This window comes from Ochlerotatus camptorhynchus, unplaced genomic scaffold, assembly GCF_037179485.1.
Source record: "Ochlerotatus camptorhynchus isolate MF236.1 unplaced genomic scaffold, CSIRO-AGI_Acam_v1.1 ptg000401l, whole genome shotgun sequence".
NCBI classification, from domain to species: domain Eukaryota; kingdom Metazoa; phylum Arthropoda; class Insecta; order Diptera; family Culicidae; genus Ochlerotatus; species Ochlerotatus camptorhynchus.
In genome coordinates this window covers 4,765,532-4,828,346 of record NW_027040887.1, presented here as the reverse complement: position 1 = coordinate 4,828,346, position 62,815 = coordinate 4,765,532, and the positions used below count along the sequence as shown (strand labels likewise).

At 40.8% G+C, this 62,815-nt stretch overlaps 1 protein-coding gene across 1 annotated transcript; it reads left to right on the top strand.

Moving 5' to 3' along the window:
* Positions 1-2,182: 2,182 nt before the first annotated feature.
* On the top strand, positions 2,183-36,141 carry LOC135710692 (5-hydroxytryptamine receptor-like; the record flags this gene model as incomplete). The annotated part of the gene is made up of 3 exons (XM_065233338.1): positions 2,183-2,480; positions 19,552-19,587; positions 35,929-36,141. Coding segments are annotated over 3 exons (547 nt in total), but the record flags the coding sequence as incomplete, so codon positions are not given.
* Between the last annotated feature and the right edge of the window lie 26,674 nt (positions 36,142-62,815).

The following is a 62,815-nucleotide window of genomic DNA, read 5'->3' as shown; positions in this document are numbered from 1 at the left end:
CATTACCTGCAAATATGTGCTTTAAAATTCTTTGATTAATTTCATGATATTTCTTCATTTTTTCATGTCAATTGGTGATGTCAAAATACTAGGTATAGATTTGTTGAAAAGTTCAATATTAACGCTTTGCGAATATTCGTCGATTGTTTCTACTGATGTTATTGATGGTACAGTTACTAAAGATTCCTGACTTGAAACATTCGTGTTGATATCTCGTTTATCGCAGTTCAATAACTCGTCGCTACTTGATAGTTCGGTACGTTTAGAAAACTGTATACGACAAGAATCACACATTTTTTTATTTAATGTTAAGTTGGTTCTGTTCCGCAAAGCCCAGATCAACCAATTTCTGTATATTAGTATCCGTGAGATTTCGGCAATTTTTCGAGCAACTTTTTTTTAACACCGTTTATGCACTTATAATGAAAAGTATTCATTTTAACTACCACTTTGTCTTCTGAATTACTGAACTTAAGCAGGACATTTTGACAGATACACAACGAATTATATTCTAATGTTGATTACGTGTCAGTTTTGGCTGATATATGGACGTAGGTAATTCAAAACCAACCCACTTGGTACCATGAATTGCTAGCAATAGATAGCATGTTCGCATTTTAGCAAAAAGTTTATACGTATGAGGTGCATGAAAAACGGCCGCATTGTTTTATTTTTATATTTTAGAAGACATTTAATATACTGATGAGCCACCAAGAGCCTATTTATTGTACAATTTTGTGATCTTTCCGAAACAGATATTGTCGGAAATCGAGAACCGCGAAATATATTTATACAGAAATACTGTCACAATTCATATAATTTTCGTTACACAATTTCCTTCAAACTACACTTTTTTTAACGCTCACTGTTGAAATGCTCACAAGCTTACCATGGAAATCCAACAAAACTGCAAAGGTTCCAGGTTTTCGACACAAAATGCTCTCTGTACGTATGCTTTTCAAGCTTTCCCGATCAACTTCCGGCAAAATGACGATTCGATAAAAATTTATTTCTTATGACAGCACAACAAATGCACACTTACCGTAGTGATTCTAGATTTGGGCGTAACTGTTTTTTTGTAAACAATGACTTCTATCTCCGATTTCTCGTGAATAAAAGCTCATTCCCGCAATATAACAACATAATCAGATATAGTAGTGATTAATCTAGCAGTTGGTATAGTTTATTTGCGAAATCGAGTTTTTATTCATTAGAAATTGGTGATTGAAGCTATTATTAGAAAAACAGTTACGCCTAAATCTCGCATCACTCCAGCAGTCTTGCTGTTTTTATTTTGTCAGTTCTCGTTCTCTTCGGCCGATGCTATAGAGAGATAGATAGAACGTATTTTTTGAAGCCCGCTGTGGCGTGGTAGCAAACAAGTTATCTTCAGAGAGCCGAGTGCACCCGAATACCCGAAGTCCGCACCGCTACTCTCGCTCTTGCTCAAGTCTGAATACACCTTAATGTTTACAAATACGAGAGGATCTTCGGTTGATGTGTTTCATGAAAGACGAAACTATCAAAATCGAGCGCTCTTTCAATCGTCCGCTTCACCGAAGCTTGAAAGAAAGACAAGTGAAGCGACGGGGGAAAAAGTAACAAACGATTGAAAATTTGACTGTAGACTGAGGTGCAAGAATGCGGCGAAGCTGCTCGACTTCGACAGAAAAAGAATGCTAGTTCCCAAGCAAAACAACTTGTCATAAGCAGCGTGTAACATACCAAATTGAGTCATAATAAACGCAAAATTCAGCTCAATCAAACGTACTTTCGAGTTTTCCAGTCTCGGAGCACTTAATTTTACATGACATGTTTGTTTACGTCTCATATTTTATGTCAAAGATGGATTCCGTCACGTGTAAGATTAGGTATTTCTAAGTATGTAGATAATGAAAATACACATGTCTATTGGCATATTTGATTACGACGTTGTTCTTGGCATTTTTAAAATAATTTTCAGCTCTGTGTCCTACGATACGATACTGTCAGCCAGTAGTGAAAACAATACTGACGGCATGTGGTATTCCACTACCGATGGGAAGATATATTTTCATCAAAGCGACAAGTATCTTCCTGGGTGAATCAAATGAATGTCCCTTCCACTGCATTCCACCATATATTTTCCACAACCAATTTGCTCATCTAGCTGATACATTCTTTCTTCCCTTCTAACCACCAGGTACTGGGCCGTAACTGACATCGACTATGCCCACCAGCGGACGGCCCGGCGGATAGGCTACATGATCATCGTCATCTGGACCCTGTCCGTGCTGGTCTCGATAGCGCCGCTGCTCGGGTGGAAAGACCCCGAGTGGGAAGCCCGAGTCTACCAGGATCTGCAGTGCATCGTTTCGCAGGACGTGGGCTACCAGATATTCGCCACCGCGTCCAGCTTCTACGTTCCGCTGCTGGTGATACTGTTCCTCTACTGGCGAATATTCCTGGCGGCCAGGAAACGGATACGGCGAAGGCAGCAGGTAATTTCCCCCTTGCTCCAGTCCTCGGTGTTCAAAGTCCCGGTTTTCTTTTTCGTCTTCTCGCAGAAACCAAACAAAAACCGCAAAATTTCGTTCTTTTTCATCGTAATTCTCGTTGTCTCTGTTTTCCGAATTCGATCGGTGAATAAAATGTTGTTTCCATTTGTTAACGTCACTTTCCAAAAGTTCACAAATCCCTCGTGTGTGATTTTTTTTCGTCATTCGTATTAGCGTTTACACGAGATTATCACTCTTCCCCGACCAACCAAACCATTCAATCATTCAAACAACTCGCAGTGAAACTTTGTACTACACCACATCACTTTCCTTACCTTCTCATTTCTGCTTGGCATGCCACATTGAATACAAAGCTCATAATCTTTTTCTTAACATTCATATCCCCGCTAAAAACTTTCGAACAAATTTAATTCCACATCCCTGCGATTTCCCACCATCAAAACTCCAGACAACCCTGAGTCACGAAAAAAAAGAATATCAAAAGTCAATGAAACTGAAACATTTTGCCCCCAACGTTGTGGATGTAACTAACTTTTACACCGAGCAATGAATGGGCGAAAAAGTTTCCATTGCCTTTTGTCCTTCAATCCCTACATTTACCAAAAACTGAGCTAAAGTTTTTCGCTAGTTTTTCCACCACTCCTAGTCCCTTTCAATTGCCATAACACGGAACTGCCGCCACCACCCTTTACCGCCATGCCGTTCCAATGATGCACAGTGGGTTACGCATAGGTTATTGGAGCTTTGCAATTTTCAGTCTTCAACATGATATAGAAATTCGTGCACATCTAAGCAGTTTGAAACTGACCAATTTTCGCACATTCTCCAAAAGTTTCTAAGTTTGGAATATCAGGATAACCCTGTACTTGTCGACCCAGCGACAATCCTGTGGGAGATTTGGAGCAGAGTCAATGTTATAATAAGAGTCCCACCAAGAGTGAAACCAACAGTACCAATCGAACGGTCAAGCGAGGTACCAAACAATACTTCCATACCTTGAAGACATGAAGTCCGGCCCGCTTCATTGTCTGCTGGACGAACCAGACGGAAGAGTTGACTTTCTTGGCCACGTCCCGAATCGAAAGGTTCGGATTGCACTTGAAGTAATCCCTCACCTTTCTTGCGTTCACGGGGTCGATCGTCTGCACTTTTCTTCCATTGCCAGTTCGCCAATGGGTCGTCTGGGTCTCCTTGAACGATTTTACCACACGGGACATGGTCGACTTGTTGATTCCAAACTGTTTCGCGATCCGCTCCCATAATTTTTTGTCGAAGCACTTCATGCTTGGAAGCCATCTCGATAACCACTGTCAAGTGACGAGATTTTACACATATAAACATTACACTCTAAACAAGTTTTACTCAAAATTTCATAAATTTTTACCCATGCAATAAAAAGTTATGCATTTTTTTTTAGTACAATCTTTAATGTGATTTGTAGTAAATTACCAGCTGAAATAAATACTAAAATTCGGTTACTTACAATTCTTTAATTTACACTTATCTGCAAACTAGTGAGAAGCGCATTCTACATCGTAAGTAGCTACATTCGTGCCTAACTAAAACAATAATTGATTTTCTAAATATAGCGAAATCTTTGCCGAAAGAGTGATGGAAGATAACCTCTGATTGAAACATCTCTCTGGCGATGGAGGCGAACCAGCCCAAGGCTGAAAGCCTCTTTAATAAAGTTAAATAATAATAATAATCTCTCTGGCTGCCAAAGTAGGGTGTAGAAAAACTTGTTGTAAGTTTATTAAACTAATCTAAAATCTAAACCTAATCATAAAACATATTTCAGCTCCAAGCTGCCCAAAATGAGACTAGTCTGAGGAAGTTGCACTCACTAATCCGAACACTCATGACAAACTCTCAATGATAGATCCTAAAATAAGAGAAATAGATGGGAAATTCCATGAGTAACTACTCTGCAGCTATTTCGGATCTTCTGGTCAGAGCGTTATATTATTGACTGTTTAAGGCTGTGTTATAAGGTTATAAGGCTGAGTGAGACAGCACTGCACTATTCAATCCATTGCTCTGTACAGACCGTTTGTACCAGACGGTAAAGGGCGAGACCAGAGACGATGTTAAATAAGAGACGCGCGCCAAAAGTTCCAATCGAACCGTCAAACGCGGTTCCAATCGAGCAATGTAAATAAACACGAGCGCTTCACGAAAAAAATCGTGGGATGTATTGAGATTGTTGGTTGTTTTTATTAAAGAGATTTTCAGCCAGACGCTGGTTAACTGTTGAGAATTAATTAATTAAAATTAAGTTTGCGTATGACAAGTGAAATTGGATAGGGAATATTATTGTTATTCAACAGCTGTATTCTAGTTCTCATTAAATATTTGCTCCAGTACAACGAAATACATCTACACAGGCTCTGTAACAAAGATGAAGGCTTTTTCGTTGTAATTTTTCAAGATAGTAAAATTTGTGAAAGACTGTGGCTGTGTTCCATTTGGTGAATTTTCACTTAAATTTGACAGATGGAAAATTTTCAAATAAACCTGCTATTGTACCAGACTTATTTCTGACAGACCAGAAATCAATTTTGACAAACACCTTCTCGAAAATAGGTAGATCAACAACAGAGGGATTTTCGAACATCTTAATTTATTTTCGAAGTGTCAAATCTAAGTGAAAATTCACCAAATGGAACACAGCCTGAATAATTTTGTGCAACGCTCTGTAGAATACCATAATAAAATTATGGTTATTTCGCTTAACGCCGTGTTCGGGGTATCATCCAAACCATTTGTGGAATAGTTCTATTATCGTTATTTTTTATTAGGGCATACCCTCCAATGTGGTATATTTGGTTTCACTCAGAGTTGTCAAAAATTGAGTCTTCAAATACTTCCATTGAATAGCGATACTACCGATACGGTTAAAAAAGTATTCATTTTACCGTAATGCTGAAGCAGACGACAGTCGCTCAAATTAAAAGTCATTTGAAGTACACACACAACAGCGGGTTGCCAAATCTTGCAGAAAAATAAATTAGTTGGCCGTGCAACCAGATTAACTTTTATGCTCTCCGCGCGTCTCTTATATAACATCGTCTCTGGGCGAGACAATAAAAAAGAGCCAACAAAAACATTCAGTCACTCACGAACAGGCGACTCACACCGCTTGCCTTCGCTCACACAGCATGTTATTGAGGCATTTTTATAAACGTGCTGACTGAGCTACTGAATGAGTGCTCGGCTGTCAGTGACTCGTTTACCGCTCAATCATTCAGTATTTCACAAGTGAATGATGAGGTGGATGGCAGTTCATATTCATATGAAAATGTTTCATTAGACTATACTGTTTCGCGCACTGCTTCTGGCATAATTTGGTTCGATCCCGACTCCGATTCGAACAAAATACAATAAATTGTACTTCAACCAATTTTGGTTGATAAAGTATATAAGAAAACATTAAATATTTAAGAAAACATGTGGCTATAGGAAAATGATTTATAGATGATTTCGATTGAAGACAATTCAATGAGATACTTGTTCGCTGATTCAAATATTTGCTAACAAATGTAATGTCGATACAGTGAATGATGCTAATATTCAATTTATTATCTTGACTAGATAGATGGTTCCCGGTTTCGGCAAAACTGTTCAGATTGACAAGACCTATTTTATGATAAAGAGTTAAGTTTAGATTATACTCACCAGGTGGCACTAGTGTGGCATTAATTTTCCATTGTGTGCCTTAACCAGTCAATGCTGGGAAAATATCAAAAAATCAAATCTCACCGCTGATCACGCTTGATTTTCGTAGACAAAAATCGTCAAGCAAACAACTGCAGTTGATTGTGCACGCCATGATATCGCAGCTCGGAATATCAAGCTAACAAATCTCAACAAACTGTGGTGAGATTGAGATTCATGATTTTTTCTTTACACCCGAGCACAACCGAAACTTTCATAACGGCTAGCAGCAGTAACTTCGTGTCTGCCATCGATGAAGAGTAAAAAGAGATAGCAAACTATACTTTCTCTTTCTAAGAAAACGATGTGCAACGGAATCATTTTTGTTTCGAGTGAACTCTCAGCTTGATTTTTGCACGTGCTGAATAGTCTCGCAATATCAAAGGAGCTTGTAAAATCAATATCAAGCATGATATTTTGTTCTAATATCAAGCGTGATATTGAGAGCGTATGAGAGCGGAAAAATATCAATTGATTGATGATTTTGCCAGCTGGTAAACGGCTGGATAATGCGTACCATTGATACTTCGCGTATCTGCAGGTATAAAATAGACCCCACTAGCGGTCCTTGGCCTCTTGTCCAGTAACTCTTATCCCCACCTCCCCGCGGTACCGGCTGGGGTACGAGTAACCATAGGGAAGATCGGGTAACCAACCCCGCTGAGACTTTGGTCGTATGCTGACAGGAAAGGGGGGGGGGGGGACTCCTCTCTCTGGAGAGTGCAGTCTTCGAGCATTTGTTCACCATGGAGTTTGTAGTAGGCATAGATTTAAAGTGGACCCTACACGATTACTTTTATTGACAATAATCGTATTGTCAATACATTCAATATTGACGTCAATACATCGGTATTGACAATATTTCTGTATTCACATCATCAATATTAATGTCAATAATTCCCCTTCGCGTCAATATATTGATACGTGTGGGGTTTGCTTAAGAATGTAATGATAGTAGGCCAAGCCAGGATACTGATAATAAAACGTCATTCATATTCAACTACTCATCGGAACAAGACGTTTTATTTGGAGCTGCTACATTGGCGACGAGTGGTGAAACGTTACCCGTACGTGTTTAAAGACAATTTGAAGTTCATCAAATAAGACGAGGGCGAAGGTTAGAGCAGCAAGGCATCACAAGTCGATTTGACGGAAATTTTCTTCAAGTTGTGAAAATTATTTGAAACGTCAACATGTCCATGGTAACGATTTTTTTTTTCTTAGTAACAGTTGTTTGAGTTCCACTAGTATAACTTGTACATTCAATTTGGAAAATGTGAAGTTCTAAATCTTTCAATGTTGAAAACAGAACCTAAATGAAGGGAATTATGGAAAAATATCCAGGCCATTTAGGTAGATAAATGTAGGGAATAATAATTCCAGGCCATTTGTCTGAAAGTCTACTGTGGTGAGGCAATTGAAGTGTCTCTAAATGAAAGGAATACAAGTTCCAGGCCATTTAGAGAGTCAAATGAAGGGAACAAAGATTCCAGGCCATTTGACTGATCCCATATAAGGGAAAAGCGAAGGGAACTTCGGGTTCCAGTCCGCTATGTAAATTTATTTTAAAATTAAATTATAATTCTTATATTAATTGATAAAGATAGTGAAAAGTCAATCAATGAAATCGTGTGTGGTTTAATGCGAACAAATATTAAGAAAATTTTAATTACAGCTAAATTTCAATATACTGCCATTCCACGAGTCTGGCGACGGTCCTACATCTGTGCGATGGGAAGAATGGAAAGGACAATTTTTATCATACCTTGCGCTAAAAGGTGTTAATGACCACGATGAGCTATACAATGCGTTGATGTGTTTCGGTGGACCGGACGTTCGGAAAATTGCGAAAAATCTGGAGGTATCTCGAAGCATTTTGGACAATCGTTACCGGGCGGCAATGGAGATATTGGATAATTATTTCTCACCTCGGATGTCACTCCGATACGAGAGATACAAGTTCCGTCAGCTCAAGTTTAATCCCAAGGAAAAATTGGATAAATTTGTTCTACGCCTCAAAACTCAAGCAACAGCATGTAACTTCGAAGATCAAGTCAATGAAATGATAATGGATCAAATAGTGTATGCGACCGAAAACGATGATAAACTAAGGGCCAAATATTTAGAAGCTGATGTTACTCTTGAAGAAATGTTGAAAATTGGGCGAACTCATGAATCAGTTTCCGCACAAGTGCAAGAATTTCGTTCAAGGTCCTGTGAGCTTTCGGATTTCAACGATTTGAATGCGGTTTCTAAATCAAGCAACACTTCAATGGACAACAAAGGTACGTGTACCCGGTGTTTGGGAACTCATATTTCTGGTGACCAGCAATGCCCTGCTCGGGTCTCTCGAAGCAACAATTGTGGGAAAGTTGGCCATTTTGCACGTTGCTGTTGGAAGCCGCGTAAAAATTTTCATCCGTATGGCCAACGAGAAAATCGGAAAGGTGATGTTAAGAATCTCAAATCGCCAACAAATCGTTTTCAGGGTAAAAATTCGAACAGAAAGCACAAATTCGTTAGAGCAGTGGATAATGTTACTAACACAGTAGAGATTCGCGAATTGTTTCATCTGGACGGTAAAAACACAGTGATAACTGCAGTTGGTGGTGTAAATCTTCGGTTTGTGGTAGATACTGGTGCTGATGAAGGCGTCCTTAGTACAATGGATTGGAAGACTCTGAAGAAGGTGGGATTTAAGGCATTCGACGTACGAAAGGGCAGCAGTAAAATTTTTCGAGGATATGGATCCAACCGTCCGTTGACAGTGCTTGGAGAAAAAACAAATATTGCAGATCCATTTTCACGGTTATGCCAAGAAATGAACCTTAGTAATCAAAGCTACGACGAGGAAAGTGAGAGAATCATCCGTTTGGTGTCTTCTGATGCTTGTCCAGTGACTTTACTTTTGGAAGATATTATTGATGCTACAAACCAAGATATTGAACTGGCAAACCTCATGCGATGGATGTCTTACCCTCTTACAAGGTGGCCTAAAACCTTATCAAGCTATAAAAAAATTGCGCATGATCTTTATACAGATGGCAAACTCATAATAAAGAATAATAGAATAATAATACCGAGATCACTGCAAAGGAAAGTCCTGCAACTTGTTCACGAACCACATTTAGGATGCGAAGCAATGAAAAAACGTTTGAGGCAAAAAGTTTGGTGGAATGGCATGGACAGAATGGTTCAGGAGTACGTGAAAGACTGCACAGGATGTATACTGGTATCGGAGGCAAATGTTGAACCAATGACAAGGACAGTTTTGCCAGAAGGTCCTTGGCGTAAATTGGCATTAGATTTCACTGAAGTAGCAAATGGAGTCCATCTTTGAGTTGTTGTTGACTACTTTTCAAGGTATCCTTAAATTGACGTTATGACTTCAACTACGGCAAAGGCTACAAAATTCAAGTTAAGAACTATGTTTTCAAGATTTGGATATCCTGAGGAAATTGTATGTGTTAACGGTCCTCCTTTTGCATCAGTTGAATTTATGCAATTTTTCAAGACGAGCGGAGTTAAAATCATGCACTCAGTTCCATACGCACCGTTCCAAAATGGTTTGGTAGAACGACATAAAAGAACATTACTAAAAACAATCAAAATAAGCATAGCAATGAAGAGAGATTGGAAAAATGATCTTCAGGATTTCCTACTAGCATATCGTAATACACCCCCACTCAATAACAAATGTAGCTCCAGCAAAACTAATGTTAGGAAGAAATTTGAAGGATAAAATCCCTATGTTTGTTCAAGCTGATTGTTTGAAGGTTTACAACAATGCAAGGTATTATGACAAAACGAAGAAAGAAAAGGGAAAAGAATATGGAGACACAAAAAGGCGGGCAAAAGAATCAAGAATAGACGTTGGAGATCATGTGGTAGTGAAGAATCTGGTGAAACGCTGCAAATTGGATACCACTTTCAATCCACAACTTCATGTGGTCGTAAAGAAAAATGGAACAAGACTCACTCTGAAGAATTTGTCCACGGGAATCGAATTTGACCGTCACGTGAATCATGCAAAACTTTTGATTTCTAGTAACCCATTCAACGTCGGAAGTATAGCTTTAGATGAAGTTCTCACCAATTCTGAGGATGTTCCGGTTAATGAAATGGAGGAAGAAGCAACAGTAGAACCGGTGGAAATTCGAAGAAAAAGACAGAAACGCAAACCTGAATAGGGTAAATTATGGCTTCGGCACCCATTGACTGTTTTCGGCAACCGAAATTGAAACGTTTATTTTACTGTATTTTCCCATCAAAACTCTTCGCTGAATGTATTAAGCCGATTCCTTACCTTTTCAGCTTCAATCTGATTACATTTTTAAGACTGTGAATTCCTGTTATACCATATTTTTCTTTAAACGAAATATACATACTACAAAATACGGCTGATTTCAAGTTGCCGATAATAGAACAGCTGGTTAACACGCAGTTCAAATGGAAAAGGTGCCGAAGAAAAAGAGACTACCGACAATAGTCACTCTCACCTGAGAAGTTTGGAGCGTTGTAAAAACATGTTCAACCCGTTTTGATCAATTCTATCGATTGGAATTGGTAGAACAGCAAGCAGAAGATAAATGTCAACAAACAAACCTGTCATGTATGTGTGTGACGCTGAGAAATCGCTAATAGAAGTTCGGACGCTGCTTAGATTGACGAGAATACGTAAATTCCCCTATTTAAATGATTATGAAGTTTATAAGATTATTAAACAATGATAATAAAAATTATAATAATAAAATTAAAAAAAAAATTAAAAAAGGAAGGAGAGATGTAGTAGGCATAGATTTAAGAATGTAATGATAGCTCATAATGCTTAAATTGCCCAAATTTGTTATTTTCGAGATACTCGTAGGTTAAAATTCACTTGTCGCATAATTTGAGCAATTTTCACTCTTTTGAGATGTTATTCGTGAGTGTTCAATCTTGGAAGTATTTTTAACAAAAAGCCCAAATAATTTCTTTAAACTTTGCTATTCTCAGCTTTTCAATCATACGCATGAGTTAAGATATATCATTTTTGCATAAGCCCTTTTCAAGTGTTAGTCGTGTGCAAAACTAGGGAACCATATATGTAAAATGGCATGTTGGACAATAACAAACAACTGTGCATAGTTTCATAATTGTAAAAGGTCGATCCGAAACGATTTGCGAATCTGTGTGGAACTGCTGAAGTACAGGAAGCAAGTAATGTAAATACGGACCGCAACAATCGGCATAGACCCAAGCAACGGAAACGGACTAACGATTGGAAACTCGGAACATGGAACTGCAAGTCTCTCAATTTCAATACCCACATTCTTTTCGATTTATTGAGGGTCCGCAAGTTCGACATCGTAGCGATGCAGGAGGTTTGCTGGAAGAGATCGTCGGTACATACGTATAGGGATGGTTATACCATCTACCAGAGCTGCGGCAATACACAGCACAGCTTTCATCGTGATGGGCGGAATGCAGAAGCGGCCGTTTCTTCAATGTCAGCATAATCAACGTGCACAGCTCTCACTTAGCAAGTGACGTTGACAATAAAGAAGCTTTTTACGAGCAGCTGGAACGGGAATACGACAGCTGCCCAAGCCATGGAGGAGGAGTTCAGACCAGTTATAGGAAAGTTCAGCGCTCACCAGCTAACGAACGCCAACGGCCTTAGACTCATCGATTTCGCCGCCTCTAAGAACATGGCCATACGTAGTACCTACTTCCAGCATAGCCTCCCATATCGGTACACCTGGATATCACCGCAGCAGACAGAATCGCAAATCGACCACTTTTTGATCGACGGAAGGCACTTCTCGGACATTATAGACGTCAGGAGCTATCACGGCGCAAACATCGATTCGGACCACTACCTTCTAATGGTCCAGGTGCGCCAAAAACTTTCCGTTGCAAACAGCATTCGGTACCGACGCCCGCCATGGTACAATCTGGAGCTTCTGAAGCTGCCCGAAGTCACAACTGATCACGTGCAATGCTTCGACGCAGCGTTGCCGGATGAGGGAGAGCTCACCGAAACCCCTCTTGAGGACTGCTGGAGCAACGTGAAAGCAGCCATTGACAGCGCTGCTGAAGGCGCCGTTGGGTTCGTGGAGCAGAATCGACGGAACGATTGGTTCGACGAAAAGTGTCAGACGGTGTTGGACGAGAAGAAAGCAACGCGAGTGGCGATGCTGCAGCAAGGAACCCATTATAATGTTGAGCGATATAAACAGAAGCAAAGGTTCATCTTTTCCGGGATCGTGCGCCGCCTGGAAGAGCTGGAGTGCGAAGAAACGGAGCTGCTGTATCGTCACTGGCGTGCACAGGGTAGGGCAAGGTGGGGCAATTGCCCCACCTTTATAGATAAGATTTTTATTTCAACGTTTTCAAAGTTATGATAAAAAAATATCTAGATTTCTTGATAACTTGAATTGAAGGTAAAATTGAAACCCTTTTATTGCGTCAATTCCTTTGATATGGTGCCTGAAAATTGCACCACAAAGGTGCATGAAGAGACAAACTTCAATGAAATTTTTGGGTCAAAAAATTGCGCCACATCGGTGAATACAAAAAAATTCTGGTGTAATTTTTTTTTCAAGTTTGTTCATGGAGGGTTAGAAGAAAAGGGTAAATTTAAGGTTAAAAAAATTCACCTTCGTGGTGGTAAATTGAATAAAAAGCTTTTTATTGAATATTTCTAGGTTCTGGTTCTAAAATTGAATCGCGCTAAAAATTTGGAGGTGCACATTTAACTGAAAATTTCTGGTGAAAAGTTCGCAACACTGTGGTGAATGTGAAAGCAAGGTTTATTAATTTTTCTGGTGCATAATTTGCATCGTTCTGATGAATGCAAGCTTCATTGTAAATTTATGGTGGAAAATTTGCACCATTCTGCATGAAGAGGCAAAGCCTGAAAATTGCACTACAAAGGTGCATGGCGAAACAAACTTCACTGAAAATTTTTGGTGCATTTTGGTGTGGTTCTGGTGAATGGAGGAGCATACTCTATTGAAAATTTCTGGTGCGAAATTTGCACCGCTTTGATAAATGGAATGAACAGAAAATTTCTGGTGGAAGACTTGCACTAGTCTGGTAAATGAAGGCACAAGCTTTATTTAAAATTAAGCTAAATTTAAAATTTCTGGTGGAAAATCTGCACCGTTCTGGTGAACGGATGGGCAAGCTTTTTGGAAAATTTTTGTTCTTAAACTTGCTGAATAGAGAAACAAATTTTAATAATAATTTCTGGTGTAAAATTTGCACCATTCTGATGATTGGAGGGAAGCTGCTTAACTGAAAATTTATGATGAAAAATATGAAAATAGGAGCAAGCTTTATTTGAAAATATCTGGTTGAAAATGGAAAAAGGAAAAAGGCACCAATCTAAAGATTGGAGAAGCAATTTTAATTGAACATTAAAGATGGAAAATTTGCATCGTTCTGGTCAATTCAAATATTCTGGTGTAAAATTTTCTTGGGGCAAGTTTTTATTGAAAATTTTTGGTGATGATTTGCAACATTCTAGTGCATAGAGGGGCAAGCTGAATTGAAAATTCCTGATCTAAAAATTGCACAGGTCTGGTGAATGGAGGGGCAAGTTTTATTGAACATTTCTGGTAGAAAAACTACAACGTTTTGGTGAATGGACGGACAAATTAAACATGATTTCCAAAAAGAACCTAAAGGGTATTGAATTCTGAGGACAGTTCCAAAAGAAAAAAAATCTGGGGATGATTTCATGAAAATTCTGCGAATAATTTCTAGTGAATCCTGCAGATAGTTCCAAGATAATTTCGAAAAGAATACCGAGAGAATCAAATTTTGAATGAAATTCCAAAGGGATGTTGAGGAAAATTCCAAGGGAATTTCGAGGATAATTTCTAGCAAATTCTGGGAAGAATTTCTGGAGAATACAGAGGAAATGCTTCTGAAACTTTAGGGAAATTTCAGTTCCAAAGTGTTCTGAGAAAAAAAAGTTCTAAAATATTACGAGAAGAATTTCAAAGATATTGAATTCTTAGGACAGTTCTAGAATATTTCTGGGAGAATTCCAAGCAAATTCTATGGATAATTTCTAGTGCATCCTGCGGATGGTTTCAAGATAATTTCGAACAAAATACCGAAAAAATCAAATTTTGAGTGAAGTTCCAAAGGAATTTTAAACAAAATTTCAACCAAATTCCGAGGATAATTTCTAGCTCATTCCGGGAAAAAAATTCTGAAACTCTAAAGAAATTTGAGTTCCAAGGTGTTTTGAGAAAAAAAAATGTAGAGATCTAAGCATAAATTCAGTGGACTTCTGAGAAGAATATCATAAGAGCTCTTAGGAGAGTTTCAAAAAAATCCGTGAGGAACCTCAAGGATATTGAATTCTGAGGACAGTTCCAAAGGATTCCTTGGGGAGTGTTCCAAGAAAACTTTGCGAATAATTTCTAGTTAATCCTGCAGATGGTTCCAACATAATTTCAAAAAGAAAACCGAGAAGATTAAATTTTGAGTGAAACTCTAAAGGGATTTTGAGGAAAATATCAAGAGAGTACCGATAATTTCTAGCACATTCCAAGAATAATTTCTGGAGGAAATTCTTCTGAAACTCCAACGGAATTTAAGCTCCAAGGTGTTCTGAGTAAAAGTCAAGAAGAGTTCTAAAAATAATTCCAGAGGACTTCTTAGAAGAATTTCAAAAAAGCTCATAGAGTTCTAAAAATTTCGAAAAGAACCTCATGGAATTCTGAGGATGGCCTTTTTTGCAACTGTACAAAGTCTAAAGACAGCTTTTGGATTCCCTAATTGAAAAGTGGGTATTAGTTTGCCATTGAACTTTGGTCTATTGCTGTGTTACAAACTCGCTATATAATGGAACGTTTCATCGATATTATGCGCATACTTTGTAAAGGTGGCCGACCACTTCGTGAACATTCGGAAGGAGCGGAAAGTATGCCACCCAGTTGGTGGCTAACTACGATCCTGTGCTGGAAAAACACTTCGCGGAAGGTGCCAAAAATTGCCAGTACACAAGTAACCGTATTCAAATTGACATGATTACATCGTTGCACAATGTAATGTTGCGAAACATTGCGAAATCCTTGCGAGGAAAACCAGTGGTATCATTGCAGATGAGACGAGTGATTGTGGCCACCACGAGCGGTTGGCAATTGTCATCAGGTATATTGATAATGATCGGCCGACGGAAACATTCGTGGGTGTGAGACGGGTGTTGAAAACAGACGCGAAGAACATCTTCAATACTATTGCTGAGGTCTTGACAGCGATGCAGATTTCTTGGGAGCAGGTGTTGAAAGTATATTTTGACGGTGCCAGCCCAATGGCTGGCAGCACTGCTGAGGTACAAGCCGAAAGGACGAAAACAGCAATATACTTTTATGAAGAGCTTTCAGTTTGTTGGTTTATTTTCTTTTGACAGATACGCGTATTTCGTCTACTACTTGCAGACTTCATGTGCCAAGTTCTCAAGATTGGATTGGATTGGATTGGATTGGATTGGATTGGATTGGATTGATCAAGAGCAATATACTGTTTGTTCACTGCTATGCACACTGTTTTAACCTTGTACTTGTCGACGCAGTGTGCATGTGAAAGGAGAATGCTATTCTTATTGGTCATTCATATCGGTTTGTCGGTGCTATCACCACCATCTGAAGTGACTTCAGCTGAATCCAACCACCAAGGCAACAACATTGCAGCAAATGTAGACCTACTATTGCAACCATTTGACGAACTATTATCATCGACATTGTCGATGGGATTAAATTGTCAATCCCATTGGCTGTCTGAAAGCAGTTTCCATAGAAGAAGATGAACCACCACGGGAGTAAAAATTAAATAAAATTGGCTAAATTGAACAGTAAGGAAACAGTGGTGGGTGGACATCACCATCTCCCACGCACTTTGGAGTACTCTCCATCCCCAGATTAAATGCACCATAGAAAAAACAATTGCCCCTTCTTCACAAGATTCCTGTGCACGCTAGTGTGTATCGTTCTCAAGAAACACGCAAGCTCTACAAGAAACTCGACGCATCCCGCCAAGGCTTTGTGCCGCAAGCCGAAATGTGTCGGGATAAGGAAGGGGGTATCTTAACGGACGAACGTGAGGTGATTGTAAGGTGGAAGCAGCACTTCGATGAACATCTGAACGGCGCAGAGGCGGAGGACCAAGGCGGCAGGAGCAATGGCTTCGTCGGTACAGCGGATGAGGGGGACATGCCAGCTCCCACGATAGGTGAAGTTAAGGATGCTATCCGACAGCTTAAGAACAACAATGCAGCTGGGACAGATGGTATCGGAGCGGAACTTATCAAAATGGGCCCGGATAAGTTGGCCACTTGTCTGCACCGACTGATAGTCAGGATCTGGGATACAGAACAGCTACCGGAGGAGTGGAAAGAGGAAGTAATGAGCCCAGTATATAAAAAAGGCGACAAACTAGTATGTGAGAACTATCGAGCGACCACTATTCTTAACGCGGCCTACAAAGTGTTTTCACAGATCAATTTTCGTCGTTTATCGCCGCTAGCAAGCAGATTTGTGGGAAGTTACCAAGCCGGTTTTGTGGACGGGCGATCGACAACGGACCAAATCTTTACGTTGCGGCAGATTCTCCAAAAGTGTCGTGAATATCAAGTCCCTACGCACCATCTATTCATCGATTTCAAGGCCGCTTATGATACTATTGACCGTGAAGAGCTATGGAAGATTATGGACGAGAATGGTTTTCCCGGGAAGCTGACCAGACTGATCAGGCCTACGATGGATGGTGTACAGTGCTGCGTGAAGATATCGGGTGCGTTATCGGACTCGTTTGAAACTCGCAAAGGACTTCGACAAGGCGATGGTCTTTCCTGCCTACTGTTCAACATTGCGCTAGAAGGTGTTATGAAATGTGCGTTCTTTATCATGCGGGGCACGATCTTCAATAAGTCCATCCAGTTCATCTGCTTCGCTGACGACGTGGACATTGTCGGAAGAACGTTTCAGGCCATGGCGGAGCAGTACACCAGGCTGAAACGTGAAGCAGAGAAGGTTGGATTAAAGGTGAATACGTCGAAGACAAAATATCTGTTAGCTGGAGGAACCGAGCGGAATAGGGCTCGCATAGGCAGAAGCGTGACAATCGACGGAGATGAGTTCGAGGTGGTGGATGAATTGGTGTACCTCGGAGCATTGGTGACGTCCTAGGCGAGTAAGAGAGGTGACACAGTCGGAAGAAGTGTTAGTTTGTTTACTAAAATGAACCATGCCCATTTTGTTATGGCAAGTTTGCTACACGCTAACTTGAAAGTACCCATTAATGGTTGAAAAAGACCCATTTTGAAGAAAAGATACTCATTAATGGGTAAAATTGTTTAATCATTAATGAGTTAAGCCACTTTTCTTCAAAATGTGTCTTTTTTTACTCATTAATGAGTACTTTCAAGTTAGCGTGTATAAGAAATGCTCTTCGTGTTTATTAGCGAAAGTCACATCAAAGATTGATTAAATGCGTAGGAAATCAGTTTGGCACGGCATTTGTGACCAGCACACACCTTTTGGTCGTACAAAACAGGTCAAAAACAGTCCAAATCCGCAGATAAACATTTTTATATTGCATTTCTGTATGGCAAAATAGTGAACTTTTCGTGAACATTAACGGCAAAGAACTCACCAACACTGGGAGACCGTGAGTTTCTGCCCACCTGTCAATTCCCATCTCGGGTGACGTCGGATAACAACTGCAGCAGAGAAATTCGTTGGCGTATTATTGCCGGAAGTCGTGCTTACTACGGACTCCACAAGACCCTGAGGTCGGGTTAACTTCACCTCCGTACTAAATGTATCATGTACAAGACGCGCTGATAAGACCGGTAGTTCTCTACGGGTACGAGACGTGGACGATGCTCGAGGAAGACCTGCAAGCACTGGGTATTTTCGAACAACGAGTGCTTAGGACCATCTTTGGCGGGGTATGTGAGAACGGTGTATGGAGGCGAAGGATGAACCACGAGCTGGCACAACTCTATGGCGAACCCTGTATCCAGAAAGCTGCGAAAGCTGGACGGGTACGATGGGCGGGACACGTTTTAAGAATGCCGGACAACAATCCCGCAAAAATGGTGTTTGCCTCGAGTCCGGCCGGTACAAGACGAAGAGGAGCACAGCGAGCAAGTGGAGCAGGATCTTGGAAGTGTGGGACGGTCAAGAAATTGGAGACAAGCAGCCACGGACCAGGATAAGTAAGTAAAGTGATGATTTTGCCAACACTGGCCCTAACTTAACATCTTGAATAGGTAGAAGATTCCCGTCTTCGGCAAAGATGTTCAGATGAACAAGACCTATTTTATGGTTAACAGTTCAACTCAGAACTTACTCATAAGTTCTCACTGTTACTTCACGTTGTTTCGAGTTGTTTGGCTCAACTTGACAGCTTGCCTTGATAGAAGGATTGATAGATATGACAATTTGAATTTATCTGTAAAATAATCTTAGTGTGTGGAGTCAACACCGTACAGGGTACAGACAACGTAAGTTTTATTCTGGCACAGGCGAAGGGTTAAATAAGTAATTTCACCGAAAACATCACCAGAATAAATGCTGATTCTGATAGGGTGTTTAGGAAAAGTTAAAAGCTGCATATTTTATAACATACACACAATTTTACATATAGAGTGGTAGAATGTCTCGTTTGCTAGGGGAAATATTTAAAAAGTACTATTTTAAGCTGCCTAATGAAACGTCGATCAAATCATAAGAAGCCTCACAATAAAAAATAGACCAGAGGTCTCTGTGTGGCTAAAATGGCCCTACAAGTGGATGTAAAATTTATCAAACAAACGCAAATTGATTTCTAAAATCCAAAATAATCTATTTAGCTCCGTAGTACCGACTTTAACCCACTGTGCGTCAAAACGAACCATTTCATTAATTTTCATCACAAGTCCCTTCACCGATTCCGAAGTAGTTGGATACTACACAGAACTATCCTTGTAATTATACCATTTCATTTTCCTTCAACTTTTGCATGTTCCCGTTTTCCGACAGCGTAGCGAAAAGTTTACCGTTTATACATTTGATTCATGTGGTGTTCTTTTTCCATGTCACTTTGTCGTAATGTTTGAGAAAAAAAAAAACAAACTTGAACCAAACTTGATGACAACCATATACTTATGAATATACTCTTTCTAGTTATTAAGTTTCGTTTCGTTCTGCACCAAAAACACTCTTTTTCCACCGAAAAGTTCCGAGAAACGGTTGCCCCTCGACGACGCTCGAACTATTTCGCTCCAATTATTGTAATGAAGATCTGTAATTTTCTTTTCTCTAATTTTCTTCATCATTTCGTACTCATACAGGGTAAAACAATTGTGCAATTGATACCAAAAACTTTAGTAAGTATTTTCATTAGTTATTTATTTACGAGTTATTTCCCTTTCGAATTTTTCACTCGATTTATACATTTCTTCATTTTGTTCCCTCGCCTCATGTGTTTCACCGCCACACATTTATTTGTTATTTTATCCATTTGGGTCATTGGTTTATTTTTTTCGGTGAGTGTTTTTCTTTTTGTGTTTGGTGGTTTCTTTTTTCATCCTAATTGGGATCCAAAATTTCACTCTAGGTGTCTTATTTTTTAAGTGTTTTCGTTTCCATCATTTTCAATCGTATCGTTGTATTCGTTTAGCTGAAATTCATTTCGATTAACAAACATTACCGTTGGTTGAATTAGAAATTTAGTCAAATGCTGCTTCAGTACCCCATTCCAATGATCCTCCTGACTGCAGCTAGTGGCAAGGGAAAGGGATGAATTACTTGCTGTGACAAACCGCAGACCACAGAACCCGTCCCATTCCCCTCCCCCAATCCAAGAGCAGCGAACTTTCCCAACTTCCGACCATAGTCAGAGCCGGCTAATTCTCCATCCATTGCATTATTGGAGAGCGGACCAAGTGAATGACAATATATACGCACCCGCATAAACCGGAATCCTGAAACCAGAAACCGAACGTTTCCCCTCACATCTATAGCAAGGTGCCCAGTAGACTGGTTCAAGTAATTTGAAATTTTGAAATTGTAGAATGTCGCATGAGTATTCGATCCCTGGATATCTCCTCCGGGCTTTTAACCCGATATTTCAATTTGATACCAGTCAACTGCACCGTTCCCAAGCCCCCTTGTTCGTGTAGTCAGCCAATAGTACCTAGTCCTAACAAGGAGCGTGCTCAATAGTTCGTAGAGGCCACCATCTGTCCCGGCCGCCATCAGTGCTCTCCGGTAGCAGGGAAGATGATCACCATTTATTGCCACCCAATCCGACCCGACTACTAACCACGCTTGCCATGCTTTGTTGATGTGTGGTTGGAGCTTTGGAATTGAATTGTTGCATCGGATTTACATCCTGCACCCACACCGTGTAACGCACCAACACAAAAACCGTATTCATCATCAGTAGTGGGATGATTCTAATTCAAACAATAACAAAAGCTTTCGTAACGAGAACCGTATTGTGTGCGTGTGCATTCCCTTTGTAGTTTTCTCTCCGCCCTGTCCGAAGCCCCCAAAACCACCCCTTAGAAAGTCCCCGTCACGAGAAGGGACGGAAGGAGCGAGCTATAGAGTCAGTGTTCTAGGACAATAGGTCAAATTAGAGGTTTTGCACTTGCATTATACACATTCACACTAGGGTGGGTTACCACTATATGGAAAAACTTCAAACGAGAACAACCCTTTTTTGATTCCATTTTAGGTCCCAAATAACTGCACACTTAGAAAAATTGATGCAAATTTAGGTGCTCTGAGACTGACACATACACTACCGATCATAAGTTTAAGGACACCCCCAAAAACCATGCAAATATGTTACATCAATCTATCCAGCGGGACTTAACAAATTTCAAAGTTGATACGTGTTTTGGAATGTACCAATAGCGTACCATAGCGTACCTTCAAGGATTTTGAACGTACCTCAAAGCTTCCCGGAAAATCCGTGTCCCGCTGGATAGACATACGATTTCAGCAATGACTGAGTCGATCGATCAGATTTCTACGGAAATGTGACGTACCAAATGCGTACTTTACGAATCTGTCATTCATTTTTAACGTACCTCTTATTTTAACTTAAATGCTTATACTAAACTTTTTAAATCGTTTTTATATATGAATTCTGGGCACGGAATTGGATTCATCGAAAAAAATTAAGCCCGATTTCATATAAAAAACACTATACTTAAGTGCATTCTAGCCAATTTGTGGACCAAAAACAGTTTTTTTTTTAATTTGCATCGTTTAAAAATATACTAATTTCGAACAAAACCGTTAATTTCATGAATAATTATGGAGACGCACGGTGTTGCTTGGAAAAATCCATCATAAAAAAAGCCTTGATAACTTTCTGATCGGTCATGACCAACGTACCTGTCTGGAATTCACTTTCTGATAGAATTTACCAGTGATTTAAATAAAAAAAATTATATTATTCCAAAAATTACATTTTTTCGATGATACATTAGAGAAAACATGATCAAATGATCAGATATCTATCAGAAATTATTCCTGAATATCCAACACTTTCTGATCAATCATTACCAACGTACCAACAGATTTTCTTTAATGTATCATCAAAAAAATGTAATTTTTTAAATAATATTATTTTTTATTTAAATCACTGGTAAATTCTATCAGAAAGTGAATTCCAGTTAGGTACGTTGGTCATGATCGACCAGAAAGTTATCAAGGCTTTTCTTATGATGAAGGTTTCCAAGCAGCACAGTGTGTCTCCATAATTATTCATGAAATTCAAAACCGTTAATTTCATGAATAATTATGGAGACACACTGTGCTGCACTGTTAAATTAGTATATTTTTAATGGATAAAAATTAAAAAAAAACTGTTTTTGGTCCTCAAATTGGCTTGAACGCACTTAAGTATAGTGTTTTTTATATGTAATCGGGCTTAAATTTTTTGAGGAATCCAATTCCGTGCCCAGAATTCATATACAAAACTATTTAAAAAGTTTAGTATAAGCATTTAAGTGAATATAAGAGGTACGTTAAAAATGAATGACAGATTCGTAAAGTACGCATTTGGTACGTCACTTTTCCGTAGAAATCTGGTCGATCACTCGGTCATTGCTGAAATCGTATGTCTATCCAGTGGGACACGGGTTTTCCGGGAAGCTTTGAGGTACGTTCAAAATCCTTGAAGGTACGCTATGGTACGCTATTGGTACATTCCAAAACACGTATCAACTTTGAAATTCGTTAAGTTTGTCCCGCTGGATAGATTGACGTAAATATGTTTTGTTCAAGGTTCTCTCAGTTTACATTCAATTTTCGATCTCCAAAGGTTATTTGAATGGTAGAATCAAAGATGAATACTAAGATGAAACTGTCGGAAGAATATTTTTTTTATTTTGATGTCCTCTTTCACGGTCCCTTTCATGCAATGAATACCCCCCGTATTCAAGGTAATTTTGTGGTTTTGCTGCCCCCTCGGTAGAAATGAAATTTTGCGCTCATTTTGATCAAAACAATCACACCAACATCAGAGATGTCCCATTTTTTTATTATTCGATTAACAACTAATCAATTACTTTTTGTTCGCTGTGCTGCCATTTTTCCACAAATGAGAGTGCAGTACATGTTTGAAACGTTCCGTGATGATCATCTGGAGATGTTAATGCTTATATCGGTTTGTTATAACCGATTACAAATATTTTACTTTTCGGTTCGTTAATCGATTAATCGATTATTCGAATGAAAATCGGCCATCACTAGATGAATGTGAAACGTCATTTCAAACATAAGGACCGTACACAAATAATGATACAATTTGAAAGGGACCGGGGCTAATCTCAAATTACGTCCCCAGGGTAACTGAAATAAACACGAGTGTTCACCGGTTGGTAGAATGGTATAGCATAAGTGTTCTACTACTACTTTTATTTGGCCAACCCAATTCTGAGAAAATCAATCACGATTCTTCAGAGTAAATTTTGAAAAATATTGTAACTTTGGGGCACACCAAATTTGAAAACTATATTGAACTATTTGCCTACGAGGAAAGTTCCATTCAATACCTTTCAAATTAGAGAACGAAAATTGAACGTAACATGACAGAGATATGAACATAACAAATTTGTCATGTTTTTTTGGGGGTGTCCTTAAACTTATAATCGGGAGTGTACGAGCTTGACATAAAATTGAGCCATACACTGTACGAAAACATCCTCAATATTTCGAATGATTATTGCATTGCTCAAGCTCTTCAACAATATGCATCCGAATTTCGGATGATTGTCTTATGGTCGTCAGATGATGAGCATCCATATGACTGTCATCCAAATAAAGGATGATTTTTATTTAGAAATTGGCTGTCAAACATACAGCGCTCAGAGTACAACAATTCAGTGTCAACATTTCAAAGGGGCGCAATTGCATTTGTAAATAATGGCTTTAGCCATCGTTTTCTCGCGAATAAAAGCATACTCATGAAAATTAATAAGACCAGCAGGTAGAAGAATGTTTCCTTTACCAGCTAGCATTGTTAATTTAAAGGGATGGGCTTTTATTTGCGAGAAATCGATAGCTCAAGCCATTGTTTTCAAAAGCAATTACGCCCTTTGAAATGTTGGCACTGAATTTACGAATAGTATGACATGTAAGACATACTTTTAATAAGATATTTAATTCGATTGTTTATATTTCCATTCTGAATAGCCATTCCATGGATTCAAAAATTCACCGTTGATAGAGGAAACTTCCTCCACCACAAAATAGACGACCTTCGGTTTCCATGCTTAACCCATGCTCGTATTAGCTATGATAGCAATGGCTATGCTTCCACCTCGTTTGTCAGCTCAGATCAGCAAATGACGTTCGATAGAATTATTTTGCATCATCATTTTGAATGATTTCCGTTATGGGGCTGAACCAGTACCATATCCATTTCAGTTAAGGACGACAATCATTCTGCAGCGATCATTACGCATTTCAACTGAAGGCTCTATCCCTTTTCATAACATTGTTCATCCTGTATTCGAGTGGAAATTCATCGGATTACAAAAACATCCGTCATCCGGTTGCAGCTACCATTCGGAAAAGCGATTTAGATGTTTCGGTTGGAATGGTATGAGGTTTCATTCGAACAGAGGATGGTATTTGTGTACAGTGTAATAGACGCGAAATTTAGCTCAATCGTACGTACTTTTCGTCGAGAAACGATCTGTTCAGTCTTGAACAGCGAATCCAAACACATAAAGCAACCAACGATACAGACAAAACGGTTGCTACGACTACCATGACAAATTCACTCTGTAGCACAACTCGATCGGAGCGGTAGAAGGACAATGATATATTGCTTGCCTGCTTTGTTGCAATATGCATGGATGAGGACACAGCTTTATCTGAATCGAGAAAAGACATAACAAAAATATTCCCATTAACACACGTGTTTCATCTTCGGCTTTACTTCGTGTAGCAGCTTGCCAAAAATTTGCTCGTTTCCTTCTACCGCCCTGAGTGAGCGGTGTGTCACGGACTGCTTGTCATGAGAAAAAAGGAAGAAGATTATATCATTATTGCTTTCCACTTCCGACAAAGCGTTTTCATTCGGTTCGTTGATCGCTTGTCATTTTGTCATTTGGAGATATTTTGGATTCCTTGGTCTTGAAGCACTTAATTTTACATGACATGTTTGTTTACGTCTCATCCTTTACGTCAGAGAGGGATTCCGTCACGGGTAAAATTATTTATTTGTAAGTGAGTGTGTGCAAAATTTGGAGGCGATTAGTTGTAACTTGGCTTTCCGCATTGCATTTGAAATGTGTATGGAGCACACTTAGAAAAAGTAAGAGGTTGTATCCAAGGCACGACCGTAGATTTGACGTAGGACTACGAAAGGTACACATTTAAAAATTCCTTATTTTACACGTTTGTTACTCGACGAAAAGTACGTTTTATTGAGCTGAATTTCGCGTTTATTATGGCTTAATTTTATGTCAAAATTGACGCTCGTATGTGTCAGTCTCAGAGCACCTAAATTAACATGAATTTTTCGTATTGTGTATGTTTGATGTCACTGCAAAAGTATAGTAAATATTATTAATTTATTAACTCGTTATCACTGAAAAAGTAGGTTAAAATTTGGAAACAATTTGAGAGTTATGTTTCTGAGGTGCTCTGTCGGTTGCCTGAACGATATGTCTTTTTTATGAGTCATTTGTGGTCCTGAAAAGTACCGATGTGTTGGAAGCTTGGAAGCCAGTTTATAACAATACTGTGGAATATTTTTCTCAATGTTCTTGGAGATGATAGCGGTGTCGAAATAAAATATGTATTAGGGAAAACACATCAATCACAGAAACTGAGCATACCGGACGGTATCTACGTTTATTTGATGCAAATTATAAGCCGCTTCTGTTAAGAGAATTCGGCAATATTTTTTTTGGCATAATTCTCTTAATAGGAGGGGCTTAAAATTTGCATCAAAAGGCATACAAAAAGGTACTCTCCCCCCCCCCCTCTGGCATGCTCAGTGATCGGTATCAAAATTCAGCGACTGTGTTAGGGCAACCACTTTTCCCATCACGGAAACGCCTCTAACGCCCGCTAATTCGCCTACAATATAAGGCTAATATGCGGCTAATATAAAGCTTAGCATGCCCCTATGTTAGCCGTGCATCAGCCTTATATTGCAAAAAGGTGAATTAGCGGGCTTGTTGGTTACTTGGATGGATAGCTAGCTGCTTGCGGAGAGTTTTCGTTGTGTACTAGAAAACACCACCACCAAGCGGTGATTGAAAGAACAATCGTTCGGTGAGACCGAATGGAATTCAAATTTGAAATCTGTGTTAGGAAAAGCGCTTTTCTCAGGCAAGCGGTGATAATTTCAACTGTAGCAACAATTGCACATTCGTGCAATTTGCTATAGTGATAAACTCTAAATTTTAACAGATTTGAAGAAAAATTTCCTATCGATTGACGTATTAAGAATTAGAATCAATCATCTCTGGATCAAAATCAGACACCTATCATGCCACGACCGACTTTGATTTTTGAAATTGCACCCCCAATGTTGCCTTAAAATACATGGTATTTTATGCTTATGGGAACTGACATCCGACTGATGACCTTGACAAGTCTCACGTCACTTTTCAAATAGAATCAATCTACATTGATCGATTATCTTCATCGCCTCTGTCGTTCGTTGATAACTTGGCTGCATTCATACATTATTAAGCGTATTAGACGAGAATAGCAGCTGAACATGTTTTTGGAACCGAGTTATTAACGAAAGAGAGAGTCGATGAAGAGAATCGATCTATTGGTCTATTTGACAGTTAACGCGAGAAGTGCCCATAAAATATTATTTAACAAATTTATGGTGGTCCTGAAAAGAACCGTTTTGTCGTGATGGTTTAGTGATGCTGAGCTATTAAGGTGTTCTTTGGCGAATGAACCGCACAGTGGACTGCAGCTCGCGCTTGCCGGCAGCTGCTGCTGATGATGACACCACCACTCACCACACGCGGTGAGACCGAAGTGAATTCAATTTTTAAATCTGTGTTTGGGAAAGTGCTTTTCACAGTGATAATTTTCATTATTATAGCAACAGTTGCACATTCGTGCAATTTTCAAAAGTGGCCTTTTTAAACTTGATAAAGTGTTCATTTTAGCAGATTCGTAGATGAAATTCCAATTGATTGCCTTGTTTAGAATTAATATCCACCTTCTATTCACAGAGAAAATAGAGAAAGTTTTCTAGATAACGTTATTGTTAAGCATGATTTACGCAAATAGTGCTCGTCAATTCGAAAGCAACTAATTGAATTTTTAACTGACCATTGCGAGAAGTTAAGTATGGTTTTGATGGTATTACATTTGTTGCCACCTTGCCGCAATTAAAGTTGTAACTTATTGGAGCTTAAATGTGTTTTGGCGTAGCAGCGCTGCTGATGATTTCGGCAGCGTCAAGAACTGAATCTCACTGCAAAGGGTTGAGTTGGATAGGAGCTTCCTGTATCCTCTCCGCTCCCTCACTTCTCAATGAAAATAAAGTTGCAAACTAAAATAATTTCGGAGTTTCCCATCTTCTCGAGTTGGTGAACTCTAGCGACCAATGCGAAGTTGCATGGAATCCTGAGAGGTAAAATATAAAATTTATATAATTATATATAGTAAGCCCCCTATCTCTCAAATACGCTTATGAGATGGACCAATTATTTTTGAATTATTCATGTGATCTCAGAAATTATTTCAGTTTGGAAGTTGACTTCCTTTGGTACACATTTAACGGGTGATTACTGAAAAATAAGAATTTTCTTTTGGGCTCATGAGAAAACACATTTCTGTGAAAAGAAAAAGTGATATATTTTAAATGAAGCTACGGCACGTTTCTACAAAAAAAAAATCAATGAACGTTTGAATGAGGTCCGTTATCAGCTGTTTGACGTAGCTTTGTCATGATATGAGAGCATGAGCGTTGTACAGCATTCAAATCGATTTTACGAATTCAACTTTTGATTCGGTTAATCCAGGCCAGTGTTTGACAGTAGGCAGCATGTCCCGGGCTCAAATCATTTATTTTGCTGTGCTGGGCCCGCTGTCACTGTATGACATGCTGCTTACGCGCCTGCCACTGGATTGGGTTAATCAGTTGATTACAATTCTTGGCCCTCCAATTGTTTTTGTACACCAAACAACTCATATTTACAAAAAAAAATCAATTGGCGACTGTTGCATACGCCCCTCGCGTGACACCACACCTACTCATACACCCTAGGGGCAGATCACTTGAGGTACATTTATTAAAACAACAAAAAAAAATTTGATGCATTTTCTCAGTGCATTTTTTGCTGTGTGTAGCAGGGGGACCCTATCCCTGTCAACCACATATAGATGCACCATAGCTCACATGGTCTTGACATTTTTCGACAATCTGACACTTTTGGACAAACTGACAGTGATAAAACTGACGGAGGCACGACAGAACAAGACAGCTTACTCTTTCACACTTGCATCGCAGTGCTGAATGCTAGAAAGAGTATTCTGTTGCAGTCAAAGGCGCCTAATACATAGGTGACACAGTAGGAAGAAGTGTTAGTTTGTTTACTAAAATGAACCATGCCCATTTTGTTATGGCAAGTTTGCTATAAGAAATGCTCCTCGTGTTTATTAGCGAAATTCACATCAAAGATTGATTGATTGCGTAGGAAATCAGTTTGGCACGGCATTTGTGACCAACATACACCACAGGTCAAAAACTGTCCAAATCCACCCATACAAATTTTTGTTTTGGATTTCTGTATGGCAAAATAGTGAACTTTTGGTGAACATTAACGGAAAAGAACTCACCAACACTGTGAGTTTCTGCCCACCTGTAATTTTCCATCTCGGTTGCGATGGGACGGTTGTGGTGAGTGATTAACCGGTTCTCTGTGTGGGTAAGTGTGCTCGTCTATTTCATTGCCAATGCACGTTTACGAGAACTCAGGCAAAGCAATCTTCGTGCAATGGCCGAAGGAGAGGCAACTTGTGCATTGGGTTACATCACGGTGTTGTGGTTTGTAGGATTCCCAGTAGAAACAGGTCACGTATGTTGCTCTTCATCGCAGCAAGGGTGGTGGAGCCCTTCGTGAAGTGGACCAGAAACAGTTGGTCACGATAGTTAGCATTGGGCATAGAGCGTCGATTCATTGGGTGGACTGCCTCTGGTTTCAGTCCAAGCCTCACCAGTTCATTGTTTACGGCAACCGTTTCATACGACGGCAGTCCTCGTAAAACAACCTTCAATGGTTTCACCGAAGGCAAATCGTGGGTGTAAAGCTCGACCGTACTGTTTTTCAGTAGGTCACCAACCGACTTGTACTACTGCAGGCTGGAGCACATGATCTTTGTTCCTACGCTTCATATCTAGAATCACGGGAACAATTTGAGTTTTGCCACCTCATCCCTAAGTTTGGCGACGCATGTATAACTTTTCCGCGTTTTGGTTTAGTTAAACGGGACCCACCTCATCGCTGGTTGTGAAGGGGATCACGCATTTATCCGCTGACTTGATCCTGCTTGCTGCAGGACCAAGTTTCACGCCGTCCGAAGCAGTAATGAGCATAGGCAGTTTTAGTTTAAATGATCTTTATTTTAGTTTAACTTGGACGATTACCATATAAATTTTTACTAAGTGATTTAATTGCTTTCTTCATCTTTAGGTATGGGCAAAATTCAAAATTTGTTTTACAGAATTAGTCCTAGACTTAGTACACGGTCGACCACCTTGGTGGGATTGGTTTGTTTTGTTTTAGAATTTGAAGAGAAACTACTTAATACTACTATTTACAGCTTAAAACTAACCTACTCTACTATATACACTTAACCTACTATGTACAAATTGCTTATTAAAGCATGTTCAGAAAGATTGCATTTTTGAATAAATTTAGTTGTCATATCATCAATTTTGGAATCTACTTTGGGAATTTCTGCCTCTTGATGGAGGTCTGCTATTCTTGTGTCGAATGGACGATCTAGGATCATCCTCAACACTCTATTCTGTGCAACCTGGATTTTGTTCCTGTGGGTCTGAGCGCACGATTCCCACACCGGGGCGGCATAGAAGATCGCGGGGGCTATGATCTGTTTGTAAACAGCCAGTTTGTTTTGCCTTGAGAGGCGGGATCTGCGGCAAATGAGCGGATACAAACACCTAACCAAGGCGGAGCACTTAACTAGGGTTTTCTCTATGTGCGAGCGGAACAGGAGCTTCTCATCGAACAACATCCCGAGATAAGTAACATCAGTGGACCACTCGACCCTTGTACCATCCATTATTACGGTACAGGAGGGAGACGGTTTAAGTTTTAATGATTGTCTGTGAAGGAACATGATCGCTTGGGTTTTCGAGGCGTTGATTTTGATTTTCCACGTGGTGGCATAATCAGTAAAGGTGTCAAGGCATCGTTGGAGCTTGTTCGTAATTTCACGAGGCATCCTACCCTTGACAGCTATCGCGGTGTCATCTGCAAACAGGAAGAACACGCAACCGTCTCCTAGAGGAGGGATGTCCGACGTGTAGATGCTGTAAAGCAGTGGTCCCAGCAGACTCCCTTGCGGAACACCTGCTGGGATCGGAAATTGTCCCGAAAGGGAACTATTCAACGACACCCTGAACGACCTTTGCTGGAGATAGTTACGGGTGATTTTCACAAGGTATGGTGGAAAGTTGGAGTTACAAAGCTTGTATATAAGTCCGTCGTGCCAGACATTGTCAAACGCCTTTTCGACGTCTAACAAGGCCATGGCTGTGGACTTGGATACAGCTTTGTTACTTCGGATGTTATTCATCACCCGCACGAGCTGATGATTGGTGGAATGCCCCTTGCGGAACCCGAACTGTTCCGGAAGAAGAATGTCATGTTCCTCCACAAACTTGTTTAGTCGGCTGAGGATCAATTTTTCGAACAGCTTGCTCAGCGCTGAGAGCAGGCTAATCGGTCTGTAGCTTGACGGTAGTGAAGGGTCTTTCCCAGGTTTGCGGATCGGGATGATTTTTGCCACCTTCCAGATGCTTGGAAAGTAGTGCAGCTCCAAGCATCTGTTGAGGATGGCAGCCAGCAGCGAGTGCACCCTCGCGCTGAGATTTTTCAACTCTAGGTTGAATATTCCGTCAAACCCGGGAGCCTTCATGTTCGTACTGTGTTTCAGCGCTGAGCAAATTTGTTCCTCTGTAATCCGTTCTTCTGGAGGGACGGCACAAGGGGAGGCATCTAACGTCTGGACGCACTGCACAACCTGGTTCTCGAGTGGACTTGGGATTGTAGAGCCAAGCAAATGCGACTGGGCAATGTGCTCCCCAATTGCATTGGCCTTCTCTTCGTTGGTGATAAGCCGTTCGTCATTGACTCTAAGTGGTGGAATGGGCTTGGGGTGAGACTTCAGCACCTTGGCAACCTTCCAGAATGGTCTGGAATGGTCGTCCAGGTTCTGAACGAGCCGCCCGAAACTCTCGTTCCGGATTGAGACCATTCTGGAAGCGATCTACCGATTCAGATCGACCATTTCGTATTTACGCTGCAGATCCCCAGTCCACTGAAACTGGCGTCTACGAACATTTCTGAGCCGAATCAAGAGTTTGGTGTGGGAATCAATTGCTTGAAACTTACCCCTCACAGGAACTCGTCGAACGCACTCTTCGTCAGCCACGGATATGGCTTGATGGAGACCCTCCAGGGCCCGGTCGATGTCATCCACTGTGTCGAGCGGTGGGTTGTCGTCGATGTGGCGGTCGACCACGCGTCGAAACTGGACCCAGTTGACTCGATGGTAGTCCTTCCGCTGGCACGGTGCAGGGGCCACGTTGTAGGCCAGCTCGGTCAGCACCGGTTGGTGGTCCGAACTCAGGTCGTTGACGGCAACCGGTTTGGCTAATCTGGTGTTTGCCAAGAACAGGTCCAGCGTCGATGGGTTGCCCGTCGGTGATGTGAAGGTTGGTTCGTCCGGAAACCAGACGGAATAGAGACCATGCTGGGAATGGTCGAATAGCAGGCGGCCGTTTTGGTTCTGCTGGTAGTTCCGCCAGGCCTCGTGCCGGGCGTTCAGGTCCCCTCCGATTATGAAGCGGGCATTGGTGCGGGTTATGACAAGGTCGTTCTTGAACTGCTGTGCTGTACCATTGCTAACGGTACATTGCCGGGGGCAGTAGACAACGATGAACCGGACGTTTCCGGTCGATGTTTCCACCTCAACGCCGACGGCCTCGATGATGGAAGTGCGGTAGTGGGGTAGGGTGCAGTACTTGATGCCTTTCTTGATGATGACCGCGACACCGCCCCCCCTGGAGCTGGTGCGATCAAGCCGGACAATGCTGTGGTCGGGCAGCCAGAAGCTGTCACCGGTCTTGAGGTGGGTCTCGGTGAGAAGGCCCACGTCGATGTCGTGCTTGCGGAGGAAGTCTGCAAGCTCAATGTTTTTCGCCCCTACGGAGCGAGCGTTCCAGTTGGCGATCTTTATGGGTTCACGGTCCATAATTAGCGACGAAGGAGATGATAGCTTGGAGCTGTTGTGTTCTTGTTGCGCAGGTGCGCTTGATGATGATGGCCTGGGCCAACAGTGTGACGATCTCATCCGTTGACAGCGGAGAATCGTCTGTAGCTTCACCGGTTGTACCGGCCAATCCCGGAGCAGGGGGATCCGTTGATGGCCCGGAGGCTTGACCGGGTACTGCAGCGGCAGCCAACTGTTGGTTGAGCGGGAGCGGCGGCAACACTGGAATTGGCCGTGATTGGACCGGTGATAACGGAGGAAAGTTCTGCGCGTTGTTTTCTGGAACCTTCTTGCGACCGGGCTGGCTGTTGGACGAGGCCTTCTTCCGGATCTCGGCGTATTCAGCCCGCTTCGGACAGGCCTTACTCGTGGCCTTGTGGGCGGCACCGCAGTTGGCGCATGTGGGAGTGGCTTCCTCGATGCTGTCGCAGTTGTCGATCTTGTGGTTTTTGCCGCATTTGATGCAGCGGCTGGCCATGCGGCAATTCCTGGTGCCGTGCCCGAACAATAGGCAGTTCAAGCACTGAGTGACGCCACGGTGGGTGGGTTTATACCGCTCCCACTTCATTACGATGTGGAACAGTGTGCGTGTCGTCTGGAGATCCTTCACGGTTGTGGAGTTCTTCTCCAGATGGACCAGGTAGAGCTGGTCACGATACTTGATGGCCTTGCTGCGGGTCATCTTGTGGACTTCGACCGGCTTGAGGCCGTTCGCCTTAATCTCGTCCATTAAGGTGGTGGTGTCCATGTCGTGGAGCCCGCGCAGCACCACTTTCAGCGGCTTGGTGGCCTCGATGTCGTGGGAAAAGTACTCCAGCTTCATTCTGTCCAAGAGGGCCTGAACTACGTTGAAGTGTTTTTCGGCCGGGACCATCAGTTTGTAGCCTTCCGTGCACCGTTTAATGGTGCAGCGAAGGCCCTGCTTAATGTAGAAATCCAGCTGCTCCCATAGCCCGGGAGGGAAGCCCTTCACATAGAAGGGTGGCAACTTAACTTTTTTCGGCACCGTCTCAGGGTCCGACTGCGGCTGCGCTCCGTTCTGCAGGGCGGAGAACGGATTGTTGCTCAGCAGCTTTTTTGCTGCTGATACGGTGGCGCTGCTGTCTTCAGGTCTGGGTCGTTTAGTTCCGGGAGGCCCCGGCTGCGGGTCCGCAACTCCTGTCGGGATGGGCAATGGGGTTTTCTTCTGCTTCTTCTGGGCTGGCTCGGTGGTCGCGCCGTCTCCTGGGAGAGTCTGTTTTCCCGGTAAACCGGCACTCGCGTTACCGCGCGATTTCTTACCCATGGCTGGGTCAGCGAGAGCGTCACTACACAACGCGGAGCTAATTCGACTTGCGAACGAACGAACGAAACTAGAGAGAATTCAAATCGACTGAACTGCTCAACAGTCTGGCAGCGAATATGTTGAGCATAGGCACGACAGCAGTGCTGTTTTATATCTTTTCATGTTCAAACAGAATGATGTGCAACCAAGTGGTACTCGATTATGACGACTGGGTTTGGGAAAAACGTTTAATTCATGAAAACAGAGATAAAATTACCATTTGTACATTTTTCAAATGTTTTGAAAAAAATATTTATTTCAGCAGATTTGTAAAGTAATATCCTATCGATTGGCGTGTTTGAAACACTATTTTACCACGCATATTGTTTGATTTGCACCCCACTATAGTCGACAAAGACGTAGTTCTACGTCAAAAAATGCTGAAGACCCCCCTACCCCCTCCCCCCCTAGTAAAATTTGTAACATTTTGAAGTTTGTTGAATGTTTCATCATTGTTGGAGTGCTTTATTTGAGTGGTGAAAATGTTTGCTTAAGGGGGGTATACACTAAGATATTTTTTTTTCAATGTTTTATTAAAATCTATGGAAACATTGTACATGAAGTCATTTTAAGAAACTTTGTGCAAGACGACAATTTTCTATATCTCAAGTAGACGAAGTTAGAGGGTGAAAACGGGGTTCAAACGGTATTACCCCCTTAAAACAGTTTTTTACCAATTCAGAAAACACCGGTCAGATCGTCATTTTCAGGGTTAGAGTTTTTCAACACTTCATCAGTTTTGTACCTATGGAATGCCTTACTATTTTTTGTAGAACATCATTGTTATGCGTAACTCTACCGAGTCCTCCTTTAAACAAAGTGTAACAAATGTAAACCCTCTCCTACACTTCCCCTCCCCCTATTGCGTTACGTAACTTTCGAGCAAACCCTAAGTTGAAAATTTTAGAAACTTTCAATAGCGCAAACACAATAATTTATTATATCGAACCATTTAGTGAAGCCTCCTGTGAAGAGCTTTTAGGGAAGGTTATCCTTTACTTTTAATTCCGCTATAATTGCTTATCTTTTGGTATGCATATTTCGTCCACTGTTTGTAGGCGTCCCCAGTGCCAACTGCTGTATTTGGCCGACAAAAAACTGACTGCCCATTTCTGGGTATCAATCTACGGCAAAAGTATTTCTGAACGACAAATCCATTTCACGAGAAAATACAACTCGTTTAAGGTAGAATCAGTAGCAGGACTCAATCCCGTGTCGGATATTGATACCCATTAAGATAAACTTCCGCTCTATTTACGAAACCGGAAGGCCGAAAAGCCCCACCTTACGTCACTGCCATCGTCTAAATATGTCGACAACGACCGACATGCGCAACAGCTGTATCGTTATCCCTAAACTGTACTACGGTTTTCCGCCTGCAGAGTGGAGAAGGCGATGGTAAGGAACGGTGACACTATTTACTGTCCATACCAGCAGAGCACTGGCCCGGCAACCAACGATGTGATGTATCGAGGTTTGATAAATGTAGCCCTCACAAGTGGCTATTTATTATCGATATGTTGCGAGTCGCAAGAGGTAATCCATCTTTCAAAAGCAACAGGCTGTAAATTGTGCTCCCCCATTTAACCCTGTAGGCCACCCGAGGGAGGCAGTTTGCAGCGTAATAAATAAAGCAGTCGTCGTCTGATAGCAGAGTGACCCCCCCCCCCCCGCCCACAGATCAGGAATGACAAATGCATCGCGTTTCATAACTCTCTTCCGGAGATGACTTTATTTAATCCTTTTCAGGCAGAGCGAGGGGGAAATGCCCTAATTGGTTCATTCGTTACCACTTTACCTGAAGTTTGCTGCTTTGTGAAAATTGGCGGAAGGGAAGTGAAAATAGGGCAAAAACTTTTTGTAGGCAAATTGTCGCAATCTGCCGCTCATCATTAGTCGGTCTCGTGAGGTAATTACACACCGCGTCCTGCACCGATTTTCGGCTCATCGTCGACAACGAGCGGAAATAGCAGCTAGCAGGAAACTTTTGTCCTGAAAATCATCTTCCTGCTGATTCCAGGTGTATGAATGGACGCAATTATAACTTTATCTGTCTGGGGCACGATTTCTACCGATTTTGCGATGGCCAACGCTAGGATTGGTGGAGGAAGGGGTAACGAAGCTCGCTCATTCAATCAATGTAAGTAGTTGAGAAAAGAGTTCGAAGGTAGAGCTCTTCAAACTAAAATGAATGACAGTTGGGTTGATACAATGGGATGAATGGGACGTTATGGTACACATACAAAGTGCAGTATAAAATTTGGTGGAATGTGAAAACTGATCGTTTGGAAAACTTCCCACCATTATATAAATCAGACTGACAAGGATATTGTAATTTGTAATTTTGGACCATACACTTATTCAACCATTCCAGCAAGACGATAAAGTGGTTCTCAGAATTTTCGAAATTTGTTCGGGTATAGGAAGTATGACGGATGATAAAGGTTCCGCTCAGAATTGCCAGTCCTGTGAACGGGTGGACTCGGCGGAATGCGCGATGGGCCAGTGCAACCGATGCAAGCTATGGGAGCACTTTGGCTGTGCTGGTGTCGATGAGTCAGCAGCCGGGCACCACAAACGTTTTTAAGCGATGCTTCAAGCAGGGAAAACCCAATGACGATCGCCTGAAAGTGCCAGTTGAAGAAACACGTCCACTGAAGGGGTCAAAAGCGGGCTCAAAGGGAGGATCACGGGAGGGAAAGAAAAGCCCTGAACCTTCGGAAATCGTAAGTTCCATCATGCGGGCTGCACTGCTGACGGAACAACTGAAACTTGTCGAACAACAGCAGCTGATGGAATGGAAGAACAAGCGTTGCAAGAAGAAGAGCGCATCAAGAAGCAGCTACTGGAGGAAGAAGAACGCCAGAAGCTCACCGAGGAAGCAAAACGTATCCGTGAGCGTAAACTGCAGGAGGAATTGGAATCGAAACGTAAACCACAGCAAGTGAGGAGAGAATCTCTAGAGTATTGTCAAGTAATTCTACGACCGCTGGCGGATGGATAATCGGTGTAGATGGATCGGTTGTAAGTTCCGATCAAAAGGTAAAAGATTGGCTAGATAGACGCTGGAAGATCAGACGGAAGTCATAATGGAAAAACGTACACTCCCCATTTGAATCAGGTTCCCAAAGACCCTGCAAATGACCCTGTTTCTCCACTACCACCAATGCCACAGAATTCGGTAGATCAAAGGCCACTCCTAAATGCGCCTGTCCAGATGGAATTTTCAGCTCCATTATTGCAACCATCAGGCCCGTTATTCACTTCATACGAGATTCCGGTTCATGTGTTGACGCAATCTACAGCAGCTGTTCCCGCTTATCCCGCTCAAGCATCTATGCAGCAGAATCATGTCCCTGCAATGACGTCTATAGCACTTAATATTACTTGACATGTTTGTTTACGTCTCATCTTTAATGTCAAAAATGGATTCCGTGACGTGTTAAATTAGCTATTTCTAAGTGTGTAGACCAGCTACATTCTAGTAGATTTTCCGGTTCAGTTGCCACTTCCGCTTCCAGTTCCTGTTTCTTTCGTTCGCACACTATCGCAGGTGCAAACAGGGTGGCCAGATTATTTTTTTTCATTATCGGTAGCTTCTCAAAACTTTTATCGGTAGTTATCGGTAGGCCGTCTTAAGAAGGCTTCCCGAAACTTATAACCTTTGTGAGCGGGGAAAGGATGAAAATAAATCACGAGCAATTTTGGATTTTCGAACCGACCCATCAGTCCTTCAACCTCACACATTGGATAGTCTAATCTAGAGTCGGTGTATAATAAGTCACGCCAAGAGTGTAACCAAGTCTACGTATTGAACTGTCAAACCAATAGTGCAAAGTAAACAAACATTACGATGCTATGAAAAGTCAACGAAAGGTATTGCAATAAAATATAAAATATAATCGAAGAAATGATCATAAACACGCAATGAGCATCTAATTGCCCTGGGATACGTTTGGTAATGATCAGTAATAAGAATTTCTACTATTTTTTGTTAAGATAATTTTACAAAATCACTTATTTAATGATTTACTACAGCCGCTATTTTTGACGGAGGATTACGTCTTTCGGCAACATATTGGGGGTGAAATTTCCAAAAACCAAAGTCGACCGCGTTTCGAAAAGTAGTCAAGTTTTGACCACTTATAACTCTGTCAATAGCAAATTGACATTAATTCTAAACAAGCCATCTATAAATCTGCTTAAATGAGCACTTTATCAATTTATATCTATTAATTTATACACACCTAGAAAAAAAACATATAGATTTAGGTGCTCTGAGAGTGACATATACGAGCGTCAATTTTGACATAAATTTGAGTCAAAACAGCTCACTCCACGGATCAAACATCAAATCCCACGTCCAGTAGTATTACCAGTAACACGAAACCTGCCAAGCAATGTCTATCGTGTCGTCGAGTCGGTCACCAAGTGTTCGAATGCAAGCACGGTGGCAGCGTGGATGAACGTTGGAAGGGCTCTGTAGAACGTGCCTGAACAGTCACGGCAAATGGCCTTGTAAGTCTTGGAATGGTTGCGGTATCAACGGGTGTCGTCAACGGCACCATACTCTACTGCAGTCCGTCACTCCTCACGAGAGAATATATACAACATCTAGCCACGTCACGTCAGGTAATTTCCAGTGGCTACTTTTCCGTATTCTTCTTATTCTATACGGCACCGTTTCCTCCCAAATTATTTACGCCTTTATAGACAAAGGTTCGTTGTACACATCGTTAAAATTTGCAGTTTTGTTCCGGATCGCAAAATATAGACCTGTATTTTTTTTTATTTTGTCGCTAGGATGATCATTTCCATCCCAAGTAACATTTTATGTGTTATAAAGTAATACAAAGCTACTATAAAACAACATTCATACCCAAGTAACAATTTTGCAATCATTTGGCATCCACTCTGATTTATGATGGTTTTATAATGGCAATGAATAATCCATTTAGTTTGAATACAGCATTTCGCAGTGTAACACGTTCCTGCTTAGTAGTTCACCTTTTCGCTGTTTTAAAAACCTTTTACAGTCTGTCGAGAAGTCAAAAACTGTCTTGTTTTAAAATTAAATTTAAATTTGTTCTCAATCCCACCATAAAACTGTTCTATAAATCAATCATAAACTTCATTAGCAATTTTTTATTAATGTCTTGATAAAATACTCTATAAACCTGTTCTATCATTATAAAAGCAATCATAAAACCATTAAGTTTTAAATGAGAGCAAATGGCATATATTGTTGCCTTTTAGGCTTTTATAAGTGTATCATAAAATCTCCTCTGTTTACAAATTGAATTTTAAGGATGGATCCTCACAGTGAATAAAAACCAAAGTTATGACAAGGATATATCGAAGGATAAACGAAGTTGGAAGAAAAATTCAAGCGATGCTAACGACCGAAGGGAGGCCGATTTCAGAACCAGCACGTCCGGCGGAACGGGTACAATCAACGACTGAGCATCTGGTGGAGAAGAGAGAAGTGAGCGTGGTCCTCAAATTCATAAAACATTGTCAAAACAGCCTGAAAACAGACCAGCCTTCTCCAGACCTTGCGAATAGATGAAGATCGGAATAACTTGTGTCAGTACCGAAAGCAAACCACTGAAACTGTCAGTTAGCGGACACTAGTTGGTTTCCGATCCATAGCTGCGATTTTATTCGGTGAAAGGGTCATCACTTGGAAAAAATTAATTCAACTGTACATTTCTGCATCGTTTGATGGTGCACTTCCAGAACCATCCGGAAGAAGGGGATCTTTTCGGGAATTTTCGAGGTTACAGCTGTGCGAAATGCGAAATGTTGTGAACACTTTCTTAGTAACTGCTTCCAAGCCATCGGGAGATAATCTTCTGGAAGAACGCTAAATCTAACAGCGCAACTATCGAAAGATAAACAAACTTTGACGTTTAACTTTTGCAGGCAACTTTGCCTCCATAAATGCTGCCATAAATCTGAACGGGTTAAGATCAAGCAAAATGGCTTTAGATAAATACAATTCAGCCTGCAAGTTTTCTTCATAAAAGCCATTTTACAACCTAAGGATTTTGTTATGGATTTCTTAAAAGCAAAACAACTTTTTCACAAATGACCCATGAAAATCAATTTTTATGCCACCGCCATGTTGCAATTAGTTTGCTTGTTTTTTTTACAATCTTCGATTTTCTATCTATATTTCCTTGGATATAACTATATTTTGGTAAATTTAGCAATGAGCAAACATTTAAATGCGAAAATCAGAAAAAAATAATCTCGGCCTAGCTCGATCTGAAAAATAATTTATTTAATTCAATGTAAAATAATTAGTCAAATCGACGTTTTACGAGAGCGGACCTATTTTTTTCGATGTTTTCATGTACACTTCACATGACATTTAATAAGGCACTTAAAACTAGGCCACATAATGAGAACTATTGTAATAAATTTGGATATTCAACACAATTTTTATACCATCAGTTTCTATTTTAATTATTTTCATAAATCCTTTTCTATCTTGATTGATGCTTTCCTAGAGGATTTAGTAAGCGGCTAGGGGAAATGGCTCGGAAAGGGTTTTTATTGTTGCTGAATAGCTTTTGTTGTAGCTTTGAAATGGTTCTCAATGCGTTCGTAATACAACCTTTTGCAGTAAATCAATCTTGAAGAGCTTCGAGAATACACCCTTCAGAACCTTCTTCAGGGTGGGCCAACTAGACATATTCTAGTCTTAATGAGGTTTTGGTGGATGCATTAATGACAAGATAGCCTTGACCAGGGTTTTATGAATGTTGTTTTATAGTTGCTTTGTAGTGTTTCATAAAACTTAAAATGTTACTTGGGTAAAACTCTGGACAAGGCTACTTTGCCATTGATGCATCCACCAAAACCTCATTACGACTAGAATCTTTCTAGTTGGCCCATCCTGGAGAAAGTTCTGAAGGGTATATTTTCGAAGCTCTTCAAGATTGATTTACTGCAAAAAGGTTGAATGACGAACGTATTGAGAACCATTTGAAACCCGTATTTAAGCTACAATAAAAACCTTTTTCAAGTCATTTTTCCTAGCCGCTTGCGGAAACCACTAGAAAAATCATCGTTCAAGATAGAAAATGATTTATAAATACCATCCAATCTGAACAAAATAATTGAAATATACACTGATCATATAAAAATTCTATTCAATTTCCAAAATAATTAAAATTGTTTTCATAAAGTTGCCTACTTTTAGGTGCCATATTAAACCTTACGCGAAATGAAAACAAACGTTCTTCCTTATTATTTTTAATTGAGAAATAAAATTCTTCAGATTGATCATTAAGCTCAGACAATATATTTTTTTTATGATTATCGTATTTCAAATATCTGCTCATTGCTAAATTGACCAAAATAAAGTTACATAAAAAAAAACACATTGAAAATGAAGATTGTCAAAATCAAACAAAATAATTGTAATTTGGCGGTGGCTTAAAAGTTTATTTTCATGGGCCATTTGTGGAAAAAATATTTTCCTTCAAGAAATCCTTAACAAATTCATAAGGTTTTAAAATGGCTTTTATGAAGAAAACTTGCTGACTGAATTGTATTTATCTAAATCCATTTTGCTTGATCAGATTTATGGCAGCATTTATGAAGGCAAGGTTGCGTGCAAAAAATTAAACGTCAAAGTTTGTTAATCTTTCGATAGTTGCGTTGTGCAATCATTGCAACGAGGTTTTACTCCCAGCGTTCTTCCGATTTTCTCCCTCTGCATTGGAAGTAGTTACTCAAGAAGTGTGCGGTACTGTTTTGCAACATTTCGCATGTATAATGGAACAGCTGGAAGCTCAATCGTTCCCGTAAAAGATCGCCTTCTTCCGGATGGTTCTCGAAGTGCACCATCAGTTTAAAATAAGTGCGCTTGAATGAAATTTTGTAAAAATGCAAATTATTTCGATCGTCCGATCCCGAGAAGGCTGGTCTGTTTTTAGACTGTTTCATAAAGGAGACGGTCAACACCGATCAGAACGTGATGCAAACGCCAGATGTTCAGTCGTTGCTGAAATTGACTTCCCTTAGGTCGTTAACAGTGCTCGAATTGTTCATACTATTTCGTCTACTCTTCGAGATTTCCTTGTCATAAATTTTGCTTTTATTCACTATGAGGATCCAACTTTTAAGTTCAATTTGGAAACAGAGTCATTGGGGATTTTATGATACACTTTAACAAGTCTAAACAACAACAATATATGCTTTTTGCTCTCATTTAAAACCGAATGGTTTTATGGTTGGTTTTATAATGACAGAACAACTTTATAGATTATTTTATCAACAAACAATTGCTAATGAAGTTCATGATTGATTTACAGAACAGTTTTATGGAGGTATTGAGAGCTGCTTTAAAATTATTTTTGAAACAAGACAGTTTTTAACTTTCTCGACAGACAGAAGGTTTTTATAACAGCAATAAGCTGAACTTTGTTTTGTTTACACTTTTAAATGCTGTCTTTAAACTAAATGGATTGTTCATTTCCGTTATAAAACCATCATAAATCAGAGTGGATGCCAAGTAGCTGCTGACTTGTTACTTGGGATGTTCAATCGATTTTTTTTCAAAAATGACTTTTTCAAAAAATAATTACTTTTGAATCATTAGGCCGATTTCAAAGATCAAAAAAAATAGGAGGTAATTAAAAATACTTTTTAGGAAAAATATTAAAATATTAAAAAATGGGATTGGTTTTTTTATGGTTTTCATGGTTTGTAGTCAGAGGGCGTAGTATGTTTTTAAATTTTTCCTTGAAAGTTTAGGCTTTTTTATACCACATCAAAAAATAGCATTTTGTTTTTAGTTTTGAGGTTATATTTTGTTTGAAGATATCAAGTTTTGAAATTTCAAGCAAATTACCGCAAAAACAGAATGGAGACGCATGGTAGTCTAGTCGCATAGGAGTATTGAGCGAAAACCCAAAACTGGATAACTTCAAAAGAAAATAACTCGTTGATTTTTTAATATGTTGTGTAAAAAAACCTAAATTTTCAAAGAAAAATATAGAAACGTATGGATCAAAAAAGTATTTTTAATTACCTTTCATTGGATATTTTTAACTTTGAAAGTGGTTCAAGAGATATGAATATTTGAAAAAAAAAAATAAAAAAAAAATTGGATTGTTTGGACCACCCTAACATGGAAATGGTCATCCTACTGACAAAATAGAAAAAATACTGGTAAAATTTTTTGCAATAAGGAACAAAACTAACAATTTTAACGAAATTCTGAAAACCACTATATCGTTCTGCTATGGAATGGCTGTATGAATGCTTGGACGTGCAATTACCTCAAGACCAACATGTAAAATAGGCATACAAGCTTTTTGTAAGCAAACCTTCTTATGTCCTTTTCTCGCCACCCATATGACACCAACGTAAACCATCAACATAACCGGATAGGGGAAACTTCTCCATCCCCATGATGTTGTTGATTTGCGTGAGCGACCCTCGGTTGGCGAGAAAAGGGCCTACAAAGGTTTGTTTACAAAAAGCTTGCATGCCCTTTTCACATGTGGCTCTTGACCTGTGCAATACGCATAGTGGGTTGCTCTACCTGGCTAGTTGGTTGATGTAGGTTTCGACGACGAAAGTAAAGCGATTTGAGCTACAGGACACACGACTTCTTTAGACAAGGCTGTACCCACTCCGGTGGCAGAAACGTCATGCACGAACATTTGGCTTTGTTATTTGGGCTCGATTATCTGCCAATCTAAGATAGCTGAAGCATACATTGAGAAATTATGCTCCTTTCACATAGATGTTTGATTTGTCGCGTGGCAAAATAATCGTGATAAATGTTCAACAAGCGCTTACTTGTAGGAATTAAATATTTATTATATTATTTTTAAATTAGGCAAGCTAATCATGCAACGGCGCCGGTGGTGTAGTGGTAAGCGTGATTACCTCTCACCCCAGCAGGCCTGGGTTCAATCCCAGTCGGCGCCGCCGGGATGTTCTGAGGCATAACATCTCTGATCACGCCTTCCTTCGGATGGGAAGTAAAGCCGTTGGTCCCGGTTCATGAGTTGATGGGTCGATAGGCAGGGTCCAGGTGTGGGAGCTGCTTTCCTCGCACGTCGGTAGCATTGATGCTCAGCAATCGACACAAGATCGACGGAAAAAAACAAACCAAAGGAAAAAAAAGCTAATCATGAACAATTTAAGTTTCATTAATGATTATTCACATAAGATTTTTTAACGCATACGTGTCGTCAATGCACATATAAACATAGTATAAAAACTGTAGGCTACAGTGCTGATACCACCGATGGTGGTGGCTTCAGCAACCCTTCTTCTTGGCAGAGGATTGGCTATCACCACTCGGATGATACCATCTTTTCCAGGGGTTAAGCTTCACGATTTTCCGGCCAGTTTGCTGGTGGAACATTGTCTTCCTCAATTATGACGATGATACCGACAGCAATGGCGTCAGCTGGATTGCAACTCTTGGATGCACGGGACCAGATTTGCTGCACACGTTTTTGGGTCAATTCCCAGTGATTCAAGTGATTATCAGCTGTCCCCTTTCAATTCAAATCAGGAACCGCTTGTAGATTACTTCCAACTAGGAAGTGCCCTGGGGTCAAGACGCCAAGGTCGGTGGGATTCTCCGAAATCGATGTGAGGGAACGAGAGTTAAAACATATGGCGACTTGTGCCAATATGGTCAGAAGATCCTATAAAAGCTATATTCCGCTAATTGACAGCTCAATTGATTCCCGAGATTATATCCGCCAGACTATGAATGTAGCGACTATATTTAAAAGGCAACAGGTGAATACCTAAGAGAAGAGGAGACAATACGGGGGCGAAAACGAACCATTTTTTCTGTCAAACGCGAACCAGCTCGTGATCGGCTGATTTGTAGTGCGTAAGATAGAGATAGCGATGCATAGAGATAGAGATAGAGATAAAAGAGTAAGATGCCAATTGTCTCCTCTTCCTCTTAGGAGAATACGAAAACATCACCAAGGGATAATCCATAAACGGAGTAATTAGTGCTTTTACTAGTTTTTCCCTCGTACATTCTAAGTCAGAAATATTATTTCGATTATCCACTAAAGACTGGAACGCGCAAAAACGGGGTCGACAAAAAATCTTTTCTTTCAGTCAAAATGGATATATCATAAATCTTCATATTTTTCTTTTGGTAGTTCAATTCATATAAGGGGGGAAGTTTACCGGCCCGAAAATAAAAATAGAAATTCGGTGCTAAAATTATTGGGAAAAATTATCAAAATCCATGAAAATCAGTTTCTTCCTTAGATTTTTTTCAAAATTTACATATAAAAATATTTTTACAAAAAAAAATTAGAAAAAAAAGTATATAACTTAAGGGAAGGGACTACCCGGCTACGTTTATAAAACAAAAGAACCGCACTGGTTAATTGCTTGAAGAGAACTGATTAAAATATTATTTCATATGTAATACAGAGGCCTCACACTCCTAACTGAACTCCTGACTAAGCATTATATTGTTACTAAGTGGCTGCCACTACTCGTGTCGGTGCCGGTACCTGTTGACTCTGCATTCTTGGTGCCGGTGCTGATGATGGTAATGCATTCCAGGTTGGGTGTGTTTTATGTCCGTTAAGCTGTTGCCAAAGCGTTTGTGTTGACTGACTATAATGATGCCAATGCTGCTGCTACTTGTTGTTGTTGTACTACTTCAAGTCTTTTGTCGCTGGTGAAAAGAGGTGTTTGACTTATATACCTTTTTCCAATATTTTTGAAAAATAAAAACGTAATTATTTTTTTCGGAGCGGTGAACTTCGCCTTAAGGTTAAAAAAATCTTCGTTCATTCTTTTGGTTTGCCAAATCCGAGCTTGGCGTGCCTTCCGCTTAATCCCTTCCATTAAATTTTGCACTGTGGTCTCATCGAACTTATTCGCCGTCGAACGCCAGTTAGATTTAAACTGCTGCTCGTTTTCCATGGATTTATTAGTTGTTTTTAGATTCCGTTTGACCAAGGCCCAATATCGTTCGACAGGGCGGAGTTCTGGGCTTTTGGGAGGGTTGTGGTGTTTGGGTACCACAACCACGTTGTTCGCATCGTACCACTCGATTGCCTTTTTCCCATAGTGGCAGCTCACCAAGTACGTCCAGAACAGTACAGGCCTATTATGTTGCTTTAGGAGTGGTAGCAGCCGCTTTTCCAGGCACTCCTGGACGTAGATCTCTTGGTTGATGGTTCCCGTAGTAATGAAAATGCCGCTTTTTAGACCACACGTGCATATGGCCTGCCAGACGAGATATTTTTTCGGGAACTTCGATAGTTTGATGGTTTTGAAAATTCCAGCTCCTGTCCCGGAAGCTGCTTGAAATCCGCCTTCACAAACGTTGAAAACTCATCATAGCAACCATTTTATATACACTCAACTTCCAAATGCAGCATTTCAGGTTTTTTTTTCTATGCATTTTTAACAAAAATACACCAATTTGAAGTTGACCAATTTTTGCGCGTTCCAGACTTTAATAAAGCACTTAGTGGAAAAAACGATCAAAGATTTTTGTGACTGATTTTGAGTAACCCAAAAAAGGGGTGCCCGAGTTGAAAAAATATCAATCTTTCAAAATGTTACGTTCTCTGGGAATGATCCTATAGTCCATTGAACCACAATACGTGTATCATAATATTGAATGGAAGAACCGTGCACCTCTCACCTCTCTCCGAATGCATAACGAAGCTCTATATTTACGGTTGCACTGAGCCCATCCCGAAATTCAAAATGTTGTTTGGTGAGCAGAGCCGATGTAAATCACGCCTCACTCAAGAACGAACCCCGCATCACTCATCGTGATGCGTGTTTGTGGAAGTCCGAGCTTGAGCATCAATCTAAGCTTGAGCATCAATCTGAGCTTGAGCTCTTTTGCACTCGTTGGATTTGACATCATTGCTCTTTATATGTGAGGGATGAACTAGCTCACGATGAATGAGCATCTATACGGCATAATCTGAGTTCGAGGAGTTTAGGCAAGCCTCGACTCGATAGGTAGGGTCCCGGTGTGGAAGCTGCCTTCCTGGCGTCGATAGCAAGGAAAACAAAATCAAGGAACATATCCCAATAGATCAATTTAATGGACGCAGTGATGCATATACCCAAAACGGAAACAAATAATTTGTCATAAAACTGTCTACGTGAGGGTGTCTAAAACCTATCAAAAACTGTGGACAGCCTATTTTTGAATTCTTTCCTATCTTGATTGATGCTTTTTATAGTAGATTTAGCAAGAAGTTACAACATAGGAAAATTAATGTAAATTTAAGTGCTCACAAGAGCGTCAATTTTGACATTAACAAAAATGAAATTCATCTGAATCAAACGTACTTTTCATTTAGTAACTAACTTTTCAGTCTCGGAGCACTTAATTCATCCCCCGAGTATCTAGACAGAAAATCTTAGCATTCGTAGCTTGTCCAACAATTATTATTAAGTCGAGGGTAAATTGACCATTGGCTGATATCTTGGAATAATTTTATAATAATAAAGCAATACAAACTAAATTCCACTCTATTATAGAGTCAATCAGATAAATACAACAGGTTGAACCATCTGTTCGAAGCCCGTAAACCTGCACAAAGGAAGATATGAAAGCTTATTCTTCTCGCTTTTTCTGCCAGCCCCCTCTCCGACATCGAAATTTCATCTGTCTTTCTGCCCCAGCAGCAACGGGGATCACCCGCTGTTTTTTCATCCCAGCAATGGCGGTGCCAAATTGGCGAGCAAATAAGCCTTTATGACACGCTGATTTTGCAATTTTGATAGCTTCCCCATCGGATCGTTTTCCTTTTTCCTGCCAACGACCGGCGATGATGACGACGATAGGCGTTGGGCTTTCGAGCGAAGAAAATGAATTTATCCGCCACTTCCGAAACCGGGAAGTTCGGTTCGATCGGCGGTGGTGGTGGTAGTGTTGAAATGAAAGCATCATCATCGGAAGCATTGAAGGCACTACCGTTTAGGGCAAATTGGCCCATTTTCGACCGCGTTGTAGAGGTTTTGATTATTATTTGCGCAATGTTTTTCAATGAGGTGCAAGTTTATCCTTTACTTAGTGATACGTAAAATAAATACATTCTTAGTTTTAACTACGAAAATCTGCGTAACAAGTTTAAGTCATCATTAACCTTTTATGGACATATCAGGGTCCATTGTAAGATTGTTTACATCCTATGATGGACTGCCTAGAATAAAATCACATTTAACATAAGATTTCAGCATATACAGTGTATATCAAAAAAAATCGTACAGCTGTATTTAAATTTGAGAAAAACGGCTCTAAAAACACAAGTTAAACCGATACTTCTCTGAGTTTTTGGCAGCTGACTCAGCATACATTTATCAATTACTAGCTAAGTGTGCCCAGCCTTGCTCGGGATTCAATATTAGCTTGAGTTTATGCGCCAATTTAAAAAAAAGAGTGCTATATTGTACGTAGCCAACCCCCCCCCCACCCCTCTTATTTAATCGGCTACGACCTATGATCTCCACATGCCAAATTTGGTTCCAGACAGACAGAACAGACAGACAGACAGACAGACAGACAGACAGAACAGCCAGAACAGCCAGAACAGCCAGAACAGACAGAACAGACAGAACAGACAGAACAGACAGAACAGCCAGAACAGACAGAACAGACAGAACAGACAGAACAGACAGAACAGACAGAACAGACAGAACAGACAGAACAGACAGAGCAGCCAGAACAGCCAGAACATCCAGAACAGCCAGAACAGCGAGAACAGCCAGAACAGCCAGAACAGACAGAACAGACAGAACAGACAGAACAAACAGAACAGACAGAACAGACAGAACAGACAGAACAGACAGAACAGACAGAACAGACAGAACAGACAGAACAGCCAGAACAGCCAGAACAGCCAGAACAGACAGAACAGACAGAACAGACAGAACAGACAGAACAGACAGAACAGACAGAACAGACAGAACAGACAGAACAGACAGAACAGACAGAACAGACAGAGCAGCCAGAACAGCCAGAACATCCAGAACAGCCAGAACAGCGAGAACAGCCAGAACAGCCAGAACAGACAGAACAGACAGAACAAACAGAACAGACAGAACAGACAGAACAGACAGAACAGCCAGAACAGCCAGAACAGCCAGAACAGACAGAACACACAGAACAGCCAGAACAGCCAGAACAGACAGAACAGACAGAACAGACAGAACAGCCAGAACAGCTAGAACAGCCAGAACAGCCAGAACAGCCAGAACAGACAGAACAGACAGAACAGCCAGAACAGACAGAACAGACAGAACACACATAACAGACAGAACAGACAGAACAGACAGAACAGCCAGAACAGACAGAACAGACAGAACAGACAGAACAGCCAGAACAGCCAGAACAGACAGAACACACAGAACAGCCAGAACAGACAGAACAGACAGAACAGCCAGAACAGACAGAACAGACAGAACAGACAGAACAGCCAGAACAGACAGAACAGACAGAACAGACAGAACAGACAGAGCAGATAGAACAGACAGAACAGACAAAACAGAAAGAACAGACAGAACATACAGACAGAACAGACAGAACAGACAGATCAGACAGAACAGACAGAACAGACAGAACAGACAGAACAGACAGAACAGACAGAACAGACAGAACAGACAGAACAGACAGAACAGCCAGAACAGACAGAACTGCAAGAACAGACAGAACAGACAGAACAGACAGAACAGACAGAACAGCCAGAACAGACAGAACAGCCAGAACAGCCAGAACAGCCAGAACAGCCAGATCAGCCAGAACAGCCAGAACAGCCAGAACAGACAGAACAGACAGAACAGACAGAACAGACAGAACAGACAGAACAGACAGAACAGACAGAACAGCCAGAACAGACAGAACAGCCAGAACAGCCAGAACAGCCAGAACAGACAGATCAGCCAGAACAGCCAGAACAGCCAGAACAGACAGAACAGCCAGAACAGCCAGAACAGCCAGAACAGACAGAACAGACAGAACAGCCAGAACAGCCAGAACAGACAGAACAGCCAGAACAGCCAGAACAGCCAGAACAGCCAGAACAGCCAGAACAGCCAGAACAGACAGAACAGACAGAACAGACAGAACAGCCAGAACAGCCAGAACAGACAGAACACACAGAACAGCCAGAACAGACAGAACAGACAGAACAGCCAGAACAGACAGAACAGACAGAACAGACAGAACAGCCAGAACAGACAGAACAGACAGAACAGACAGAACAGACAGAGCAGATAGAACAGACAGAACAGACAAAACAGAAAGAACAGACAGAACATACAGACAGAACAGACAGAACAGACAGATCAGACAGAACAGACAGAACAGACAGAACAGACAGAACAGACAGAACAGACAGAACAGACAGAACAGACAGAACAGACAGAACAGACAGAACAGACAGAACAGACAGAACAGCCAGAACAGACAGAACTGCAAGAACAGACAGAACAGACAGAACAGCCAGAACATACAGAACATACATAACAGACAGAACATACAGAACAGACAGAACAGACAGAACAGACAGAACAGACAGAACAGACAGAACAGACAGAACAGATATAACAGACAGAACAGACAGAACAGACAGAACAGACAGAACAGACAGAACAGACAGAACAGACAGAACAGACAGAACAGACAGAACAGCCAGATCAGCCAGAACAGCCAGAACAGCCAGAACAGACAGAACAGACAGAACAGTCAGAACAGCCAGAACAGCCAGAACAGCCAGAACAGACAGAACAGACAGAACAGACAGAACAGCCAGAACAGACAGAACAGCCAGAACAGCCAGAACAGCCAGAACAGCCAGAACAGCCAGAACAGCCAGAACAGACAGAACACACATAACAGACAGAACAGACAGAACAGACAGAACAGACAGAACAGACAGAACAGACAGAACAGACAGATAGAACAGAACAGACAGAACAGACAGAACAGACAGAACAGACAGAACAGACAGAACAGACAGAACAGACAGAACAGACAGAACAGACAGAACAGACAGAACAGACAGAACAGACAGAACAGACAGAACAGACAGAACAGACAGAGCAGATAGAACAGACAGAACAGACAAAACAGAAAGAACAGACAGAACATACAGACAGAACAGACAGAACAGACAGATCAGACAGAACAGACAGAACAGACAGAACAGACAGAACAGACAGAACAGACAGAACAGACAGAACAGACAGAACAGACAGAACAGCCAGAACAGACAGAACTGCAAGAACAGACAGAACAGACAGAACAGACAGAACAGACAGAACAGCCAGAACAGACAGAACAGCCAGAACAGCCAGAACAGCCAGAACAGCCAGATCAGCCAGAACAGCCAGAACAGCCAGAACAGACAGAACAGACAGAACAGACAGAACAGACAGAACAGACAGAACAGACAGAACAGACAGAACAGCCAGATCAGCCAGAACAGCCAGAACAGCCAGAACAGACAGAACAGCCAGAACAGCCAGAACAGCCAGAACAGACAGATCAGCCAGAACAGCCAGAACAGCCAGAACAGACAGAACAGCCAGAACAGCCAGAACAGCCAGAACAGACAGAACAGACAGAACAGACAGAACAGCCAGAACAGACAGAACAGCCAGAACAGCCAGAACAGCCAGAACAGCCAGAACAGCCAGAACAGACAGAACACACATAACAGACAGAACAGACAGAACAGACAGAACAGACAGAACAGACAGAACAGACAGAACAGACAGAACAGCCAGAACAGCCAGAACAGCCAGAACAGCCAGAACAGCCAGAACAGACAGAACAGACAGAACAGACAGAACACACAGAACAGACAGAACAGACAGGTTTCTTTCGTCTCTGAACTATGATCGGAAAATTCCGGAAGAAAACTCCGGGGAATTTTTGAATTAGCTTCTGAATGGAGCTGAAAAACATCCAGAGAAAGACGAATGAAGCTCTCCTGGATGAAGTTAGAGAAAATCTGCAAAAACCTCCGGGAAACTTCCAAGGCACGAATTGAGAAACTTGTGGCGAAAATTTAAATAAGCTATCGGGAAAAAATAGGATGTCACATCCAAAGGAAGCCAGAAAAGTTTCGAAAACCGAAAGTAAATTTCCAGAAGTAGCCATTTCCAGGAAAAGCCAGAAGAAGCTCGGAAACACCTTCCAATAGAAGTCGAACAAAAAAACTTTTGGTTTATGGTCAAACTTCCAGAAGAAGACGAAAGAAATTTCTGGGAGAAGTTGAATTGAACTTCCGGGAGAAGACGAAAGAAACTTCCTAAGGTAGATTGGAAGAAACATCTGAAGAAAGTCGGAAGTCAGAACGCTTACGGAACAGTCGACAGAAACAAGGACATAATTCCGAATGAAAGAGATTCCTGGGGGATGTTCTAATGATCCAGAAAATTTTCCTGATATTCAAAAAACATCCCTGAAGACTCTGAAATTTCCCTGAAGTTTTCGGGACATTCCTGAAATGCAGGAATGAAATATTCACTAACTCATCGAAATCCCTTAAAAGTTCTTGTAATTTTCCTGAAATTAGGAGCTGTTTTGGAGTTATCTGGGTATCCTCGAAGCGCTCGGAACTTCCCTGATTATAATGAGACTACCGGAATATCTCTTATCATCTTAGAAGGTCTTTGAACCTTCTTGAGGATTACGAAATCTCTTAAAAGTTCTTACAATTTTCTTGAATTTATTGCAACATCAACATTGAAGTTCACTGATCTTCCCGATTTGTTTAATTTTTAAAAGTTATCGACTCTGCCATTAAAATGATTTCACAATGTTCTAATGTTCATGAAATTTCCCTTACGTTTCAAAAATTTGCATGAGCCCCTCAGGACATTGCTGAAGTTTTCGGAAATTCAAGAATCATTCAAGCGAAGGCTGAAGAAGCTTCCAAGGTAAGGTAGAAGAAAATTCCAGGGAAAGTTGGACAAAATTTCAGGAAGTTTAAAAATGAATTAAAACTTCCGGAACTTAAATAATGTTTAAACATATTTCTCGATTGCCTAGGAATTACCGGAAACAGCCATCGACTATTCCTCGATTGATGGGTACCCGAAAACGGTGAGGAAATGCAAACATTAGTCGAAAGAGTATCAAGCATAAGGCATCTTTAGAGATGATTGTTTAGAATTTTGAAGGCTCAAAAAATATGAGGTATTCAAAAAGATAAAAGTCTCTCACGAAAAAAAAATTCCAAAATTCGAGCGCGGGCAGGCAATAATAATTTTGATTATTAAAAAACAAAGTAAGCGGTTGTATCCAAGACTGCCGAGAGACGTAATCCTATGTCAAAATGTAAACTTTGCGGGAGACGATGTCATAACACTCGAAAGACATTTTGTGAAATATGAAGTGAAACAAATCTTAGTTCTGCGTGATGATTTTGTTTGATTGTATTTATTTGTAAAGTCGCCAGAAAATACCAGCTGGCGAATTGTTTTTTTTTTTATGATAACTCCTTACTTGAAAACAGGCAAAAACTCACAAACTGGCTGCTTTTTCATGGTATACAGAGTGCTAATTCAATAATCAATTAATTACCTCAACATTATGTCCCTAATTTTGGCTCATACAATTATTCAGCAATCAACTAAGTTTTCAAAGGCAACTAAAAATATCCTTTAGTACCGTCCCAATGACGCGTTCATCTGGATAAAATTGATAAATAGCAGCTTTTTAGCGATGGGCCCAATCTTAGATCCATAGGCCAACATTAGAGCCATTTCTCTAACAAAAAATTAATCATTTTGTCAAGCTTCTGCATTCATGTTCCATCAGATGTCCCTGCTGTTGTTTGTGGTGACATCTATCGGAAACTACTCATAATCTGTTTTCCGTTAATTGTTCACAGAGGACACTGCAGTGCAAAACATGTCTGGTACCTCTATATATGCATTTAGATTATTAAACGAAGTCCCTCCTTCTTTACACCTTCTGCACTCAAAATAACTCACCCCTCACAGGATTTTCTTCCAAATTGTATAAATGGGGCGGGGCAGAAAGCATCGTTTGAGCAGAATATGTAAAAAAGGAGGGACTTATGTAAAAAAGGAGGGACTTAGAGCTTGTGAGAGCAAATTTTTTCACAAATTTGAATTTTTTGGCTTTTTGGGGATCGGTAGTTAAGCAGGTAAAACTGTGTGAAAAAAAATAATTTATATTAAACAATATTTTCCGGGAAAACAAATGAATGTCCCTGACTATTTAATTTAACTTGTCGTTCACTTTTTAACCTGAATATGCACCTAAAGCGAATTATTCCCACTTCTTTCAAATTTTTTATGTGGATTTTTATCACTTCCTACCAGCGAAACAGCGCCGTCTCTGGAAAATGGCCGGACGATATGATTAATCTCACCAATACAATCAGGCCTACAATTCCACACCGTCTATAGACAGGTTGAGCCTTGATAAAGGGTGATACGGTCAAAATTTGGTCAATATCAACTTGACGTATTTCTTTCAATTTTGCATTTAAAAAACCTGAACACCCCTCATTTTGAAGGTGTGTGTGTGTAGAATGTTGCCCCTATTTTGATTTTGGAATTCACTCTTCAGTTGTCAAAATGCCGTCCAAGCAAGAAGAGCAGCGTATCAAAATTTTGCTCGCGCATCGCGAAAATCCGAGCTACTCGCACGCAAAGTTGGCAAAATCGCTAAAAGTTGCCAAATCAACCGTTACAAATGTAATTAAAGTGTTTGGGGAACGTTTGTCGACAGCCAGGAAGTCTGGATCGGGGAGAAATCGAAAACCGGAAGCCGCTGAGACGACAAAGAGAGTTGCCGGTAGTTTCAAGCGAAACCCTAACCTCTCTCTCCGAGATGCCGCAAATAAGCTGGGTGTATCGTCTACAACCGTGCATCGAGCCAAAAAACGAGCCGGACTATCGACTTACAAGAAGGTAGTGACTCCAAATCACGATGATAAACAAAATACGACGGCCAAAGCGCGATCCCGGAGGCTGTACACGACGATGCTGACGAAGTTTGACTGCGTGGTAATGGACGACGAAACCTACGTCAAAGCCGACTACAAGCAGCTTCCGGGACAGGAGTTTTATACGGCAAAAGGAAGGGGAAAGGTAGCAGATGTTTTCAAGCACATGAAACTGTCAAAGTTCGCAAAGAAATATCTGGTTTGGCAAGCCATCTGTACCTGTGGCTTGAAAAGCAGCATTTTCATAGCTTCCGGGACTGTCAACCAAGAAATTTACGTGAAAGAGTGTTTGAATAAACGTCTGCTGCCTTTCCTGAAGAAACACGGTTGTTCCGTACTGTTTTGGCCGGATTTGGCATCTTGCCATTACGGTAAAAAGGCCATGGAGTGGTACGCCGCCAACAACGTGCAGGTGGTTCCCAAGGACAAGAACCCTCCCAACACGCCAGAGCTCCGCCCAATTGAGAAATACTGGGCTATTGTCAAGCGGAACCTAAAGAAGACCAAAAAAACTGCTAAGGGCGAGCAGCAGTTCAAGGCAAACTGGCTTTCTGCGGCGAAGAAGGTGGACAAGGTGGCTGTACAAAATCTGATGGCAGGGGTCAAGCGTAAGGCCCGGCAATTCGGATTTGGAAAAGCGGAAGCCTAACTGAATATTTTTCCTGAATTTTATACTAATTGAACTTGAAAAAGAAATTTAATTTGATTTTTTAAATAAACGATTTCACCGATTTACACGCGTTTTCCCTTGACCAAATTTTGACCGTATCACTCTTTAGATAGCTGGTTGCGGGAACTGATGACCTTGACAAATGTCCAAATAATACTCCTTAACAAATTTGTGGTGGTCCTGAAAAGAACCGTTTAGTCGTGATGGTTAAGTAATGCTGAGCTATTGGGGTGAGGCTGGCGAGCTGTTAATTGTTTGGAGCAAGGTTGACACGCTTGGCATAGATGACCCACAGCTACTCACGAGGAAACTGATTTCGATCCAGTGACTTCTTCCTCCTTCTACGGGTGCTCATGTGGGCTCTGCAGCTCACTGCTTGCAGGCTGCCTTTCGTGGTGTACTGGAGAACAATGTTAACGCCACACGCTGAAAGCACTGCTGCTGCTGATACTGCTGACGTTGACGACCGGACACCACCACACACGGTGATTGAATGAGCACCGTTCAGTGAGACAGGATCGAATTCGATTTTTAAATCTGTGTTAGGGAATGCGCTGTTTGCAGGTAATCGGTGATAATTTTGATAACCATTGCAACAGTTGGACATTTAATAAAGTATTCAATTTAGCAGATTGGTAGATAAATTCCCAATTCTTTGGCTTGTTTAGAATGAAAATTCATCTGCTATTTACAGAGTTATATGTGGTCAAAACCTGACCTATTTTCGTCATGCGGTCGATTTTGTTTTTTTTTTAAATTGCACCCCCAAAATGTTACCGAAAGACGTAATCCTACGTAAAAAAAAAACAGGATTTATACTGTATAAAAATTTAAAAATCGGTATTCTGAGGAACCTTATCTGTATTTCGGTATCTAGTTTGGAAATCAATAAATCGGTTTATCTGGCAACGCTGGCATGAAGTTCATAAATTTAATCGCCTCAAATTTTGTTAAATTGTCTCTTAACACTCCGAACACGATGCCTCCGGTAAAATGTGTAACGGAAAAATGGCATGTAGGTTCAGATGGCACCAATAGATTTGAAATTCGTCAAAAAATTGCTGAGCTACACTCAAAATAATCTACACGTTGAAGCTACGTGAAAAATCACGTAAACTCTCAATTTTTCCTCTCCTCTCAATCAGGGATGCTATTCTCCTCAGTGTAAGCAGGGTGATGAGTTGAAAAGACACCTCGCACTATGACAAAAGCAAACTCACCCGAGAGATCTTTATTTAGTTTTCACTTTCTACCGCTTCTCCCAATTCGCAAACAAATACAGTTTCTGACGTTCGCACCTCCAACAGTCCAACACACAGGAGCGGATGAGTGATCACTAGGGAGGACCGTAGAGAGTTCGTTTGCTTCACCGGGGAGAATCACCCCGGTGAAGACTTTGGTTGATAGTTTATTGCATACAAAGATTTTTTAAAGGTTACTTCTTATATTAACGTCGATACTGAGGTATGGAGGTCCAGTCTGGGTTGCAGCGCTGGAAACGAAGCAGAACCAAAGGAAACCAAGTAGTACGTTCCGGCTCATAGCCATGCAAGTCGTGAGTGCGTACAGAACCATCTAGTCGGAAGCAGTATGCGTTATCGCTTGCATGATCCCTATCGGCATCACCCTGATGGAGGACAGCGAGTGCAGGTGGAAAGAAACTGGAAGAGTACGGAAATCTGTGAGAGCGGAGTGGTTGGCTAAAGGGCCACCCACATTAGATCCGTTTGCGTTGCGTTGACGTAAATTTGACAGTTAGACAATAGATTTAGCTGTCACTTTGCCGCAACGCGTCCAATCCGGATCTAATGTACGTGGGCCTTAAGTGGCAACAGGAGTGGAACACGGCCGAGAACGGTAGAGGAACACGATCTGGGTGAACAGAAAACACGGAGATGTCAACTTCCACCTAACGCAGTTCCTGTCTGGCCACGGCTGCTTCAGGAAGCGCCTGCATCGATTCAAACACGCAGCGTCACCCCTCTGTTCGGAGTGTGGCAACGTGGATGAAACGCCGGAGCTTGTGGTCTTCGACTGCCAAAGCTTCGAGGCAGTGCGAAGGAAGACGTCTTTAACGTGGAGAATGTCGTCGATGAAATGCGTCGAAAGGAAGGCACTTGGAATGCCATCAGCAGCTGCAGCGACCGTGGAGAGAGGAGCAGCGATCTAGCAACACCAGAAACCCGATGAATATTGACGAGATTCCGCTTCAAGTTTGATACCGTGTCTACTTTGAATGTTTTTCCATTTGCCCTGCAAAGCATAACATTCACAACCACCGGTACTGTCGTCAAACCGCACTTTTTTCTTCGTTAAAAAAGAAACAGTTAGCACTTTGTTCCCTCACGTCAAGCTCTGCCGGAATCTTTGGAGGTAAAGCTAATGTGATTTCCACATCTAAAAAAAGAGTGGTACGTACACTCAGAGCGCTGCAAATCATGGCGGCACCATGATGTACTTTTGTTCGGTATTCGGTAGTGGCAATATGTAAGTTTAACTATATGGATTATTTTATTCTATTTAACAAAAACAAACTTTGACTATATGTTTTTAGTATTACTTCTACGTGAAGTCAAAAAAAAAACAAACTGTCTGTTTCATCATGCTCAACAGAATGGTGTCAAGCTGTCCATCAGTTTCTTCCTCTAAGGAAAAAAATATCTCGGCTCATCTCTATGATCGTCCAGATTGTTTGTGCTGTGTATCGAATGAATATTGAAAAAATCAGTCCATTCAGAATATTTGAATAAATTAAAGAAATATTATTAAATTATACAACTACGAATACAGCAAAGATTGTATCTACATATTAAGGAAATATTTGTATAAACAGTGTCAAAATATTGATACCAGAATCCTCCAATGAATGTCACAAACCAAATCACGTGAAAGTCCTGTGACGGTTAAGCTTCATGAAATGAGTGCCACTACATGAGAATCACGTAGCTCTTATGTGAAAAGTACGATGGAAAAAATCTACGGTTGTTTTCACGTAGCAATTACGTGAAAATTATTCTGAGTGGATGATTTTTCAAACATTACAAGTTTGGCGTTACACATTTTACCGGAGGCATCGTGTTCGGAGCGTTAAAACAAATGGTCCACTAATGGAAACGTTCAAATTATCTTCTCATTTTTTATTTGAACTATTAAATACTGTGCTTTACATTGAAATACATTTTATCCTTGTTTAAATAGTATTGGACAAATTTTTTCCATGAATCCGATGCAGATGAGTTGTGAAAGATGCCGATAGAATTTACAGATACAGATCCGCTCCAAGATTATTGATTTAATCCATAAATGGTCGACTAAGGTGTCAAGGTCCATAACCGGCCAATTGACCCTAGATTGCTGTTCTATGTCGAACTGTTGGTGCGAGCTGGAATTTCAACAGAGAGTTGGAGGAAAAAGCGTTATCACACTCAGCCCATAACAGTAGCAAATTTGAGATAGGATTATGTTCGATCATTTACCGCGCATTCTCTCATTGAACGAACGTGCTATCGTCTATATCCTTAGTGATCGAAATTCGCGAAATGACTTTCACTTCCTTCGGCTTGAATCGAAAATGCTGGATATAAAGGAATTTCGCAAAAAATATCCCCGAGCACGCGCGATTATCGAACTTAATTAGGAAGTTTATGTTGAAAGTGTTGCGAACAGGCTTTCAAATGGTTATGTGATCGAATGTTCCATAAAGATACAACAAGCAACATAAGGGTCACAGTTTGAAGCTCACCCATTTCGTGCTCTGTTGCTTCGACATGTGGCTTAATTGGGTGACACATATTATCCACTCACTCCTCTCCTTCCCCAATCTAACTAACGTTGACAAACATTTAGATTGGCACAAACAAGGACGACAAACATACGCAGGAAGGAAGGAAGCCTCTGATTGCAACTTGGCTTTCACTTTGGACCTTTAGTCGTGGTAGTTGGTGGTGTGGTGTGCCAGAGAGGCCATTTGTGCTGACTGACCGTTTGCAGCTTAGTTTAGCATCTTATTCTCGGAGTATGACGGGAATACCGTTGCGTTTTGAAGAACACTGGGGGGGGGGGGATTGATTCTCTTTCAATTGGTGTCACGTTCCGTCCCTCAAACACCAATCAATCGGGGTTTGACTCCTAATTAGTTAACAATCAACAATTAAACGAAGGAAATTTATGTTGCATTGTCAGCTTGAACCAATGAGGATGGAGAAGGAGGAGAAAACATCACTAGTAGAAGGATAGTCGGATTGTAAGCAACATTTCTTGCAAGATGATAGTGAATAGGAAGTTTACTTGCAAGAATGTTTGTATACATGGCTGTTTACATCACCAGTAAATTTCATATATGTTTTCTGTGTGTTTTAAACTATTTGTTCTATCAGTACAGCTTCCATCATAAAACTGTATAGCATCCACGAGGGCCCACACTATAGATGAGCATGTGCATGATTGACCGCCCACGGTTGCTACTCTGTTATTGCCAGATCAGCTGTAATTACACAGAGAACCAAAAGACGATGCTTGGGACTAAAGGGTGATACGGTCAAAATTTGGTCAAGGGAAAACGCGTGTAAATCGGTGAAATCGTTTATTTAAAAAATCAAATTAAATTTCTTTTTCAAGTTCAATTAGTATAAAATTCAGGAAAAATATTCAGTTAGGCTTCCGCTTTTCCAAATCCGAATTGCCGGGCCTTACGCTTGACCCCTGCCATCAGATTTTGTACAGCCACCTTGTCCACCTTCTTCGCCGCAGAAAGCCAGTTTGCCTTGAACTGCTGCTCGCCCTTAGCAGTTTTTTTGGTCTTTTTTAGGTTCCGCTTGACAATAGCCCAGTATTTCTCAATTGGGCGGAGCTCTGGCGTGTTGGGAGGGTTCTTGTCCTTGGGAACCACCTGCACGTTGTTGGCGGCGTACCACTCCATGGCCTTTTTACCGTAATGGCAAGATGCCAAATCCGGCCAAAACAGTACGGAACAACCGTGTTTCTTCAGGAAAGGCAGCAGACGTTTATTCAAACACTCTTTCACGTAAATTTCTTGGTTGACAGTCCCGGAAGCTATGAAAATGCTGCTTTTCAAGCCACAGGTACAGATGGCTTGCCAAACCAGATATTTCTTTGCGAACTTTGACAGTTTCATGTGCTTGAAAACATCTGCTACCTTTCCCCTTCCTTTTGCCGTATAAAACTCCTGTCCCGGAAGCTGCTTGTAGTCGGCTTTGACGTAGGTTTCGTCGTCCATTACCACGCAGTCAAACTTCGTCAGCATCGTCGTGTACAGCCTCCGGGATCGCGCTTTGGCCGTCGTATTTTGTTTATCATCGCGATTTGGAGTCACTACCTTCTTGTAAGTCGATAGTCCGGCTCGTTTTTTGGCTCGATGCACGGTTGTAGACGATACACCCAGCTTATTTGCGGCATCTCGGAGAGAAAGGTTAGGGTTTCGCTTGAAACTACCGGCAACTCTCTTTGTCGTCTCAGCGGCTTCCGGTTTTCGATTTCCCCCCGATCCAGACTTCCTGGCTGTCGACAAACGTTCCCCAAACACTTTAATTACATTTGTAACGGTTGATTTGGCAACTTTTAGCGATTTTGCCAACTTTTCGTGCGAGTAGCTCGGATTTTCGCGATGCGCGAGCAAAATTTTGATACGCTGCTCTTCTTGCTTGGACGGCATTTTGACAACTGAAGAGTGAATTCCAAAATCAAAATAGGAGCAACATTCTACACACACACACCTTCAAAATGAGGGGTGTTCAGGTTTTTTAAATGCAAAATTGAAAAAAAAAAACGTCAAGTTGATATTGACCAAATTTTGACCGTATCACCCTTTAGCAATCATCCTCAATGTGTAAAAACTGGTGATCTCAAACTAGGCAATACCAGCGCCGGCCGCGCCGGAACGCAGGTCAAGAAAGGAATGGGTAGGAATGCGTTGACGTGACACTCGCTTTGATGGAAACCGAGAACACCTCTGCACTTCCATGAGGAATCACTGGGATATTGGGTGAGGGTTGGGATTGCAGCAGGGTTCGTTTTGGTAAACGATAAGCTGAATTGATGTCCAAACGATCAAAAGGAAGGAGCTTGAAATTGAACCCAGAGTTGCCAGATATACCGATTTATCGAATTGCGGATCCACACTAGTGGCAGGAACTTTTAACAAGTTCTGAAACTTCAGAAAAGTTCAGACTTTTGAGTATGTTTCGATAAATTAAAGAATGTTTAAATAGCTTATGTTAAAATTCTAAAACCCAGCCCAGCGAACTCCAGTTCACTTAAGGAAACATCATAAATATTTTGGATACTTCACAAGTCCAAAGAACTTCTGGAAAATTTAATGGTTTTCAGGACAGTTCCATTAGTTTCAGGAGAATTGAGAGAACTTAAGGAAGGCCCGAGAACATCAAGACAGATCAATAAATTTCAAAGAAATCGCTGAAATTTTAAAGGAGTTCCGTGAAACTCAGGCAATTTCCGAAAACTTCAGCAATGTTTCGAGGGGCTCATGCTCATGCTTATGCAAATGAGAACATTTTATGGGAAGTTCCGGGCTTGTTAATGGCAGTGTCGATAACTTTAAAAATTAGAAAAATCGGGAAGATCAGAGAACGTTAATGCTGATGTTACAATAAATTCAAGAAAATTGTGAGAGCGCCTAAGAAATTTCGTAATCTTCAATAAATTCTAGAGACCTTCAAAGATATTCCGGTAGTCTCATTATAATGAGGGAAGTTCCAAGTATTTCAAAGAGGATCAGAGTACTTCAAAACAGCCCTATTAACTTAAGGGGTTACGCCACCCTAGGATTTTCAAAAAATCGATTTTTTTTACATAAAAAGGTACTCTGAAGTGTCAAGAATAAGGGACAATTGCGAATTGAAGGTTTGTTATCTTCAACTATATATATTCCCTTACTTTTGCCAAAAATCTGTGCCTCAAACTTCAACCGCGTTTTTTTTTCGATACAACATTATTTAGCTTTATTTAGGAGGCTTTCAGCCTTAGGCTGGTTCGCCTCTCAATACAACATTTCTCTCCGCGGCCCACAATTTTGACTCAATTTGATCTAGACTTTGACGATTGCATTCTCTGATTAATTATCTAGAGAAGCACATACGAACTTTTCAATTGATCAAAAAATGCAATTGTGGTAAACAATTTTAGAAACAAATTTCAGGCGAAAAAACTGATTTTTTGCAAAAACAAGTCCCATTTGCGTAAAATTCAAATTTTTTTCATCTCCGTATGTATTTCTCTAGGTATTCTTATATAAAATAAGAAAAACCACTCGTTTTTGTTCTAGGTTCATATTTACGACGAAGAAAGTGTGGGCCGCGTAACACTACACGGGAAGCAGTGCCAGGAACTCGCAGTGCTGCCAACTGCCACACATGGTTTCCCCTTATGAAAAAAATACAGTAAGCACCCCTAATTATGTGTATTATAAGCCCATATAAGTTAATTTAGTATGTGACTTTATTAAATAACAAAAAAAATTAATGAAGTTGGTGCATTTTTCTGTATTCTAGGGTGGCGTAACCCCTTAAGGGAAATTAAAAAAAAACTTTTAAGGAATTATGGAATATTCAAAAGTACATTTCAGGAATGTTCCAAAA